The sequence below is a fragment of the Aegilops tauschii genome, chromosome 7, assembly GCF_002575655.3.
Source record: "Aegilops tauschii subsp. strangulata cultivar AL8/78 chromosome 7, Aet v6.0, whole genome shotgun sequence".
Classification (NCBI taxonomy): Eukaryota; Viridiplantae; Streptophyta; class Magnoliopsida; order Poales; family Poaceae; genus Aegilops; species Aegilops tauschii.
This window is the reverse complement of record NC_053041.3, coordinates 602,858,277-602,930,365: the sequence shown is the minus strand read 5'-3', so window position 1 is coordinate 602,930,365 and position 72,089 is coordinate 602,858,277. Positions and strand designations below refer to the sequence as shown.

General features: G+C 45.7%; 1 protein-coding gene across 1 annotated transcript; it reads right to left on the bottom strand.

Annotated features, from left to right (window-relative positions):
* Window positions 1-12,335: 12,335 nt before the first annotated feature.
* LOC109731994 (uncharacterized) lies at window positions 12,336-39,983 on the bottom strand. Its single transcript, XM_040396238.2, has 6 exons — window positions 39,729-39,983; window positions 15,530-15,765; window positions 15,312-15,426; window positions 14,966-15,077; window positions 14,010-14,103; window positions 12,336-12,662 (listed from the first exon to the last, which is right to left on the bottom strand). Exons 1-6 carry the CDS (start codon window positions 39,981-39,983, stop codon window positions 12,449-12,451), a joined length of 1,026 nt encoding a protein of 341 aa, XP_040252172.1. The 3' UTR covers window positions 12,336-12,448.
* Window positions 39,984-72,089: the final 32,106 nt, after the last annotated feature.

Genomic DNA, 72,089 nt, shown 5'->3' with positions numbered 1-72,089 from the left:
GTTTTCTATGTGTTGTTCGCTTATTTTGATGAATCTATGGGTTGTATCGGGGGGTATGAACCATGGTGAAGTTGGAATACAGTAGATATAATGCTAATATTAAATTGGAATGAGTTTACAATAGTACCTAAAGGTAGTGATTTGCTTTATTATACTAACAGATCTCACAAAGTTTTTTGTTGAGTTTTGTGTGGAGTGGATGAAGTGTTCGAAGAATGAGGAGTTACCGATATGAGAAGAACAAGGAGAGGCAAGAGTTCAAGCTTGGGGATGCCCAAGGCACCCCAAGTAAATATTTAAAGGATACTCAAGCATCTAAGCTTGGGGATGCCCCGGGAGGCACATCCCATCTTTCTTCTTGAACAATTATCGGTATACCTCGGTTTTTGTTTTGTTCACATGATATGCGTCTTTTGTGTTTATTTCTCTTTTCTTTTCCTTTATGCACCATGCTAGTATGAGATAGTCCTCCGTTGATTTATAGAATGCTTCATGTGCTTCACTTAAATCTTTTGAGTATGACTTTATAGAATGCTCTTTGTGTTTCCCTTAGATCCTTTGAGCATGGCTTTATAGAATGCTTCATGTGCTTCACTTAAATCTTTTGAGTATGACTTTATAGAATGCTCTTTGTGTTTCACCTAGATCCTTTGAGCATGGCTTTATAGAATGCTTCGTGTGCTTCACTTATATATTTTGAGCCTGGATATTGGTTGATCTATATTGATCGTAGAATGCTCTATGAACTTCACTTATATCTTTTGGATTATGAATAAGACTATCATTGAAAGTGGGTTTGGAAGAGTGTCAACTTTTTTGGAGGATGTTTAATCTTATTATAATGATAAAAGTGGATTTGGAGAGGTCATGACTTTATTTAATGATAATTCCACTATTTCGGAAGAGGTTCCAATTGATTATGAGAACAAAGTTGCTATCTATGATGATTATTGTGATGACATGTATGCTATAAAGAATAATGATAACCATGAAACTTGTCATCTTGATTTTAATTTTCAATTGGGTTATGCCTCACATGATAATTATTTTGTTGAGTTTGCTCCCACTACTATTCATGAGAATAAATTTGCTTATGTGGAGAGTAGTAAAATTTCTATGCTTGTGGATCATGAAAGAATACTTTGTGTGATAGCTATATTGTTGAATTTATTCATGATGCTACTGAAAATTATTATGAGGGAGGAATATATGCTTGAAGGAGTTGCAATAATATCAAGTTTCCTCTCTATGTGTTGAAAATCTTGAAGTTATGCTTGTGTTGCCTTCCTATATATGCTAGGTGATTCTTGTTCCCATAAGTTGTTTGCTCTCAAAATCCCTATGCATAGGAAGTGTGTTAGACTTAAATGTGCTAGTCATTGATATGTCTCCAACGTATCTATAATTTTTGATTGTTCCATGCTATTATATTATCTGTTTTGGAATTTCAATGGGCTTTATTATACACTTTTATATTATTTTTGGGACTAACCTATTAACCGGAGGCCCAACCCAAATTGCTGTTTTTTTGCCTATTTCAGTGTTTCGAAGGAAAGGAATATCAAACGGAGTCCAAACGGAATGAAACCTTTGGGAACGTGACTTTCGGAACAAACGTGATCCAGAGGACTTGGAGCGGACGTCAAGCAATCAACAAGGAGGCCACGAGGCAGGGAGGCGCGCCCCCCACCCTCGTGGGCCCCTTGTAGCTCTCTTGACCCACCTCTTTCGCCTATATATACTCATATACCCTGGAAACACCAGAACAGGAGCCGAAACCCTATTTCCACCGCCGCAACTCTCTGTACCCGTGAGATCCCATCTTGGGGCCTTTTCCGGCGCTCCGCCAGAGGGGGCATTGATCACGGAGGGCTTCTACATCAACACCATAGCCTCTCCGATGATGTGTGAGTAGTTTACCTCAGACCTTCGGGTCCATAGTTATTAGCTAGATGGCTTCTTCTCTCTCTTTGGATCTCAATACAAAGTTCTCCTCGATTCTCTTGGAGATCTATTCGATGTAATCTTCTTTTGCGGTGTATTTGTCGAGATCCGATCACTACAAAAAAAAAACACTTCCGTGATGATACGTGTTTGTCACAGTAGGTCGCGTTTTTTGTCATGCATGTACATCCATGACAAATTTATGACAGAATCAAGATAGTCATACCTGTGCTGTCGTAGAAGTGTTCCATGACATTACCAAAATTATCATCACGTAAGTGTCCACTTCCATGACGATAAATCGCGCGTCACAGAAGTGCTTTCGTCAAGGGTGACCGACACGTGGCATCCACCGTAACGGAACGCCGTTAAGCTATCGGGTCGGGTTTTGGATCCGATAACCCGTTAACAACCCCGACCAATGGGGATTTTCCACGTGTAAAATCATCATTGGCTAGAGGAAACACATGTCGGCTCATCGTTGGGACAGATGTCATCCACTCACTAGACAGAAGGCGCCTATGATACGTTGACATGTGGCACGGCCCAACAGTGGCCCATTCCTGTGAGAAGGTCGGCCCGTTTGACTTGGTCAAAAGCTGGCGGGCCGGCCCATGGAAAGCCTGTTAACGGCCTGTTCGCATATAGCCCATTTACAGCCCGCTAACCCAAGGCCCGTTACGCCCTATCCGAATTAGGCCCAGTAGCGTCATCTGGGCCATCCAATATGATTCCAACCCATTTTCACTTCTGGCCCATGTATAGCCCATGACGTCTTTCGGCCCATATGAGGCCCTTTGTAACTCTTGGCCCATTAGCGGCCCGTGCTGAAACTGGCCCGTAATGAACAGTGTATTACTTTACACCCATTAACGGCCCGTGGTGAAACTGGCCCGTAATGAACAGTGTATCACTTTATACCCATTAACGGCCCGTTATTCTGTTGGGCCATTTCCAGCCCAAGTTAACTTTCGGCCTTCTAAGGGCCCATTTATTCTTGGGCTCATTTGCAGCATTCGGTTACTTACGGCCCGTTACTGTCATTTTCTGCTTGTGGGCCAAATTCATCCCGTCGTTACAGTCGGCCCGTTTGTGGACCGTTAGTCTGTTGGGCCATTTTCATAGCATCACCAAATACGGCCTATTAACGATGGCCCATTATGGTCGGCCCATGAACGGACGATTCCAACTCTAGCCCGCTTACGGCCATAATGTGGTCTGTTTGGCCCATGTTTGGCCAATCGATCATACGACCCGTATAAGGCCCATTGATGATACGACCTGCAGAAGGCCCATTGTTTCTATGGCCCGTAGAAGGCCCATTGTTTCTACGGCCCGTAGAAGGCCCACTGTTTCTACGGCCAGTAGGAGGCCCAGTGTCACTACAGTAAATATTAGCCCATGGTTATTGTGGCCTAGTTTTACAAAATAGGTTATTGTAGCCACTAGCTAACCGCGGAAAAAGAACTGCAATGACTACAAGCAAACAAATAAACAAGACAACAAGGAAATAAATAAGCAAGCAACTAACGCTAGGCTATCACGGCTATTACACATATTACATCCACTGGGCATCAAAGTTCGCCACCAGTGCAAATATAGGGAACAAAGCAGCATATCATATACACTGGTTGTCAAAGTTGGCGAACAGCGCAAATAAACGCCGCAGCAAAACAAATCCAGAAATGAAACCACTTCAGAAGATCTCAAGAAACAATATCCTGGGTACCCATAATGTTGGCAAGATGCTTAGCAAGCTTATTAACTTTCTCTTGTTTGGCGCTTAAATCCTCCAGCGCTTGCTGTTGCACCAGAAAATATGCATCTGAATTCTGCAGGGACTTCCTCAGTCCTTCAGCTTCCTATCGCAGCACATCTGATCGATGTCTTTCAACTTGAAGTTGAGACTCAAGAAGACGAACTGATTCAGGCAGCGAGTTCGAAGAGCTTGTGCCAGCAGTAGTGGCCAGTAACTCGAACACTACATCAAGACAGGACTTTTGGGTTCCCTCACTGTCGTCAAGATAGCTTTTATCAGCTTTCTTGGAGACCAACAGGGATGTCTCACTATCTTGAACCTTATCTGCATTACTTCCTTTACCATTGGATAACGCGGTACTGTTCTCCAATATTTTGTCCGCATTCTAAAAGAGAAACAAGCAGACACATCACATGTTTACCATGTTGTATATGAAACTCATTTTGGTAAATGAGTTCAGTAGTAAAGTGGACAGGATAACAGCATGAAACAAACATATATCTACGTACCATGGTCACTTTATGGTCTATATCATTCTAGTTTTTGTTGCCAAATCAAGATAGAGACATAGTTCAAATAATATTTGTTCAAGACAAAGCAGAATAGACAGAATATAAGTGTGGGTAACTATAGAGCAATAACAACACTTGTATGTGCATGACATGAGAACATAACTTTTTATTCAATTGAAACTGAAATCAACATAGAGCAGGTTACAACAGCAAACCAGTTAAAGAAACAGGTTTAAAACATACCTGTTGCGCCATTGGAGTTTCAATTACATCCTTCAAATTTGAAAATAGTTGGTATGAGTAAATATAGTAATTAATGCAAGAGCAAAGGAGTATGAACCATAGCTACATAGCCTGACCTGAGAACAAATCTTCTTCTCCTTTAAGCGTTGAGTTGGGATTCGGAGTGGTGGTCCTCGTGCTTTGGGCACTGCAGTTCCCTTACTAACTGCTCGTGTTTGGGTGCTCTGTGGTGGAGACGGTGCTGTGTCAACTGGAACTGGGTTACTATCTGCCGGGGTTGGGGTTAGAAGGGGTGTAGTTGGTTCTCTGTCCAACTGGGTAGGGGTACAATCTGCGAGAGTCTGGGTTATGTGTGGTGGATCTGGTCCTTGGGCAAGTACAACCGTGGTTCTATCTGCATCAACTGGTAGCACTATCTTTTCTGAAGACCGTGTTGTTACTCCCTTAGATACTGCCATCACGCTCTCCAATTCAAATGGCTGATAAACAAGAAAAGTAATTGAAAGTATAGACATTGTATGATAGACAGGTGCAATGGATAGTGGGGAATAAAAGAGGGCATGAAATAATTCATATTTATGTTTTCTAACCAAACAGGATAGCATGACACAATTTCACATATATGATGGCTAACTAAACAGGATAGCATGACACAATTTCACATTATGATGGCTAACTAAAAAAGATGGAAAGACATAGTTCAAAATATGAGACTATGTAAACAGGATGACATGACATAACTATATAATGTGTTTATTAAATAGGTTGGCATGCCATAATTCACATACATTCACGGATAGAATGCCATAATTCAAGATATGATGACTGTAAACACTAAACAGGATGAGATGATATAACTATATGATGTCTTTATTAAATGGGTTGCCATGCCATAATTCAGATAGATGATGTGTATGTACTATGTAAACATGATGGCATGATATAATTCAAATATATGATTTATATAGTAAGCAAGTAAGCAGATGGCAATCCATATATGATGTAAAAACTAAGCAATGCAAGACAACATGCATGACATGGGTAATATAACCCTGCCAAGTTTGAGCATAGACCTCAGGGGGAAATAGGACTGGTCATCGTCTCTGAATCCTCCTCTAAGGAGCTCTCTGTAACCAGCAAGATGTCTGCTTCAGCAGGTAGCATTGTCTGCTCTGAATACCTTATTTTGACTCCAGATACTTCCATCACCGCTTCAAATGGTTGATGCACAGGAAGAGTAGTTGAATATACAAACGTTGTCGACAAATGGAACACGTAATACAAAAAATGATAGCATGATATAATTCACATACATGATGATTGGCTAAACAGCATGGCATTGCATAATTCACATATATAATGCCTTTGCAACAAGATAGCATTGTATAATTCACATATATAATGTCTTGCAACAAGATGGCAATGCATAATTCACATATATGGTAATTAGACACTGAACAGGTGGCATTCACACAAAGCATGTCTAAACTAATCAAATGACATAGCAATGCGAGACACCATACGCACGATATGAGCAACATAACCCTGCCAAGTTAGAGCATACACCTCGGGGGGGAATAGGACTGGTCATTTGTCTCTGAATCCTCCTCTGAGGAGCTATCCGTAACCAGTGAGATATGCGCTTCGTCAGATAGCATAGTCTGCTCTGAAGACCTTGTTTTCACTCCAGAATTTGCCATCACCGTGTCAAATGGCTGATGCACATGAAGAGTAGTTGAATGTACTAACATTGTTGAGAAATGTAATATGTAACGGAAAAAAAGGATGGCCTGATATAATTTACGTATAAGATGACTGGCTAAGCAGGATGGCATTGCAAAATTCACATATATGATGCCTGGCTAAACAAGATGGCGTTGCATAATTCACATAAACGATGAATAAACTAAACAGATGGCATTCGCACAAAGGATGTCTAAACTAAGCAGATGACATATTTGATGTATAAAGTAAGCAATGCAAGACACCATATGCATGATATAACCAACATCAGCATGCCAAGTTAGAGCGAAGACCTCAGGGGGTAAATAGGAGTTGTCTTCTCCTTCTGAATCCCCCTTAGAACAGATATCTTCCTCTCGATTACAATCCGAAATGCGTGGAGGGGGGGCTGCCTTTGCGCCTACCATGGAGCGACGTCTGCATGAAATTTTATTGCCACGCAAGGCTCGTCTCTTTTGCTCTACATGTTCAGTTCCATTGTTTACAATAACTGTCATGCATAGGAATAAAACATAGTGAGATTATGTAAGGAGTGCATGCAGAAATCCAGAGTGATGGTAGCAACCTGTGGATAGACCCAAAACCAATAATAGCAGGCAGATAATGGCTTCAGTTAAAAAATACAGATAATGGCTTCTTTACTGTTTGTTTCCCACCCAACATGAAACTCATAGTAGACACCGGAGATTAACCAGATAGTAGATAGATACTATTGATAGCGGCCCTGATATGTACCCCACAACCATTTAAAAACTCAAGTTTGACCATTAGTTTGGAGCTGACTCAGAGTCTAATCGGTGAACAGGACGATAAAGTAGCATGTAATATTAAGCGATGCATAACGTAAGCAGACACGAAAGAGTGCGACCTCTCTTGCGGACCCGTGTAGTCCTCGAGGTCATCTGCTCGGTTGATGATGGTAATGCAGTTTACATGGCTGCTAGCGGCGGGGAAGAAGATCTAAGGCGGCGAAAGACAGTCTGGAGGCCGGATCCCTGCTGTGCTGGACCCTTCTATCATTGGAGCAGCTGAGCTTGGGTGGACGACGGCACAGCAGGAGCGGGACAAACCACGCAAGGTTTTCTTTGACAACTATCTGTAAGAGAAGTAATTCTGTAAGGGCTCGTTTGAATTGGAGGATTCCAACAATGCAGGGATAGGAAATAGACAGGAATATGATAGGAATGCACGTGCAAAACAGAGAATTTAAAACACAGGATTTCTGCCAATCTGGGTGTTTGATTCACAACAATTGGAAGATCACAGGATGCAAAGAAGCATGGTGAGATTAAGTCAAACCACAAGAAAATGTACGGTTATAATGCTATTATGCTACTATCTCTTAGTCTTGTGCTTCATGAATAGGAATTTGAAAAGGAGGACAAGTGAAAATTAAAATTCCTACGTTTTTTCTTTCAAGGAGACACTAAAGGAACAAATCCGTGTGCTCAGTGGACAATATATATAACATGTAGAGTGAAAAAGAGTTGCAACAAATGTACAACCTCTTTGGCGAAGCCATGTCGATCTCAGCGTGATTGGGTTGGCCGGTGAGGATGCTCCGGCTGAATTTGCTGTCGGAGGAGGGGAAGAAGATCTTAGGCGTCTGGAGATGGAGCCCGAGGTACTGCTCCGCTGTGATGGAGGATTTCGTCGTTGGAGCAGCTCCGGTGAGTTGTACGACACCGAGGCTGAAGCAGGACAAGAGAGACAACGAACAACGTTAACATGAGTGGAATTCTAATAGCATCTCCAATACATGACGTAAAATACATAACCACAAAGTGCTAGATGTAAAATACATCAGCCGCTCATCTATGAACTTAACTGTCGAAACTGAACTTAACTGTCGAAACTGAACTTAACTATCGAAACTGAATTTTGCTGTCGAAACTGAACGCACTAGCAAGGTGAGGCTACACGTCGGTTGACTGACTTTTTCATCTCTGGTCAGTCGATTTTGCAGCCGTTGGATACGAAATCAAGGGCCTGTGGTTCATCTTCAACGTCCACCCCCTGAGCCGCCAGCCACCACCGGCCAAACAGCAGCCCCACGCCGCCCGCGGCCGGCGGTGCGCCGCCCCGCCCGCCCCGAAAACACTCCCCACCGCCGGTCCGCCGCCGCCCCGGCCATCCCTCTAGGCCCCCCCGTGCCGAGCTTTTTCTCCGGCGATCCCCACGCCACCGCCCCGCCAACGCCCCGCCACCGCCGGCGACCACCGCCCCCATCCTGAACCCTAAGATAGATAGTGGGGTACCTCTCCGGCGAGCCCCCCTCCCCGCTGCGGCTGGTTCTTCCTTCACCCCGGCGAGCCCCCCCCCACCCCCTGAAAATCGACTGACCCAAAAGTCGATTCAGTCGACTGAAGTGTAGCTAAATCGGAGCAGCATCGCAAGCAAGAGCAAGAGCGAGAGCGAGAGCAGCAGCGCGAGCAAGAGCAATAGCAAGAGCAGACCAGGCAGGGGACCGAGAGCAAGAGCAGAGCAGCAGCGCGAGCGAGAGCTAAAGCAGCAGCAGCTCCTACTGATGTGGACGTCGCCGCCGAGGGAGCGACGCCGTGGAGGAAGTGGCCTGTGACGCCGCCGTGGATGGAGCCGCGCCGTGTCGGCTCGGGACCGAGCGCCGGCAGCACCGTGAGATCGAATCAAGAAGAAAATGCGGCGATTAGTGTACAACCTCTTTGGCGGCGCTGATTAGGCCGCAGCTTCATCCGAGGAAACGGTGATGATGATGCTCTTCCGGTGGTGCAGGTGAAGATGGCTGTGTGGGAATGGAGGTGGCGCGAAAGACGAGGGGAACATCGGGGCAGCTCCTTGGAGGTGGAGGACGGGGTGGCTGAACCGGCGGGACGATGAGATCGACGACGGATCCTCATCCGATACGGTGGATGAGGGACGTCGAGGTGTTGCTGTGGACGACGTCGTCGGGGAAGAGGCTCCGGCTGGGTGGCGGACGGAGCAGGGTGTGGGGTTTCGTCGCGGGTTTTCGCGGCCTCGGTGTACGAATGGGTGGGCGGATGGGATGGCAGTGGGGAACCATGGCTTAGAGACACGCTTGTCCGAAATGTGGGGTAAGTTACGAAAGTACCCCCACCGATTTGAGGCGGTTCTTTCGGTTCAGGGGTACCACGGGCATTTCTCGTGTCGGGATTTCACAGGAGGTGGGAGTTTTCGCGCGCGTTGTAATTTCGGAATAGCAAGGCGCGGGTTGAGATGGAGGGAGTTGTCGGAGCACAACGAGACAAAAGATATATCTTAAATATTTCGTGCTAACAAGGCGCGGGTTGAAATTTCCGGACAAGCCTAACGTGTACTGTACCAAATCAATGCGCACTACAAATGTCATTCAGAACTTTGAATTCATGTTACGTTCAATTAAAGTATTTCGCTACGTGTATAATGCATGCAACCTACTACTCAAATGAACGTTTTAGTGCATTCCAAACGTATATACTACCGCTTCAATATGAACTAAATTTGAATTCGTTTCTCTATTTGAATAAGATCTACAGTAATAATTGTTGTGAAGTCAAAGCATTTGAATTCGTTTCTCTGTTTTAATAAGATCTACAATCATCATTATTGTCAAGTTAAACCATCGTTTGTGTATTATCTTCACAGCACACCACATGATTAGTCTCGAGTTACATATGAACTATGTGTACTATATGAACTCGAACTAGATTTTTTGAATCCACTTTATTTTGATTTCAAATCACATTACATTTCTAGCTCTAGCTAGATCTTCATAATCTAAACCATGTCTCATATGTATAATGTGTTTATCACATTATGTATGGTGCCCCGCCCCCTACGCCTACAAGTATTTAGATGTGAGTTGCAAACACCACACATTACCACAAATTCAAATAAAATGTGAGAATGTTCGATATATAGTATTGTTTAGATTGTTCGATATTTAGTTGTAAGTTGTAAACGCCACACATTATCACAAATTCAAATAAAATGTGAGATTGTTTGATGTATAGTATGGTTTAGATTGTTCGGCATTTAGCTGTGAGTTGCAAACGCCATGCATTATCACATTATGGTATAACATGTACACAACACGTGTATCACCGCTATATTCACACATGCAATGTTTAAAACACTATGATCTCTTATTCAAATATATGAATCCGCTTTCATATCAAATTATGATCTTTGTTAGTCTCTTACACCCACACAATCCTCTAACCTTTGTAACTACCACTAACTTTCTCTCATGCATGCACACGCCCTCCTCGCCCTCCCCCTCCCTCGGCTTTGTATCCACCGGGCACATTCATTTTTTTCTTTAGGTCGGTCTCCCAGAGTCTCCACAACTCCTTTCCGACACACACCGATCGATAAACCTCTCCAGCGATGCCTGCCTACAACATACACACACACCTTCAATCTCCTCATTTATGTGTCCTTGCCTCGTGTCTCTCATACGGTCAGACACACGTGTAAACTCTCGCCCCTCTTTTCATCGATCTCACAACCGCACACTCCTCCCCCTATCTAGCTAGTAGTTGGGCCTCTCGCACCACCTCCTAGCTCCATTCTCTCTGTCTATCCGTCTCGCTGGGCCTTATTTGCCTCTAACAAATGGACGTACACCGACCGATCTCTCGTTATACATATAGCTAGCTAGGTCCTTATAACTCGTTTTTACCCACACGTCAATCGATCTACCTCATTAGTTGTGTCTCTCCCTTCCTCCGACAAACAACAATTGATCTACCGATCTAGTTAGGTTTGCTTACCAAACACATGGTTCCCCTTCATCATCCATGGATGCGTCCCGAAAGATCTATCACGCACAGGCACACACAGAAACACATCCCCACTCTTATTGATAACATTGCAGTTCCACCCTCAGTTTGTCTAGTAGGCCTCTCCCACCATCTTCGAGAAGCAACTCCATCACCCATCCAGCACTCTACCCCTCTCCCTCCCTCTCCCTCCCTCTCTCTTTCCGTGTCCCATCATATTTCCCGTCCTTCAGTTATGTATGGATGTCGACCGATCTCCCTCAAGACATAGCTGGGTCTCTCCTTCTCAACACATATACGAGTCGTTCTACCTCTATAGTTAGGCCTCTGCCTACCCCTCCCCCCACCCCCTCCCCCCACACACACCGATACATCGAGCGCTCTAGTCATGTCTCCCTGCCACACACAAACTTGACATGTGCCCTCTAACATTCCGGTAGGCCAGTCGCCCTATATCTTTGACTTGCACACACACAATTTCGATGGCTCTCTTCATCGATCTCGCACCCACCCACTTGATCCTCTCTTCGACTCTATCGATAGCTATGACCGCTCCCTCTCTTCTCGTGGATTGCCCGACCCTCTATGTATGATATGGATAGGCCTCCATTTCACACACATTGCATGCAAAATTTTGTTTGAGATGTCATCGACACATATTCCCACAAATAATTCACGAAATCAACCCCCCACCCCACCCCCATCCCAAAACAAAAAACACTCATGAACGCGGTTTGTATCTCTCACACACACCCACGTAAGTGGGGACGTGCACGAAGAGAAGAGGTGCATGCACGGCGCACATACTCCCGTCTCTTTCCCAACCACACCCGCGCGGGTACACGATGGAGCTCATTTCTGTACGAAAAAGACAGCCTACGTGGTAATTTGGCACGTGTACTGGTTCACTACAAGAAATATGTCAACTTGTGACCCTCACTATTGGTCTCTGAAAGGTCATTGTTTTTCATTTGCGACCTTTTTTTGACCAAAAACAGATGGTCAAAAGCTGGCAGTCGTAAACTGAAGTTAACAACCCCCACTCTCATTCCTCAAAATACTCAACAGAGAGTATTCCCTGCCACAAGCAGCAAGATGAGCGAGGTTTGGGCGAGATCCAGCGAGGTGCAGGGCTGCTCGTTGGGTAACTAGTACCTGGATGTATGGAGTGAGGAGGGAGAGCTGCAGCATACTAATCTTGGGCGTGAAGAGTGGAAACTACCATATATATTGCCCAAGAATTGAACCCAGCTTTGACATGCATGCTGCAATTCAACTCCATTGGTTGTCACAGAGATAAGATGAAATCAACATTGTTTTGTTTGCCACTTATTGATGAAGCTACTAATTAGGATTAAATGCAGACAGTAGTAGTAGTAGTAGCATAGCAGTATATATATTAATTTGACTAAACTGAACCAACACCACAAGTCTGCATATAATGAAGTTACTAGGTAGGGATCATATAACATGAGGCAGATGGATGATTAGCAAACATGCTGGGTGGCCAAGAAATGAACAGCATATAAAATACTCCTGCTACTGTAGTAGTTAAGATGATGAGACAAAGGACAGCAGCATGCAGAGTTCCTGATGCACTGGAGTGGCCCAACTCGGCTGCACCACACTGAGGCACTGTTGTTCCATCGAGCTCGACCATGTGCAGGCTTCATCATCGCCGTGGAGGTCCCGGTGGTCGTCCTGGTCCATGGAGTGTGAATCTTATTATTTCATTTCAGAGAACGTTAAACACAAATGGCATGTATATGGATCACTGTGGACAAGCAAACTTCGCTAATAAATATGAACAAGGCCTACTATAGCATAGCAGGTAAGGAGTTAGATTAACTCAAGTATTGGTGACTAATAGACCTATTATTTCATTTCAGAGAAAGCCTGAAACACAAATGGCATGCATATAGATACCAAGGACAAGCAAACTTAGCTAATAAATATGAACAAGGTCTACTATAGCATAGCAGGCAAGTATTGGTGACAAATAGACCTATATTAAGAGTAAACAGAACTAGCTCGGAAAACAACTCTATATTAAGAGTATCATGTGTGAATGTGATACAGTAAAAAATTGCATGCTATGTACATCAATTTAAAAGGCACAAGTTATACAGTAGCCTAAAGCAGAGCAAGTGTACAGCAAGTTGATAAAAGAATGCCCAGTCATGGCATTTGATTTCACAAGAGAAGAATGTGTAAGGTGCAATGTTGTGTACACTTTGTAATTCTATAATAATTTGTAGTCCACTGTGGCTAGAAGCCAGAGTACACTTGAAGCTACGAACTATGCAACAAGCCTGAAACTCCAACAACAAAAAGCAGAGTTGAGTTCCTAGCCATCAGACAAGACTGGAACTCCCAGCATTTGCCTCTCAAATTTTTATATAAAGTGAAAATTCCCAGCAGGGTAGATAGACATATGCTATTGTTTAGAATTGCATGATAAATTGCGAGAAGTCTTCGAATACAGAGTCTTATGCAAATGTATTACAATCAGTATGATGTTGTCAAGGTCATCCAAGTACTTGCCCTTTTAGATGCATATATATCTATATGTAGGAGAATAATAGAGTACTAGCCGCACCTGCTAGATGTATTTCAGAATGAGAGGTCAAAAATAGGTAAAAATACTGATGCAAGCTATGCTCTACAACAAGTGCAGAGCAGCTACACAAGAAAAATACAAGCCCACTGATACTATTTGTGCACTTGTTTCTTTCGTTCACCACTGATCTGATCTGTAGTGAAAGCGAAAGCACGGCCAAAAGAAGTTAAAAAATGTTATTAGTTGTAAGAGGATAGAGATGCCACTGGATCTCAGAACAATATCAGATCAGGTTGTTGAAGACGTTGATGACGATGTTGTCGTTGGTGACGGCGTCGATCTGCGGCCCCGGGAACTGCATGTTGATCAGGATCCCCTGCACCGCTGCCAGCATCAGCCCAAGAACAGAGCAAGAGGAAGAGTGCAATGCGCGCGCGTGCTGCTGACCGTCGTACGTAGAGGTCTTGAAGTGGAGGAAGGATTCATACCATAGCACCGACCGCCGTCGAGGTCTTGAAGGCTGCGGTGGGTTTCCATGGCCGGGCTTCATCCCGTCACTTGTCGCTGTTCCTCCTGTCCTACCTGCAGAGACAGAGACGGGGGTGAGAGGGAGGGGGAGATTGATCCACCTGTAGTACTAGGATTACACAGCAACTAGTAGAAGAACTAGCAAGAAATAACCAAATTGAGTGTACACCAATATCATATGAATCCGCAACACAATCGAGCAACAGATTGGTAGAAGAACAGCTGCTGCATAAACCGTGAACTACAGGTGGAGAAATAACCCTTTCATGAGTATACTAAGCACTAATATGGGTTACAGCTAGTTGACAACTGACACCGTGTAGACCATGATGTGAGTATACTAAGCACTCATATGAGTATTACCAAGGACTTCCATGACATTATTACCTCAAAGACATACTGGAAAATTAAAACTGCACTGTTTATGCCTCTGATCACATAAAAGCAGCTACCTCCCTTAACAAATTCACATCACTATCAGTTTTGTGATATTGCTGCATAATAAATAGCTCTAAGATCAAGTTAATAAATCTATTTAGAATGTAGTGTGTGCAGCAAGAAACTTGATTGAGAAACCATGCTCTGTCTAGGCATAATACTCCTGACTGAGGTAGAAAAAACGTTGGTCTTCTAAGTTGACTTCAACGCCAACCAGACACAGTAGTACGTACGCGTACAGACTAGTCAATGTAAGCATGCTGCACTCCTATCTATATCTAGTAGCTGAATTAGTACACGCATAGACTAATCCTGCCTGTCTAGTAGCTCAAGTGACATCTCAATCGTCCTATTTGGATATAAACTTCAGCTCAAACAGGGACGTCTCTTTGCTATAAGCTGGAAAAGTCTATGCCGTAAGAGATGACGAGAACTGAACTGTTGTAACTCTTACAGTTAACAGAATTTCATAGCTAACCTCTGCAATCGGGAATATCTTGAACAGTATGTGTCCCTTCCTGATACAGGCCAATCAGTGGTTTCTCTGGTGTTCCACGTACCGCTAGCTTTGCCCGGCAACGCCATTCTGACTAAAAACAAGGTTCCCACATTCAGACTTAGCGACAAAGCAAATCCACCAACTAATCACATCAATTGCTTATGCACCTAAAACATTTACTAGGAAGTGGGAACATTTTGAACCTAAAATTCTTCTCCGTTACTGGATCAGGTGACCAGAAGCTATGCAAACTAATTTAGTGGAAACCAAATAGACACATCATCCCACACATTTCCTGCTAGAGATTCATGGGAGCTGCACTCACCAGCCTACCCCTGCTGAAGGTGAAGTCCTCGATTCCGTGGCCACTGAAGAAATCCGCCACCTCCTGCAGCACCGGCGGCTTGTCCAGGTCGAACTCGTGCGTGCATCCGGAACACCTACGAACCACGTAGAAGAAGAGTCAGCTCACACGCACGCACGTACCGAAGTGGTACACAGTATCTTGTTGAATCGAAGGAATCGAAGCGGCGAGAACCGAACTGTTGGAGAGACGAGATCGACGGATCACTCACGTGGCGGAGGTCGGCCTTGAGGGGCGCCGCGGCCTCCGGGGACGACGAGGCCGCCGTCGTCACCGCGGAGGCAGTCACCCGCGAGGGCGGCCAGCAGGCTTGGCCTGGACGTGCTTGACCTTGGAGAGGATCTCTCGCGGCCGCTATCGCTGATGCTGCTGCTGGATCCGAGCTTCGGGGATTGGGGATCGGGGAGACAAAACCCTAGCTGCAGCGGAGGAGGAAGAAGAGCTGGGAGCGAGAGCGAGGTTCGGGTGCAGCGCGAGGGAAGGAGGGCGCCGCCGGTGACAGAAAGGAAGGAGGGCGCCGCCGGTGCCAGCGCGAGGGAAGGAGGGCGCGGCGCGAGGGGTGAGGGAGAGGCCGATCTGGATCGGGGACAGAGAGAGGGAGGCGGCGGGCGGAAGGAAGGGAGGAGAGGTGAGAGAGAGGTAGGGTTTGGTGCGGTGGGTTTTTTTCCTTTTCTTTGCATGAACGGATGGATGGACGTTGGATTACTAGCAATGGATGGTAGGATGTCTGCCATCTCATCGATCCGTGCCACAAACGGTTCCACCAATCACAATGTACTACACACTTTGACGATTTTATAACCATCTAAATTGGTCGTAATCAATTAAATAATATGCTAAATCATGTCATCTATTTTATAACATCATAGAATTAGAAGAAAAAAAAAATAAGAACCATAGCATCGTGTCACAAGTGAGACTTGTTTTTCAGAAAAATAACAAACCTGGAATAATACAAATATCTTTAAAAATTGATCTCAAAAATGAGTTTTATTTGCAAAAAAAATATTTTCTACCTTTGGAGTGTCGAAAATGGTATATATTTTTTGAAGCACCTACCAATATTTGTTGCAAAATGGCACCACTCTATTTTTCAATAATATTATATCATATTTTAGGTACAATTGACCAAATGCTTGTGTCTCAATAGCTGTCTATCCACCTCTCGTCAATAATTGAGGAGGTTTTTCAAGTGCCCATTTTCCATTTTTCGAGTGCCCAAAAGGAGGTTTTTTTGTGAAGGACCTCCCAAATAATTGTTGCAAAATTGGACCAAATCATTTTTCTAAAATAGTAGGCCATATTTAATGCACAATTGACCAAATGGTTGGGTGTAAAAAGTTTTGATCCACCTCTCGTGAAAAATACAAATTTTCACCGATTCAGCTGGAAGTGGGTCAAATTTGAACTGTAGCTGCCTTGTAGTTTGCTCTTTATTTTTTCCAAAAATCATTTCGAGGTACATAAGTAATTATTTAATCAGAGAAACACCAAAAAAATTCCAAGATTCAACCACTAGCTAGGAACGGTCATTCCCGCCATTTTGACCGCATTTTGAAACGAGCATAAAAAATAAAAAAAATAAAAAATTGGGAAACCTTCGTATTGTGTCATTATATGTGGCCAAGTTCCCAGGAAAAATAACAAACTTGTAATACGACAATTATTTTTAAAAAGTGTTCTCAGAAACGAGCTATCACGTGTGGAGATCAATGGCTTTCAAGCCAAATGATCAATCTTATGGCCACATTCATGGCATAGTTTATTCAAATGATCTCATATTGTGCACAAGGGTGCATATTGGAATGGCAAACAATGTTGCCTAAGGAAGGTTTCATTTTCTTTGGACGGAAAAACCATTTTCCATTTTTCGAGTGCCCAAAAGGAGGGTTTTTTGTGAAGGACCTCCCAAATAATTGTTGCAAAATTGGACCAAATCATTTTTCTAAAATACTAGGCCATATTTAATGCACAATTGACCAAATGGTTGGGTGTAAAAAGTTTTTATCCACCTCTCATGAAAAAGACAAATTTGCGCCGATTCAGTTGGAAGCGGGTCAAATTTGAATTGTAGCTGCCTTATAGTTTGTCTTTATTTTTTTTTTAAATCATTTCTAGGTACATAAGTATCTATTTAATCAGAGAAACACCAAAAAAAATTCCGAGATTCAACCACTAGCTAGGAACAGTCATTCCCGCCGTTTTGACCGCATTTTGAAACGGGCATAAAAAATTCAAAAAAATCAAATAATTGGGAAACCTTTGCATTGTGTCATTATATGTGGCCAAGTTCCCAGGAAAAATAAAAAACTTGTAATACGGCAATTATTTTAAAAAAGTGTTCTCAGAAACGAGCTATCACGTGTGGAGATCAATGGCTTTCAAGCCAAATGATCAATCTTATGGCCACATTCATGGCATAGTTTGTTCAAATGATCTCATATTGTGCACATGGGTGCATATTGGAATGGAAAACAATATAGCCTAAGGAAGTTTTCATTTTCTTTGGACGGAAAAACCATTTTCCATTTTTCGAGTGCCCAAAAGGAGGTTTTTTTGTGAAGAACCTACCAAATAATTGTTGCAAAATTGGACCAAATCATTTTTCTAAAATACTAGGCCATATTTAATGCAGAATTGACCAAATGGTTGGGTGTAAAAAGTTTTGATGCACCTCTCGTGAAAAAGATAAATTTCCGCCGATTCAGTTGGAAGCGGGTCAAATTTGAACTGTAGCTGCCTTGTAATTTGCTCTTTATTTTTTCCAAAAATCATTTCTAGGTACATAAGTATCTATTTAATCAGAGAAACACCAAAAAAATTCTAAGATTCAACCACTAGCTAGGAACGGTCATTCCCGCCGTTTTGACCGCATTTTGAAACGAGCATAAAAAATTCAAAAAAATCAAAAAATGGGAAACCTTCGCATTGTGTCATTATATGTGGCCAAGTTCCCAGGAAAAATAACAAACTTGTAATACGTCAATTATTTTAAAAAGTGTTCTGAGAAACGAGCTATCACGTGTGGAGATCAATGGCTTTCAAGCCAAATGATCAATCTTATGGCCACATTCATGGCACAGTTTATTCAAATAATCTCATATTGTGCACAAGGGTGCATATTGGAATGGCAAACAATGTTGCCTAAGGAAGGTTTCATTTTCTTTGGACGAAAAACCATTTTCCATTTTTCGAGTGCCCAAAAGGAGGTTTTTTTGTGAAGGACCTCCCAAATAATTGTTGCAAAATTGGACCAAATCATTTTTCTAAAATACTAGGTCATATTTAATGCACAATTGACCAAATGATTGGGTGTAAAAAGTTTTTATCCACCTCTCATGAAAAAGACAAATTTGCGCCGATTCAGTTGGAAGCGGGTCAAATTTGAATTGTAGCTGCCTTATAGTTTGTCTTTATTTTTTTAAAATCATTTCTAGGTACATAAGTATCTATTTAATCAGAGAAACACCAAAAAAATTCCGAGATTCAACCACTAGCTAGGAACAGTCATTCCCGCCGTTTTGACCGCATTTTGAAACGGGCATAAAAAATTCAAAAAAAAATCAAATAATTGGGAAACCTTTGCATTGTGTCATTATATGTGGCCAAGTTCCCAGGAAAAATAAAAAACTTGTAATACGGCAATTATTTTAAAAAAGTGTTCTCAGAAACGAGCTATCACGTGTGGAGATCAATGGCTTTCAAGCCAAATGATCAATCTTATGGCCACATTCATGGCATAGTTTGTTCAAATGATCTCATATTGTGCACATGGGTGCATATTGGAATGGAAAACAATATAGCCTAAGGAAGTTTTCATTTTCTTTGGACGGAAAAACCATTTTCCATTTTTCGAGTGCCCAAAAGGAGGTTTTTTTGTGAAGGACCTCCCAAATAATTGTTGCAAAATTGGACCAAATCAATTTTCTAAAATACTAGGACATATTTAATGCACAATTGACAAAATGGTTGGGTGTAAAAAGTGTTGATCCACCTCTCGTGAAAAAGACAAATTTGCGCCGATTCAGGTGGAAGCGGGTCAAATTTGAACTGCAGCTGCCTCATAGTTTGCTATTTATTTTTTCCAAAAATCATTTCTAGTTACATAAGTACCTATTTAATCATAAATACATGGTTTGGTGGCGATACGTCGAGGTTTGGGCGGTGGCCGAGGGCCCCAACTCTAGAGCGCGTAAACTCGCATGCCCGCCACGTGGTCACCGCGTGACCGTGGCGTTGCCATGTGTTCTGGTCGGCCTAGGCATGTCTAGTGGGTTGGGCACTCCCCAGGTAGGTGCTAGGAATAAAATTACAACATAAGATTCTCACGAGGAGACCGATTGATGCTCAAACATGAATTAGCAGCCAAGTGTTTGATTAGCGGTAGGGGAAATGTACATGGCTAATGGGCGTGAGTTTTGGCTGAGGATGATCAGTTACTAAGAAGACCGTCTTCACAAATTTTCAGTTCAAAAGGAGGAGCCTAGGTGGTACTTGCTTTGCAAAGTACCACACTGGACATAAATACGAATGTTGAAGCTGGGCTCAAAATAATGAATGGATTGAGCTGGCATTTGGTGGAGGATGGTTATTTGGGCATAGGAAAGCACCGTAGAAAATGGATACTATTTGGACATGCCAAAGTGGTACTTCCTTCACAAAGTGTTGTTCTGAACAGAATAGGAAAATGAATATTGTTGAATTATTTTTGAACTAGGCAAGGAAGGTTTTTTACATATTTGACGAAGATATAACCCAAAGAATTTATGAGATTTTTTTGGGAATTTTGGGAATGACAGAATATAGGTTGCTTCACAACCTGGGGCAAAAATTGCCACATGGACATGACACATAGGCAAAACTGATGAGGTGGCACCTAGTCATAGCAACCCACCACAATTTACAAGGTTATGACCATCTATATTGGTCGTGATCAGCTAGAAATAAGGCAGCGGACCAGTGCTATCTGCTTTATGACCATTTTGTGTAAGGAAATTACGACCTTTCTGACCAAAATGGTCGTTATAGTTTAGGGTTTGGAGCCCCCCGAACAGCTTTTGACCAATTGGTCTGAAATGGTCATAGATCTATGACCAATTCTTCCAGGGTCACTGACAGAAGGTCACTAGTTGACATATTTATTGTAGTGGTTGTCCACATGGTGGAGGGAGGATCGTCTACCACAGGTGAACAAACAAATTGCGACTTGACGTGTTATGTTAAAAAAAGGCAAACCATGTGGGGCCTACCTTAGAGGCAAGGCTCTATACACTGGAGTACTTTTGATGTGTCCCGTCAACTCGCAGAACGAGGAGAAGCTTGCTTAGTATGCCGTCTCCCCCGCCCACGGGCGCGGTGGCTCGCAGGATGAGGTGAAGCTTGCTCCGCCTTACGCCCACTCCCTCGCCCATGCGCGCAGTGGCTCGTAGGACGAGGAGAAAAATTTACTACTCCCTCCGTTTACTCCTCGTCCCTACTACCTTGGTTATAGAGATTATATCATATTGTTTGGAATATATATGTCCTTTAGTAGATTTCAATATGAACTACTAGTACATACTCCAAACACTGATGTATATAGACGTATTTTAGAGTGTAGATTCACTCATTTTGCTCCGTATGTAGCACTCTCCCTCGCCCACGTGGTGGACGTGCAGCAATTCATTCGGTCTCATATAGCCAGAACGATATATACTGCACTACCATTATTGCTCGACTTCCCGAAGAGGCGAAGAGCCAATTGCAAGGTTAATATTTTGGAGATGCCAAGCGCAAGGTTATAGGAGAACGAGTAGTAGGTGCCGCGTCATTTATAAATAAAGTTTTTTTTCTTCAGTGGCACGTATGCAATATGATAGGTTCATATGGAGAGAAAAGGAAACCGCTCCACTATATACATAGTCAGGACGGGCCAGCCTACACGGTTGCTTGCTGGGGTTGCTCTCTTCACACTCTCTCGCACAAAACGACTGTGGCCACATCTCTAACATCCCGACGGATCAGTGTAGATGCGGTGGCCGTCGCCGACGACGAAAACCCACTGTCGGCACGTCCCGATCAGGGGTCCCCGCCGTTCTCTCTCACAAAGCCGGTGAGGTTGCCTTCGTCCCTTGCTCACTGCCGCGACATGGGCAGTTGCCGCCTCCCACCGCCCTCCTCAAGGTTGAGCTACGTCCCTCAGGTACAACTCCCTTTACAGCCGGCTTGCACCACTGCTCCAGCTGCCCACATCACTCCCTGTGGATATTTCTCTACTTCTTTGCCCCACACATACCTCTACTGGCTTCTACGTACTGTATTTGTGATGAGTTTATGTCTCATCAACTAGTGCCAGCAATCTTATTCTAATCATGCTTCTTCAATTTCTTTGCCACAGGGATGCTCATCTCGATTTTGGTGAAACTGCACAAAATGATTCGATGGTCAAAAGGTTGCAAACTTCATTTATTAGGAAGTTCAAACGTTGCCAGCAAATTGAAGCCTGGTCAGGGTTCACGGTTCAAGGGCTAGGGACTACATGGATCTTTTTTTTCTTTAGCTGCCTCTGTTCCAAAATAAGTGTCAACTTTAGTAGTACTACAACTTTGTACTAAAGTTTGCACAAAGTTGAGACACTTATTTTGGAACCGAGGGAGAACATATTTGCTATGATCTGTCAATCATTGAGATGCAATAGCATGCATGTTAGTCTCCTTTGTATTTGATGAAATGTTGCAACGGGCAACCTTGGACGCAAGATACATGTAACAGAAGCTGGAAGCTTCATAGCATTGTACAAATTTATCTCGCTGATAAATTACAGTACGTACTATACTAGTACTTCCTCCGTTCCTAAATATAAGTCTTTGTAGAGATTTCACCATGAACCACATGCAGATGTATATAGATGCATTTTAAGTGTAGATTCATTCATTTTGTTCCATATGTAGTGGAATCTCTACAAAGACTTATCTACTAGTAATAGCTAGCCCCCACTACTAGGAATTCTCTATCCTCTCCTTGAGCCACATCATCAAAATTGATGTAACCGTTAGATGAAGTAAATCAGTCCATAATAGCCGTCTGATCTAGACGTTGAGAGGCTCCGCACTAAGCCACATGCAAGCATGCAGAAATACCGTGGCACATGCATGTGAGTGGGTTTTAAATCACATCAACATGTCTGCATGCAAGAATGCACCGGTAGCATGCATGTAAGTGAGCTTTTAAGTCCCATTAACATGTCAAAAAGAAAAATATAATCCCATTATGCAGTAGGAGTTGGCTGATCTTTTTTCCTTACGTGGGATGATCTAAATGATGATGGGAGTTTATTTAGTTTGGCTACCACATTTGTCATGCGGTTATAGAGTTTTTTTAGTTCTATGAAATCGATAATTTTGCGCAGAGAGATATACCGCTGTTCCGCGGCAACACGCAGGGACTCATCTAGTAATATTTAGGAACGGAGGGAGTACTATGTAAAGAGTTAGGTGTCGCACGGTGATAGTGTGAGGTGGGCCATGTAATCACCGAGCCTGTGTGTTTTCACTGCTCTTGCACGCCTCCGCTATAAGAATGGAGAAAATTGTAATCTAGTAGTAGTACCTCCTTTCGTCGAAAGCATGGGACATCCAGCAGTCCTACCACCTCAGTAATAAAGACCAATGAGCCGTCAAATCACATAGACCCAGCAGTAAGTTGGACGGACGAAGCAACCATCACTCTTGCGCCAGTGAGAGGTCGCGTCCGCTCTGCCCGGGCATGAATGCGGCACTGATTCTTTGGAGCGGCGTTGACCGTTTCGGGCGGGAAGCGCGCGCGAGCGATGGAGGGGCTTTGGGTGGGCCAGGCTGGTCAGGAGCAGGCGTGGCAGCTGTCCGCATGTCCCTACCGGACACGCCCGGAAACAAGAGGATGCACCGACTCTCACGGCTAAAATCGTACACTACACAACATCTCTCTGTAGGAGTAGGTCGATCTGTCGCTCTCTCTAACACACACATGCTGTTAAACACACACACACACACACACGCGCACCTTGGTCCCGTTGCACCTTCTAACGTGACTTATTACACCTAGACGAAGGGAGTAGTAAGTATACGAGATACGGTGGCACACCGACTTAAGTCGAATACAAGTGCCCAAAATTTGTGTGCATGTTATAATAAGGATTCACTTAAAATAGTACGTGAGCGAACAGAGGGATCAATTGGACAGTGTTCCCGAGCAGTAGCGAGATGTGTGAGGTAAGATACACCGCTGGCGCTTTTAATTTTTCTTATTAATTTGTTTGTTTCACCCTCTGACTGGTGGGACCCAACGTACTACGTGGAGAGAGGTAAGGTGACTAAGGCTGCATTATTTCTGCACCACTGTGGATAGTCTTACCACCAAAGCCACATGACACGATTATGATTGAAATCCCAATGACTCCCACACACACAAAAAAAACACGGCATGCTTGTCACACGAATGCAGGAATGTATAAAAGGTTATTTCCCTCTCATTGAACATAACGGGAGGGTTTTGTAGCTGGTTAGCCTGTTCGCTCATCAAACTTGAGGTCTCGGGTTCGATAACTACACTTGAGCATAATTTGTGCCAGGAGGATTCTTTGACTGGTCAAAATGTTTTCTAGGGTTTGCACGCTTCACTCTCTCTCTCTCTCCAGTATATATATACATGCTGGAGCCTCAGCGCTTGTAGTTGCTCTCTTCACACTCTCTCGCCCTCTCCCGCTGGAGCCTCAGCGCTTGTAGTTGCTCTCTTCACACTCTCTCGCCCTCTCTAGATCTAAACAAGACTTCGTTGGCCTCTCTCTCCCCTCACTGCTGCTCAAAGAGCCGGCAGGATCCGTCCGCCGGGAAGGGAAGGAGGCTTAACGCTGTCGCCGTCGGCGAGGGACTACCGGCGCAGCTGTTCACTTTCCACCCAGCGGCGGCGCGGGAGGGCCTCCGACCCCTTCTTCTTCGCCGCCGTCCCGTCGCCCACCGAACCACGCCCCAAGAACCTTAAGGTATAATTTACTTACTCCACATGCATTGCTCTAGCTGCATGTATACCATGAATCTAGGACGTGGTTCAAAGAGGAAAGGAGTGGGGGAAAGTAGTGGGAAAAGTTGTATATAGCATGAATCTAGGACGTGGTTCAAAGAGGAAATGAAGGGGGAAAGTTGTATAGCATGAATCTAGGACGTGGTTCAAAGAGGAAAGGAATGGGGGAAAGTAGTGGGGAAAGTTGTATTGCATAAATCTAGGACGTGGTTCAAAGAGGAAAGGAAGGGGCAAAAGTACTAGTTCAAAAAGGAAAGGAAGGGACAAGGCTGTAGAGTTTGAGCAGGACTAGATTTGCTGCGCTCACATAGGGAAAGGTGTCTAAAGATAACAAAACTGGGACCAACACAAATATGCTCCTTGGTTGTTTGTTCTTTGTTGCAACAGACTGTGCATGACCACAGTACATCGGTAGATGCACATGGTGCTGGTGCGTCCACTGTCCCGTGCAACTCATTAGCTGTTGTTAATCTAAGGCCCTGTTTGGTTAAAAACTCCCTAGTCCCTACCTGCTTGGTTCCAGGGACTAAACATGGACTAGAGGTTATTAAATGACATGCTAAAAGACCATGTTACCCCTAGTAATGAACTAATAGAGACAAGGTGCGATGCGTGGCAGGGGCAACTGTTGGAAAAAGTCCCAAAAAGACTCCCTCGGGGTCTTCTTTCTTTAGTCCCAAATGCCAACTTTTAGTCCCTAAAAGTCCCTCCTATTTGGTTTAGATGGGACTGACACGGATTTTTTTAGTCCCTACACCAAAATGTCCCTGTAAACAAACACCCTCTAATAATGCCGCTGGAAAATTGATGCAATGCCACAGTTAAAAGCAAATTACATGTTTAACGAATTTTATTGTTAATATAATCTCTATGTTAATATTAATCAATGCCACCGTTTGAGAAATGCTGATGTCTTGCTTTCTTTCCCATTTAGATAAGGTAGATGCTTCTTTTTGTTGGCTTCTGTGTCATCAACCGTTATTGACCACTAATTGTTTCCTTTGCACCTCTGTGTAAACAGGGTTATCTACTTCACCTCGTTGCCATTGTGACCTTTTGTTGCACTGCACAAAACACTTTTGTTTTAAGAGTGTTTTGTGCAGTTCAACCAAAATGTTACACCGACAACGTTGCTTGATTGCTTGATCTTAGTGGAACTGCACAAGAGGAGATCTTACTTCCTATCCGTTAAGGCGAATTTGGTTCAGATCTTCTTCTTGTGAGTTGTTTGAATTCCGCATCATGAGAGGTCAGTACTAGCCTTCTTTCACATGATTCTGCAGTGTGCTTTCATATGTTGTGCTACTTGTACGATAATGTTGCTTGATTTTAGTGAACTGCACAAATGGAGACAAGACTTCCAATTTGTATGTGCACCGTAATATCCCATTGAGGTAAGATAAGGATATTTCACAACTGCTGGCCTGTATTTTGCCACTTTCATCAGAAAATTAAGTTTAGTACTATACTTGTGCTCCCTAATTGACATGCCAAATCTTACATTGAAGGCGAAGCTTGTCTGTTATTGAACCAAGTGATGAAGGGGAAGAACAAGCGGAAGAAAAACAAAAATCAACTCCCGGTGCTATAATGAAGCACTGGAACTGTGATGACACAAGTAATGATATAGTTTTGCATCTTAATTTATTGCTATGGCTGGAACGAGCAATTGTTTTGCCACTGATTTGATGCCACTCTTAATGTAATATGTAATTATCTCTACTTGTGCAAACAGGGATCTTCTTTGAAGATACCATATATTTTAGTGGAACTGCACAAGAAGATGTTGGAAACATTAAACTAATCGAGAAGTATATAGTAAGCATGGCCACCACCGTAGATAGCAACAAATGGTTCCGGGGAAGTGCTTCATCTGTATGCTCTACACAATAAGCCTCCTGACAAAGGTTGGTACTCGCCCACTGATTTCATCCATATGATTGAGCTTTGTCATCTCTATTGGTGTTGCGCTACTGTTTAGATACTGTCATGAAAAAGTGGTATTGTCCTTGAGAAGTGCTTCATCTGTGCTGTTTTAAATAATTCCTTTCCTTTTTTTCGAGCAAACAAGGATGCTAGCATTTAGTAGTCCTCTTGTCTTTGCACAACATGATCATCTTCCTCTGAAGAAGAATATGGAGTACGTGAAGTGACTAGTTCCGATTATGCCAGGATGAAGAAGCCCTGTCTATCTTCTCATCAGAAGGAGCAGTTGAAGGATGGTTACATTACTCCCCACAAGACCAAACTAACTTCAGCTCAGAAGGACTGACAAATCTCCATTTTTTTGCTGTGATGCGCGAGTACAATGTTGTTCTAGGATTCTTTCTGGTGAGTTCCATTTTTCTAAAAGTGTGCTCTACATGGACCATGTATGAGCCTGTTGAAACTGTCAATTCATAGTACAGTTTGCTTTATACTAATCACTTTTTTGTATTTGTGCAAACAGGGGTGCTCAGCTTGATTTCAATGGGAACTGCACAAAATGTTCATGAATACATTGAATCATTCATTTCCACCACAAGAAAGGAGGCGCCGATAAGTTCAAGGCGTTGCAACATATAAGGGCAAAATCATACAAGCTACGCGCGAATTTGGTTGATTTTGGTGGAACTGCACAAAAAGAACAGCCGGTTTATTTAGCACGAGGTGCCATGTCAATGTCGGAACTGATGGCAAACCCTGCCCTTTCCACAATCGTAGGCATTTGATATTTTGGAATGGGACAACCTTGTCAAATTTTGCTCATTGATTTTAGGAAGACATGCGTTTGATATTTTCGAATGGGACGCCCTTTGCTGTCAGCAGCGTCGATCAATTTTTTCTTTATTCTTTAGTTGTGAAGTAAATATTGCCTCTGACATGTGAGTCACTGAGATGCATAATCATCAATTGTTTTGAATGTTCTCTATGAATTGCCAGGCCTGTGTTTTTGATTGCAATGTACAGAAATGCTAAAAAGCTGCTCAAACTCTTTGTACTCCTTCTGTTCCTTTTTACTTCACACATTGTGAAAGTGCATACTTTTTTGTATAAGATTGGTCAAAGTAGAGATACTTTGGCTGCAGACAAAACTTGTATGCACGACTAGAAAGGACCGGAGGGAGTACATGTGAAACTGCTGCAAACGAGGTGATCACCCTGGGAATAATGCTAGTACGTATTGTTTTGCATGTTCATCCAGTGCCAGTGATATAGGAATTCGAACTAATCGAAATAAATTCATTCATACACGGTCGGATTTCATATAAACATGCCGGATTTCATTACATTTCATACATTCTTCAACTAAAAAGGGGTGCACTGGTGGTATAATTAATTAACCGAAGCTACCCACCTGTGTCCCGCTGAGCCGAACAGAAGCTTCAGTGACTTAACTGCAGGTGCAGTTGCATAACTGACATGTGGCCTGTTGGGCCCACGTGTCAGTCAGCCAACTTCACCAGCAGTTAAGTAGAAGCAGCGTTCTTCTCCAGCGCAGCTCTCTGACTCCACGTCGCCGCCAAGAAGCTAACCGGTCGTCAATGGTCAACCCGCCTAGCTTGGCTTCAACCGGAGGGTAGCAGCGGTGACCTTACTTGGACCCGAGCGGCGGCGACCTACCGTGTTCTACTCTTCCTTGTTTTCTGTGTGGCGCGGCCTCGTTGGCAGCGGGGCGGGGGCTCGGCGGATCCGGCAATGTCCTCTGTCTCGTTGCCGGCGGGCGGCGCCTCAGCGGAGCGGTGGAAATCCTCCCCCATGTTGCCGGCAGGGTGGGGCCTCGGCTGAGCCGGCGATGTCCTCTGCCTCGTTGTTGGCGGGGCGGAGCCGGCGGTGTCCTCTGCCTCGTTGTTGGCGCCGCGGGACCTCGGCGGAGCAGGGCATCGTCGACGCCAGCGGAGCGGGGACTCGTCGGAGCCGGCATTGTCCTCTGCCTCGTCCTCGGTCTCGGCAAACAGCGCCTCGCCCGCTTCATCGCCCTCTTTGCTAGCCTCTTTGTAGGCGGCCGCAGCCTCCGCCACCCGCATGCGGTACCGCCAGCGCTCGAGGCGGTCCTTGCGGGCAGAGCGGTATGAGTCGAGCAGCGCCTCCCGCTCCGCGGCGATCTGCTCCTCCGCCTGCAGGTGCTCCTGGAGGAGATGGTGGTTGTAGGCAGCGTCGGCCTGCGCCTCCCGGAACTGCTCCTCACGCATCTGCCTCACCCTGTCCATATATTGGGCACGGGCCTCGCCAATGGTCATGGTGCAATGCACCGGCGAGGATGGCGCGGAGGAGGGGGTTGGCGCCGGATCGTCAACTACCATGTTCTCCATTGGGACGCCGTCGTCCTCCGGCTGCCTGCCGGCCAGCCGGTCGGCAGCAATGGCTGCCATCTCCTTGTGGTCCGTCGTCCGCCCGTCCCGAAGAGCGCTGGAGCGCGAGGAAGCCATGGTGGGCAGTAGTTGTGTGGACAGGAGAAAGGGAACGGATGCGGATGACTGCGGCTATGGCCGGCGCAGCAGTTTATATAGCAATGGTGGGCGGGCGAGGGGACGGACGTGTGGCACCGGAGTAGCCGCCTCGGCAACCGCGTATCATTAATGTGGGCGGCAGATGGACGGACGGACGACACTTGTGTCGTTTGAAGGCGGAGCAATCGCCTGCACCGGGAAGCGGGGCGGGCGGCGCTGACTGTTTCGGGCGGAAAGCGCGCGCGGGCGAGGATGACTTTACTTGGAGAGGATGAGAATGGGGACCCACCAGGTCCATAGCCTCACGTACGCAAGTGCCTCCTTATTATATATATATATAACTATAATTTATTTTGCTTCCTCCTGGTTTCCTGACATCACGGTCCCACACCATTGTCAACCTATGTAGTAGTCAATAAACGAGAGAATTGCACGAGAAGCGGCCGGCAGCTGGGACCAAGCAGCTCCAGTAGTATTTGTGTTTTTGAGGTGTGAGCACTGCAGAGTTTTTCGATGTTTAGCCCAGATATTAATTTTTCTCCTCTGAACAACAACGAAAACATCGCTGCAGGTATTAACTGGGCCGGCTGTGGCCCGTCTAGCCCAGGCCAGATATCCAGCCCAGATATTAATTTTTTTCAAGCTGAAAATGACTAGCCCAGCTATACTTTTTTTAGGAATACCCAGGCAAGGTCAAGTTGTTATTCTCCGCCCCGCTGGGCTGCAAATCTTTCCTAGGAGGGATGCATTAGGCTTAACAAGAAAATGGGCTTTAAGAAATAATTAATGGGATGTAATTATAAAAACTGGGCAGTAACTATAAAAAATGCACCAAACACGTGATTACTTTATAAAATATTATTTTTGGATATTGAAAATTTTAATTTCATTAATTGTTGCGAGTGCAATGTTTCGTTGGATTTTTACGTAATATAAATGTATATTGAAATTGTATTTAATCTGACTAGAAATTTCGGAATAAAAATATTTCGGATCCCATCAAAATGTGGGAAATTTTATTGAATTCTGTTTTGAACGGTTGGTTGAAATGGGCTGTACTTTTAACAAACTGTAAATGGGCTGTAGTAAATTCCATTAGAATTCAAAAATGGGCTACACATTCTTACAAATCTCAAATTGGCTATAAGTTCTCTGCCACACACTTCTGGCCTTACTAAGTTGATGCGTCCCCTAAAAAAACAGAGTTGACGCGTATGCAAGGCTTTGTCAACTTATAGTCAACACACGGTTCTAGCAGCAGTGGCCGTTGGATGTCCATCCAACGGATGCCGTGCTTCTTCTTCAATCTCAGATATTCTAGCTTCACCCGCCCAAAAAATGATTCCTCCCCCTGACATCTGGGGCGCACCGTTTCGGAAGCTCACCTGTGGGCCTACTAAGTTGACGTACCAAGGGCTTTGTCAACTTAGTCAATATAAACGATTCTAGTTGCAGTGACCGTACGATGTCCATCCAACGGCCGTCGTGCTTCTTCAATCTCTGGTCTTCTTGCTCCAGCCGCCCAAAGCAGCGCCGGTCGTGCCGCCTGCTCCTGCCTCCCGTGGCCGGCTATGCTGCCGTGGAGGCCTCACCGCCCCCTACTACTCCCACCGCTGGCCAGGCCATCCCTCCACTCACCCACACCCCCTGTTATTCTGCGGCGACGGCAGCGCAGCCGAACCAGTGAACCCTCGTACTCCTCTCCGTGTGTGGATCCACTGCTGCGTCTTCCCCGGCTCCGCGTCGTCCCCTTCCTAGGCCTCGCCGTCGTCCACCGCTCTGGTGCTCTCGGCACGGCGTGGTCAACATGGTCAAGGAACGACTTCCGTCGGACGTGGACTGTACGTGGAGAGGCTGACAGCTGGGTCCACAGCAGCCGCAAGGAAGTGCCTTCTTATTACGCGCAAAATAATTATTCCTCCACCTGACAGCGGGGACCCACCGGACGGGCCACCGTATTTCGCGAAAAAATGATTCGCCCCCTGACTGCTGGGACCCACGAGCTACATCTTCGCATGCAAGGAAGTGCGTCCGAAAAGAAAAACGATTCGCCCCCCTGACTGCTGGGACCCACCAGCTACATCTTCGCACGCAAGGAAGTGCGTCCAGAAAAAAAAACGATTCGCCCCCCGACTGCTGGGACCCACCAGCTACACCTTCACACGCAAGGAAGTGCGTCCGGGCAAAAAAAATGATTCGCCCCCTGACTGCTGGGACCCAGCAACTACACCTTCGCACGCAAGGAAGTGCGTCCGGGAAAGAAAAACAAAACGATTCACCCCCCTGACTGCTGGGACCCACCAGCTACATCTTCGCAGGCAAGGAAGTGCCTGACAGTCGGGACCCACCTGGTCGAAGCGTACGTAGCGTTGTCATTCTGGTCGATGTAGAGACGCGCACGTGTCATAGTAGAGGCGCGCACGGGTCGTAGTAGAGGCGCGCACGTAGCATGTACACGTACGTACAGCGGCCAGGGTGCAAGAAAGAAAATACGGCCACGTATGTGTACATACGGGCAGGGTCTCGAACGCCTACTCGCGCATACGTACGGCCAGGGCTCGTGTACATGGCTGGGTCGGAACGGAGAAACATCGTCGTCGTCGTGTTCATGGGGAGGCAACGGAATGCGTCGTGTTCATGGGGAGGCAACGGAATGCGTCGTGTTCATGGGGAGGCAACGGAATGCGTCGTGTTCATGGGGAGGCAACAGAATGCGTCGTGTTCATCGGGAGGCAACGGAATGCGTCGTGTTCATCGGGAGGCAACGGAACGCGTGGGAGCCAACCGGCTGGGTCGGAACGGAATGCGTGGTCGTGTTCATCGGGAGGGCTTGGACGGAACAGGCGATGGAAACGAGGCCTGGCGTACCGCAGAACGGAGGAAACAGACCTCCTACGTTTGGAACGGGGTCCTGTTGATCGGGAGGGGTGTGGCGTACCGCAAAACGGAGGAAACGGACCTCCTACGGTCGAAACGGGGGCCCTGTTGATCGGGAGGGGTGTGGCGTACCGCAAAACGGACGAAACGGACCTTCTATGGTCGAAACGGGGGTCCTGTTGATCGGGAGGGGTGTGGCGTACCGCAAAACGGACGAAACGACCTCCTACGGTCGAAACAGGGGTCCTGTTGATCGGGAGGGGTGTGGCGTACCGCAAAACGGACGAAACGGACCTCCTACGGTCGAAACGGGGGTCCTGTTCATCGGGAGGGGTGTGGCGTACCGCAAAACGGGACTCCACGGGATACTGTTCATCTCCACCGTCGACCTCCTCCAGCCTCCATGGGCTACCGTTGACCTCCTCCAGCCTCCACGGGCTCCTGTTCATCCAGCCTCCACCGCGTGCTACTCCACCGGCTACTGTTCAACCAACCCTCCACAGGCACCCCTCCATCGTCTACTGTTCATCCAGCCCTCCACACCACGGGGTCCTGTTCAACCACCCCTCCATGGGCACCCCTCCACCGTCTACTGTTCATCCAGCCCTCCACCACACCACGGGGTCCTGTTCATCCAGAGGCAACGCCACCGCTCACTGTTCATCCAACCCCCCCGCAACGCTCACTGTTCATCCAATCGATCGGCTTCAGTTAGCAGCAGTAGCGAAGGAATCGCTCGATCAGGTTCAGTTAACAGCCATCGATCGATCGCTCGGGTTTAGTAACGTGTAGCCTGCAGTGCAATCGCTCAGGTTCAGTTAGAGCCCAACGCCTCGCTCGGGTTCAGTTAGAGCCAACGCCTCGCACACACGCGCATACGTGTACGAGAGAAACGCGCATCGCTCGGCCCCGGACCTCCCACCGTAACTGGGAACTCCCCGAAATTTTCCTCCCCCTCGCTTCTACCATGGTTTTTTCCGTCATGGACGGCCCAAAGAATGTCATGCAGCTGCGTCTTCGGCCCGCCCAGGACGAAAATCCCATTTTCTGTCATGATTTTTTGTCATAGAAGTAGGAGCCCACCACATCTATGATGATACCGGGTTTTGTATGTATGACAGAAAAAATTTCGTTTGGCTCAAAATGTCACGGATGTGTCTTTTTTTTGTAGTGGATGAATTGTGGGTTTATGATCAAGATTATCTATGAACAATATTTGAATCTCCTCTGAATTCTTTTATGTATGATTTGTTATCTTTGCAAGTCTCTTCGAATTATCAGTTTGGTTTGGCCTACTAGATTGATCTTTCGTGCAATGGGAGAAGTGCTTAGCTTTGGGTTCAATCTTGCGGTGCTCGATCCCAGTGATAGAAGGGGAAATGACACGTATTGTATTGTTGCCATCGAGGATAAAAAGATGGGGTTTATATCATATTGCTTGAGTTTATCCCTCTACATCATGTCATCTTGCTTAAAGCGTTACTCTGTTCTTATGAACTTAATACTCTAGATGCATGCTGGATAGCGGTCGATGTGTGGAGTAATAGTAGTAGATGCAGGCAGGAGTCGGTCTACTTATCACGGACGTGATGCCTATATACATGATCATACTTAGATATTCTCATAACTATGCTCAATTCTATCAATTGCTCGACAGTAATTTGTTCACCCACCGTAATACTTATGCTCTTGAGAGAAGCCACTAGTGAAACCTATGGCCCCCGGGTCTATTCTCTACCATATTAATCTATCGTTATTTCTATTACCGTTTATTTTGATTTCTTTACTTTTAGTCTTTATCATAAAAATACCAAAAATATTATCTTATCATCTCTATCAAATCTCACTTTTGCAAGTGGCCATGAAGGGATTGACAACCCCTTTATCGCGTTGGTTGCAAGGTTCTTATTTGTTTGTGTAGGTACGTGTGACTTGAACGTGGTCTCCTACTGGATTGATACCTTGGTTCTCAAAAACTGAGGGAAATACTGCTACTTTACTGCATCACCCTTTCCTCTTCAAGGGAAAACCAACGCAGTGCTCAAGAGGTAGCAGTCATATCCTTCATGATGCTCCCATTATGTTTCAATTCTTAACTTTTATGTGAGCATCATTGAAATCATCGTGCCTAGCTAGAAAGACATTAAAGAAAAGCGCTTGTTGGGAGACAATCCAATACTTATACCTACTGTTTTTATGTTTCCACATGATTAAGCTACAGTAGCAATCATGTTTTATAGCTTTTGTTTCAATAAAGTGCCAAGTAAAACCTTTGGGGTAGTGTGGATGATAGTTGACTTGATTTCGTGCAAAAACAGAAACTTTTACCGCCAGTCATAGAATTGTTTAAAATCACTGGAGCGTTACAAAATTCTGAATTTTTTACAGTTGATTGATATACAAATTTTCTACGTTGTCCTAATTTTTCGGAATTTTTGAGTAACAGAAGTATGGTTTTTATTCAGATCATTACAGACTGTTCTGTTTTTGACAGATTCTATTTTCAATGCATGGTTTGCTTGTTTTCTAGTTTGTATGGCTTATATTGCTCAATATAAATTGTAGAAATGATATGGTACTGTAGGCATTGTGTGAGAACAATTATGAATCTTGTCTTTGACAGTACCAAAGTGAATGATTTACTCTCTATCATACTAACCCATCTCACGAAGTTCCGTTAAGTTTTGTGTATTTGAAGTTTTCAAGTTTAGGGTGAGATATCGATACGAGGAGAATAAGGAGTGGAAAGACCCTAAGCTTGGGGATGCCCAAGGCACCCCAAGGTAATATTCAAGGAAGACTCAAGCGCCTAAGCTTGGGGATGCCCCGGAAGGCATCCCCTTTTTCGTCTTCAAAACCATCGGTATACCATACTCGGAGCTATATTTTTATTCGTCACATGATATGTGTTTTCCTTGGAGCATATTTTCATTTTACCTGCTGTTTTAATAAAATCATTGGCTCTGAAATCTTGAATGAGAGAGAGTCCTCCCATGGCTAGTTAATTATTTAACTACTCATTGTTCTTCACTTATATCTTTTGAAGTAGTTTGTCATTCACTCACGTGCTTCAGTTATATCTTATGAGTAAATAGTTGAACGAATTGAATATCTTAGATCTGAAATTACATGTGCTTCATATGCTTATCCCATGGGGAGTAACGACTTCACTTATAAGAAGTATAGGTGGTAAAATTTATTGAAAGTTAGCAAACTCAACATTTGTCATTTGAACAATTCATGAAAGAATATTGAAGGAAGAGAGATTCACATATAAATATACTATCTTGGACATCTTTTGTAATTGTGAGCACTCATTAAAATATGACATGCTAAAAGGCTGATGTTGGACAAGGAAGACAACATAATGGGTTATGTTTTCCTATATCCGAATAGAAGTTATATTGTCATGGATCCTCCAACATGTTGAGCTTGCCTTTCCCTCTCATGCTATCCAAATTCTTTGCACCAAGTAGAGATACTACTTGTGTTTCCAAACATCCCTTAAACCAGTTTTTCCATGAGAGTCCACCATACCTACCTATGGATTGAGTAAGATCCTTCAAGTAAGTTGTCATCGGTGCAAGCAATAAAAATTGCTCTCTAAATATGTATGATCTATTAGTGTGAAGAAAATAAGCTTTATACGAACTTGTGATATGGAAGAAATAAAAGCGACGGACTACATAATAAAGGTCTTTATCACAAGCGGCAATAAAAGGTGACGTTCTTTTGCATTAAGATTTTGTGCATCCAACCATAAAAGCGCAAGGCAACCTCTGCTTCCCTCTGCGAAGGGCCTATCTTTTACTTTTATCTTCTACCCTTATACAAGAGTCATGGTGATCATCACCTTTCCTTTTTACACTTTTTCCTTTGGCAAGCACTATGTGTTGGAGAAATCCGGATATATATATATCCACTCGGATGTAGGTTTTCATAAAGTATTATTATCGACATTACCCTTGAGGTAAAAGATTGGGAGGCCAAACTATAAGCCCCTATCTTTCTCTGTGTCGGATTAAAACATTGAATCCATAAATATCACGCGAGTGTTAGCAATTGTGAAAGATTAAATGATAGTTGAGTATGTGGAATTTGCTAAATCAAAATTCTTACATAGACCCTTCCTGAAAATAAGATGAATTGCAATTGTTTGATGACTGAGAACATAGTTTGTTAGTTTTCAAGAAAGTTTATGGTCTATACCTTAATTTGTGAATAGCTTGTTACTTGATCATGAGGAGTTTTATGAGACGAGCTACTGTTTATGATATATAATGATGCTAGAAGAAGTGTTCGGAACTTCCATCGATCAAACTTGTCCACTTGATAGCATTCACACTTCATAAATTATTTCTTTTATCATTTACCTACTCGAGGACGAGCAGGAATTAAGCTTGGGGATGCTGGTACGTCTCCGACGTATCTATAATTTATAAAGTATTCATGCCATGTTTATAACAATTCCATATGATTTTGGTATGATTTGATTAGAACTAACCGGAACTGACACTGTTTTCAGCAGAACTACCATGGTGTTGTTTTTGTGCAGAAATAAAAGTTCTCGGAACGAGCTGAAAATGAACGGAGAATTTTTCTGGAAAATATAAAAAATACTGGAAGAGAAAAATACAGAAGAAGAGCCCCGGGCTAACCACAAGGGGGGGGGCGCCCCACCCCCTAGGGCGCGCCACCCGGGCTTGTTATCTCCTCGTGGGCCCCCCTGACGTGAAACCAACGCCAACCCTTCCTATAAATCCTAAAAACCCCAGAACAGAAGAGAGATCAGAAGTTCCGCCGCCGCAAGCCTCTGTAGCCACGAACAACCAATCTAGGCCCTCTCTGGCACCCTGCTGGAGGGGGCCAACATCACCATAGGCCATGGAGGAGGAAGCCGGAGGGGTCACCATCGCCATGGAGGCCAATGACCAGATGGAGAACCTTTCCCCATCTAAGGGGAGGCCATGGAGGAGGAAGCACAGAGGGGAGAACCGCTCCCCCTCTCTCTCGGTGGCGCCGGGGTGCCATTGGGGGAACCATCGCCGCAGTGATCGTCTTCATCAACATCAACATCATCGTCACCATCCTCATCTCTTTTATGCGGTCCACTCTCCCGCACCCCGCTGTAATCCCCTACTTGAACATGGTGCTTTATGACACATATTATGATCCAATGATGTGTTGCCATCTTATGATGTTTTGAGTAGTTTTCCTTTGTCTTTTTGGGTTGATTGATGATATAGATTGGTTTGAGTTGTATGGTTTATTTTGGTGCTGTCTGAAGGATTCCTGCTGTAGGGTGTTGCAATACGTTCATGATTCTCTTATAGTGGGTTCCTAGAGTGACAGAAGCTTAAACCCGAGTAAGGGGGTTGTTGCGTATGCGAAAAAGGGGACTCGATGCTTTAATGCTATGGTTGGGTTTTACCTTAATGATCTTTAGTAGTTGCGGATGCTTGCTAGAGTTCCAATCATAAGTTCATATGATCCAAGAAGAGAAAGTATGTTAGCTTATGCCTCTCCCTCATATGAAATTGCAATAATGATTACCGGTCTTGTTAACAATTGCCTCGGACAATTCCGCACACCAATCTATCATTATTCCACACTCGCTATTTATAATATATAGTAGTATATTCTAATTTTATATTAACAGCACCACTTTTATATTGTAGTTCTCCAATATCATGCAAAATTATCCTCTTCATACCCACAATGTAGTTTTATTTCTCGTTTTTAGATGGAAGCAAACGTTCGGTGTACATAGAGTTGTATCAGTGGCAGATAGGACTTGAGAGAATATTGATCTTACCTTTAGCTCCTTGTGGGTTCAACACTCCATACTTATCACTTCCACCTTTGGAAATCGCTGTGACGATTCCTTGCACTTGGGGATTATCAGTCAGCAACGTTAGCCCCTGCCAAGCGCTGGATTTTTTTGGAAGGAGGGTTATGGGTTTTGGAGGGTTTATGGGTTTCATATTGTGTTTCCCCCTTTTCTTTTTGTGTTTACCCTTCAAATTCTTTTACATTTAGGGTTTCATTTTTATTTTATGTTTTCCATTCAACTAACCTCTAGCTACTACATATAGCAATGAAGGAACCATTACACAACATTGTCATGAACATATGTAGAGAGAAGTAACCTCTCTTTCTCCATGCTTAGTCGAACAACAAGTTTTTGTATATCTATCCGACGCTACTACATATAGTACACGATCATGCATATATAGAATAAAACATCTCTTACGATCCCTAACATCATCTACCAAAATCGCATTGCAATTCCCGATGGTATTCTCCGTCTTTAGATATGACGTGCTCAACAAAGAATCCCACCAATTCTTCTTGAATTCGTCGTATGCGATCATTTGGTAGGAGTTGATCCCGCTTCTGCCAGATCTAATTTAAAGAAGGGGTCAATATATATATATATATGAGTCAAACTCAACACAATTGATAATAATAAAATAAAATTGTGAATATTGTTTACGTACTTCTAATTGCTGTGAAGATATGCCCCGCTCAGAGGTCACGTGGTGAATGAACTCGCAAACATAGTATCCACAAAAATTATTCCCGGCTGCTTGTCACAAGCACTTTACGAGAATAGAGTTCAATCAAAAAGGTAATCAAGCATGATAATGGTATTGAAACTAGAATCAATGAGAGATGCGCGAATCTAGCTAGTACTATTTACTTTGGGGTGTGAAAATCGTAGCTGCTTTTTCCATTCACCCCTAACCTTGCTAGTGAAACTTTTCCAAACCCCGCCCGACAAAGAAAATGATTACTTTGATATCAGGAAATGAACGGAAGTTGCCGATATAGTGCGATAATGATTAATTGAACTTACTTTTGGAGCATTGCACTCATGTCCGCCCACTCCTTAGGCTCTTTACATCTCGAATCCAAGACAATTACTAGTCCCGCGTCAAGCTAAATGCTAGCAGAATAAAGTGGAACCTGCACATGCATAACTCATCAATTACACTTAACCTCGAGTAAGCGAAACAAAATATGCACAAGACAGTAAAACTCACTTGAAGTTGTACGGAAAGAGTATTTCCCTTCTATTTTGTTGTCGAATGAACGCGTTTAGCAAGTTTTCCTCAGTATCGCCGGGGTTCTTTTGTAACGTATATTAATTTATGGTATTTGGGTTAATGAACCCAATGTCATAGATTTGTCCTCTATTGCATTCGAGGATCTTCAATCTGCATAATATAGTGAGGATAATTATACATGCAATGAGCGAGCTGAGCTAGAGACTTAATTATAGAAATAATACTTACAGACAATAGCAACTGACGATAGTTTTGTCGATGGCGTCTTGATTGTATAACTGAAATAATTCTTCAAATTCAATGTACAACGCCTCGACTCCATTGAAGTAGTGCTCATTTTTAATTCCCACCAAGATACTATTGGTCCCATCCTTGCAGGTTTTCAAGTACCCTCATGGAATCTTCGCATCATCGTTGATAGATGCGGGAGCTGCTCAGGTTTGACAAGAGGCTTCTCGTGCTCGTATCTGAAGGTTACTACCTCAGCCATTTCAAACTGTACATCATCGCCTAAGTAATCACCAAGAGTGAGACCAAGACCACCGGCCACTACCTCTGGATCATTAGCGATATTGGTAAACACATTGAGCGGGGGGCACAATTGGTTTTCCTGTTTGCCAAGCTGGGAATTGTTTTCCGGCTTTTTGCACCACTGCTATTTCCCGATCGCTTCACTTGATCAAATGTCTTTTCAATACAGCGGCCATAGTGTGATACCGGCGGCGGTGGTGGTTGTCGCGTAAGGGCATCCAGACAGCGTTTCGCTTTACCGGATCTATTTTCTCCTTTGTAGGTGGACGTTTCGGTGCAACCTGGCATTTCACATCGGCAGCACGATGTCATTGTTTTCCTCGATGATCATGTCGTATGGTAACTTGGCAGGAGCCTTCTTAACGCTTGTACCTACTCTGGATTTCTTCATTGTTGTACTACTAGCCACCGGAGCGGTGGCGACTCTCTTCCACCGTTGCTGAGGCGGCGGAGTCAGCTGACGCGGCGGAGGAAACCGAGGCGGAGGAGGATTCTACTGAGGGGCCTCCTCCGCCGAAGTCTGCTGACGCGGCAGAGACAGCCGAGGCAGCGGAGATAGCTGATGCGGCGGAGACGGCTGAGGCGGCGGAGATAGAGTTGGACTGTGAGGAGTCTGCTGAGGGGCCTCCTCCGGCCGAGTCTGCCGAGGCAGCGTCCAGTTTGGAAGCACGATGTTTTCCTTTCTCCATAGAATGGTACTCCTTAAGGCATTTTCCAGATGATTCTCCCCTTCACCTGTAGTGTAGTCAAGCTCCAACCCCTCAAATCCGTTCATAACTTCATCCACCCTGACAACAGCAAAGCCATCTAGAATTGGAGTGCAATGGAAAGTTCCATCAGGTCGACAAGGTAAGACATAGCCGACCGCCACCTCTTCAAGGTTAGGTTATGGCATTTCGTAATTAGCTCACAATGTTCCTTCTCCGTGATATCATCCACGGGGTAGCGAGGAGCCGTGATATCAGGCCGAACGAGTTCCATGGAAGCCACACTGCTTTTCCGCTGAGATGGTGGGGTGGCTTCGTGGGCAGTATCGAATGAAGGATTTTTGTGCTGCTGAGATGGTGGGATGGTAGCTCACTGACTGGTAAGTGCCTCTAGTTTCTTCTCTTGAAGGGCTAATCTTTCTTCGACCTTCTGCATCCGGTCTGCTGCCTCTTTCTTATTCCTACCTTGGCTTCTATAACCAGTGCTATCAGGAAACCCATGCTACCACTGAACGGAGCCTGATGTGCCTCATGTTCGTCCAGGGTGTTCAGGATTCCCGAGGGCGTGTGACAACTCGTACTTCTCTCTATCAGGATGGAACCTCCCTTCCTGCACTTCCTGGATTGCTTCCTAAATCTTTTTGACGGGTGTCTCAAGTTGAGCTTTCGTGAAGACACACTTCCCTGTTTCTGGGTCCAAAGTTCCCCCATGCCCGAAGAAACAAGTCCTTGCCCGTTCGGGCCAGTTCAATGTCGCTGGTTGGACCCCTTTATCAAGCAAGTCGTTCTCAGCTTTGTCCCACATAGGCCGGGCAACATTGTAGCCCCCTGACCCCATAACATGGTGATACTTCTTCTTTGCAGCATTTTGCTTATTTATCTGTGACCTTTTCTTAGCTTTCTCCGATATCTTGTATGCCACAAATGCGGGCCAGTGATCTTTTATCTTCTCATATTGACCGGTGAATTCTGGAGTCTCGTCTTTCTCGACAAACTGTTCGTTCAATCGTTTCTTCCAGTTCTTGAATTGTTCTGCCATCTTCTTAAGAGCCCACGCCTTGACTTGTCGCTGTATAACTGGGTTATTTGGATCCTCCTCTAGCGGTAGGCTGAAATTTGTCATGAGCAAGTTCCAAAGCTCATCTTTCTGTCTATCATCGACATAAGATACTTCAACGTCCTTCTTCTTATTCCATTCTTGGATGCTGACCGGGATGTTGTCCCTAACATCAACTCCACACTGATGTATAATTTGTCTTTGGTCCGCTTGGGAGCAATCGGTTGGGCATCTGGAGCGACTTCTTCGATCGTGAACCTTTAATTCTCGCCCAACCTTTTCTTCAGGCCTCATCTCCTTATAGAAGTTTGGCTCGATCCGGAGGGCTAAAAGAAGAAAGAAGCGTTAATATATGTACACACAAAACAATTAATGCATCTAGTCAACAGAGGCTTAATTAATATTATATACCTCACCGGACTTTGCAACAGTTAAGGCTCCAACACTGGCGGAGCCGTCATCTCCTCTCTCCTCCATTCGATCACCGGAGTCATCATCCTCTCTTCCCTCACCATCGGTGTCATTGAGAAATGACAAGGTGATATCATCACCTCCGTCACGGATTATACCCCCCAATATCTCTTCTTGTTCTAAGTCTTTGTCGTGTTCTATAGTGTCTCCAAATATTACAACATGGCAATATACAACCATGAGAGATGGATTAGTGGCAAACATAGACCTAATCACAACAAGGAATCATATGCATATGAGCAATGGATTAGTGGCAACCATCATGCGAAGTTCACAAGTTTTATAACAGTCAGTTTCAGACGATCATCAAGGACTCCTCCCCCCTTATGTCGAAGTTATACCCAAATCATGGGGGTTATGTTTTAACGCCCCCCTCTCATGTCGAAGTCAATGAACAACATGAAAATTTCTAAGTGATTGCTAAACGTTTATGCTTCATTTATATGAAGATCAATTAGCAAATATAGGGTTTAGGGTGGCAGAAAACAGAGGATACATTCGGGAGAGGATACTTTACGACGATATTTGTACAAGATGAATACAAGATTTATACACAAGATGAATACAAGATTTATACGCAAGATGAATACAAGGTGAATACATAACTCAACAAATGAACCAACCATCATCGTAAGAACAAAACTCAACATGAACAGCGGAGGGACGATCAGGGACCAACTCCATGGAGATGCAACACCACAACCTGTAATTCCACCAAGTGGAAAAAATTAGGCAAAACCCAAGTATGCCACTGGATAGAATGGAAGATTTTAGTTGAAATGGACCTAAATATCATGGCAAACTTGTAGCTAGATACCAATTTGAAAGCAAGTTTCAGACTTAGAGAAAAATAGCATGGCATTGTAGCTAGATACCAATTTGAAAGCAAGATTTGAACATGCTACAGAATTTCTACATGGCAACAAATGGCATGCATGAATGTGCATGTAACACATGGCAAAACATGTTTATTGAACTAATTCAAATGACTCCTAGATCAGTGGCAATCATCATGATCAAGTTTACAAGTATTAACATATTTTCAGACTTAGTGATATTTGCATAGTGGTAGAAAACAGATTCATGATGCAACCTTTGAGGCAAGTACAATATATGCTACAGTAGTCTTTCATGGCAACAAAGAGCATGGCAGGCATGTACTAATTACCCTCAACAAATCACCCTTACTGATCATGATCCAAAGATGCACAGATTTGTTGCAAACTTCAAGACAAAAGGCAAAGTACTAATACTGCCAGTTCCGGTCTTAGAGAAAAATAGCATGGCATGGCAGAAATGAATAGATAGCAAGTTTACAAGCTTGTAGCACTCACTACAGGTCCTAACATGGCGTGAACTAAAATCTACCAGCAATGTGACGTCAAAATGCTCTTACTTCATGTTCAAAGTTGCCCAAAAGATGCTTGCATTTAAACATACAAAGAAGACAAAATGAACTCTAATGCAAAAAAATTGTTCTTTGATTTGCAAAGGAGCTATATTCTCCCAAATTATTTTGCACCCACAAAAATTACTCCATCTATTTGACAGTACCCACAACCCATTCCACCAAAAATATTTGGTTCCATAGTTCAAATTTTTCAAATTTCATTCAGTTCAAATTTGGACCAGATTCAAAATCTATGGTCAAAGCCCAATTTAAATTGCTCCAAAAATTCCGAAACTTTGCTAGACTCTCTTTTGTGCATCAACACCTCACCACAAAAATTCTCATAAATTCCTAAAATTGCTAGAGCCCTCTGGCATTTCATCATACACTTGATGTGCACTGTCAAAAAATTCAGAACTAAAATGCTACAAAATACTGTGAGACTCTCTGATGTCTATAGATCACTTTTATGCAAAATTCCATCTTGTTCATTTGAAAAGTTTGGCCATAACATTCTACCCTGGCATCACTAAAGTTTGCGACAACATTAGTAAAGTTTGCCACAACTTTGCCATATAAGGTTAAAAGCTTGCCACAACATTACTAAATTTCATAACTTTGCCACAACTTGACATTACTGAAATTTGCCATATTGCTTCTACAGAAACTTGACAGAAACTTGTTCTCCCTAAGCCAAAAATTTGACAGAAACTTGACAGAAACAGAGGGGGGAAAGAGTGCTCGCCGAGGAGCACACGAAGGCTCGTTAAGGGACTAGTAGCAGCAGACGACAGTGGGATTGGGGAGGAGGGCCGGCGAGGAGGTCTGGCCGGCGATGAGGACGGGCGGCTCTCGGGGGCGCGGCGATGCTCGGGGAGGTCCGACTGTCGACGAGGAGTGAGCGGGCTCGGGGATAGCGTCGGGGTGGGGCTCGAGGACGGCGTCGAGGGCGGCAACGAGGAGCGGGCTCGGGGAGGTGACAACGAGGTCCGGCAGCCTGGCGGCGTCGAGGTGGTCGTCGGCGGCGTCGGGGGAAACTGTAGATGGCTTTTGGAAATTTACCTAAGTCCTGCCTATATAACCCACCCTTTAGTCCCGGTTACCTTTAGTCCCGGTTGGTGGCTCGGGCCGGGACTAAAGGGGGGCCTTTAGTCCTGGTTGGAGCCACCAACCGGGACTAAAGGGTTGGTCTTGGCACAGCGAGGGGCGGTGGGAGTTTAGTCCCACCTCGCCAAGCGAGAGGCGCTCGCAGCGGTTTATAAGCCCGCTTGCGGCTATCGTTGTAAGCTCCTCTCAATGCACAGACAGCTCATCGTCTGACCTATCCCCTCTCTGCCCTGTGGGTCCTACTGACAACAAAAATTCGTGCCCTACGGGCCTGCATCCTGGCCCAGTTGGGTTTCTAGTCGTATGCAGGCCGTGGTGTGTGAATTTTCCTTCCTAGTAGGCGGGCATTTATTTTATTTTATTTTTTGCATATGTTATGTCTATTTTTTGACCTTCTTCAAATCACATCCTAATTTCACCCGCATAGCATGTGCTAAAAACTTGAGAGGGTTATGGCAAAAACGGGATGCACTTTGTGTTCAAACTGGACAATCTATTTCGAAGTATCAGGATTTCGGACGAAAACTCATCTATTAGAAAGGGATATCATTTTTTTAAACATATTTTAACTCCATATTTTTTGTGCGTTCAATATGCACCATTCAAAGCATCATCAATTTTTAACCCTTTTGTGACTTCATTTGCTATTTTTCATGCATTTCATGATTTATTTTGAGCTAAATGACCCTGAAACTAAAAAGCACTACAAATGAACTCCGAAAAGGTTGAAACTTGGCATGGTATAATAATTTCACCCAGATAGCATGTGCTTAAAAGTTGAGAGGGTTACAGCGAAAACTAGATGCACTTTGTGTACAAACTGGACAATCTCTTTCGGAGTATCAGGGTTTTGGACGAAAACTCATCTATTACAAAGGGATTTCATTTTTATTAACTTATTTTAACTCAGACTTTGTGTGCGTTCAATATGCACCATTCAAAGCCACATCATAAATTTTCAACCCTTTTCTGACTTCATTTGCTATTTCCCATGCATTTAATGATTTATTTTGAGCCAAATGACCCTGAAATTGAAAAGCACTACAAATGAAGTCTGAAAAGGTTGAAGCTTGGCATGGTATCATAATTTCACCCAAATAGCATGTGCTAAAAGGTTGATAGGGTTACGAAAAAAACTGGATGCACTCCGTGTACAAATTGGACAATCTCTTTCGAAGTATCAGGGTTTTGGACGAAAACTCATCTATTACAAAGGGATTTCATTTGTGGAGCATAACTATGTCTTTCAACCCAGAAACAAAGGTGCAAAATATCCGGTTATCTTGTATATGTTGAATAGTTACTTGAACAATCGTACCATCTAATATGTTGTCTTCACTAGAGAGAAAGTCTTCACTTTTTCTTCGCGTGTGTCCCTTGCTTATTGTGCCGTAACCATGGATAATCTTCATCATTTAACAAGATCCTTGGGTCAGTCTTCACTTTGTAGGGAGGAATTTCATGAAACTTTTCATAATCTTCAGACATGTGTATCTTGTCCTCCACTCCCACTATGTTTCTTTTCCCTAAAAGAACTATGTGGCGCTTTGGCTCATCGTATGATGTATTCGCACTACTAGGGAAAACGTTATACATAGAACTTTAGCAGTAGCGCTTGTTAAAAAAGCCCGCTACTGCTAGACAGCGGTAGCGAGTGCAAAATAAGCGCGCTGCAGATGCATATATATCAGTAGCGCGTCTTAGCGAAAACTCGCTACTACTAAAATTCCAACCACTAAGCCGATGGGCTACACATAGTAGTAGCGATCTTTAAAAAACAGCACTACCGCTAATATTCTTATAGCAGCGTGTTTATGTGTAAAGCGCTACTACTAACGAAAATAAAATAAAATGAAAAACAAATAGAAAAGTAAATGAAAATGAAAGAAATAGAAAAAGGAGAAAGGAAAAATATAAAATGTAAAAAAAATAAACGAAAAAGGGAAAAAAGGATGAAGGAATAGCAGTAGCGCGTTTGCTAAAACGCGCTATAGCTAACTTAGCTATAGCGCGTTTTCCCGAACGCGCTACCGTTATTTTTGACTTAATGCAAAAACGGTTTCCCCCCGGCCACCACTTCTCCCTTAAATCCCCCGCCCCGCCACTTCGCCGCAGTCTCCCCCACTTCGCCGTCGCCCCCACTTCGCCACCGTCTCCTGCCGGCGTCGACGCCGCGCTCATCCTCACCGCCGCCGCCCGAGGCCGCCCAGCCTCACCGCCGCCGCCACCTCTCGGGCCGCCCTTGACCTCACCGTCGCCGCCCTCGACCTCACCGCCCCCGAGTCCGCCCAGGACCGCCGCCTCCCGATCCCGAGCCCGCCCTCGCCGCCCCTACCTCCGCCGTCGAGCACCTCCCCGCCATCGTCTCTCCCCTCTCTGTAAGCCCCCCACCCCTCCCCACCCCCTCTCTCTCTGCTTTTTCGTCCTCTGCCATGTTAATTAGAAGTAGTAGTAGATGTTAATTAGTACTAGGGTTCATACATAATGATTTTTAGTAGTAGTAGATGTTAATTAGTAGTAGTGATGGTACTAGTTAACTAGGGCAGTATGGTTAATAGTAGATGTTTTTTAGTTAGGGTAATAATAGATGTTAAGTAGTAGATAATGTAGATGTTAATTAGTTCAGTAGGGTTTAGTTTTTGAATTGAGTTTGTTTAACTAGATGTTAATTAGGGCAGTAGGGTTTAGTTTAGAGTAAAGTTTAGTTCAGTAGTTAACTAAATATAATCTATATTTGGTTTTTGAATTGAGTTTGAGAGAGCATGAGATTTGTGTAGATTTTCTTGAAGTGTCAAACGCTAGGACATGCAAATTTGAAGTGGTCAGGATATATGCAAATTCCTCAATTGTGTTTGCCCATGTTTCGATTGTGCCCAAGTGGCCTTTTGTTGTTTCCAGGGAATGAAGCTGAGTGGCCTATGTTTTGCCGGAATGTTGATTCATTTCCGTTCTGGCAAATTTCAGGTTCTCGATTTGTCCACTTTTTAGCAAAGGTCATGCCGAAATTTTCCGTGAATTTCGGCATGACTTGTGCTACAAACTAGGACATATCTAGTGCTCGGGATTTGCGCACCGGGAAGGATTCAATGTTCTTGCAAAACATAGGCCTTTTTTATGTCATTATTCATTTTATTAGGTCTAGAATTAATTGACTAGATTTAATCGTAGGAAACATGGCTAGAAACGATGAAGGACAGGGTTCTGGTTAATGCGACGATGTCTACCTGACGGCAGACGAATTTTTGAGCCTTGCCGATGATCAACCGATGTTGTTGCTGGGCCCACCGGTCGCGTCGGGGACTGAGACCGACACGCAGACCGGTGCTGAGACTGAGACCGGCGCTGAGACTGAGACCGGCGCTGAGACACAGACCGGCATCGAGACCGGCGCTGCCTCGGGGAGCAGAGCCGGTGTAGAACCGAAAGGAAAGAGGCAACGGCTTCCTAACAAACTCAGGACTACTAGACTGGTGGTCACGGAGGTGGACGACGGCAATTTTGAGCCAACCGTGCCCGAGGAAGCGCGCGCGTGCTACGGCAATCAAATAGGCTGCATCGTACGGACAACCGCCACCATCAACGATGAGAAACTACAGAAAATAGATAATATGAGGCCCTCCCTCCTAAAGAAGCTGCACCAGATATTCTTGTTCCCGGGCCAGAATGAAAAGGATTATAAAGATCAAGATAAGGACCCGGCAATGAAGAAGATAAACAAACACGCCATGTCCAAGTTTAGCGACGCGTTGGCCGCCTGGAAAACAAGGGTGAAAGCAAGGATCATCGACAAAAAGGAACCCTACTCTGAGATTGTAAAGGATAATCCGACAATCATGACAGAGCACTTTGAAATATTCAAGGCGGCTTGCGAGGCCGAAGATGCCACAAAAAGTCAAAGTACATGAAGGGGCTTCAACAGAGGAACATTGGGTGCCACCACCTCGGAAGCCGTGGTTACGGCGGGAAGAGGTCCATATGGGCCAAGGAGGACGCGGAAGCCGTGAGTCTGGGCATCCCAGACCCCTTGGCGGAGTTCACCGTCCCGCAGGAGCGTGACGTCCTCAGGGCCCGACACCATTGGGACCCAGTGAAGAAGGTTTTCGAGACGAACGCGGTCACGACGGAGTTCATGAGACTGCTGGTAATTTTAGTTTCTTATCAATTCGATTACACGTTAGTCATATTTGTAAACGATCCTTGTGCCTTTTGCAGAGAGATCAGCACAGGATTGCGGCCGAAAGCGACTCGCCGTTTGAGGCATTGGCGAGGCCCAAGTGGGACACTCCATTCAACCGGGCGTTGAACATATTGAAACGAATCCCGGTGGAGACTCGACCGTCGTATGGACGCGTGCACGGTGTCGGAGACGGCACCACGTGGAAGAAGTACTACCGTGAGACCACGGAGGAGAGAAAGGAAAGACAGAGGTTAACTGAAGAAAACATCGACAAGAAGGTTGAGATTGCGGTTGAGAAGAAATCATCTCAGACAGTCGCAACAGTGGTAGCTGCCGCAAAACAGGTGGTTGTAGATATGTCTACTTCCTTGGTTCCGGCCGTTTTCAATTGGAGCAGGCAATATCCAGAAAAAATGCAGCAGACTTTCCCCTTGCCGACTTCTTGGGGAGCAACTCGACTAGCGTTGCACCAGCACCTGCTCCCGCACCTGCTCCCGCACCGGCTCCTGCACCTGCTCCCGCACCGGCTCCAGCACCGGACGTGCTCGGCGGTGCTTCGTCTTTGGCTGAGCTCGACGCCCTCACGGTATCTGTCACACTGGCCCCCTTCAATAAATGTATAATCTCCCGTTTTCGTTGCCTTTCGGATGTCTCACGTCGCAGACTTTTCTTTGCAGGCCGACGAAACCCCGTGCACCATATTGTACACCATCGGCGACCAGAAGGTGGACGTGGGGAAGGCGACGATAATGAAGCCGAAGGAACCATTGTTCCACAGCCAGCCGATCCCCCCGAACGTCTTCAAGGTTTCCGTGGCCAGTGTCAAACCGGGCCACAAGAATTTGCCTCCTCTGGTACTAGTGGGGGATGACGACGAGACCCCGTGGCGGCTTGGTGATTGTTGCAATGGGTGGGTCCTATTGTGGCCAAAGAGTCTGCTTCATCTGGAGGCGGCCGGGAGCACACCCACGAGCACGCAGCCTCAGCAAGGTATGAACATCAACACCCCACCTACCCAATTAGCGTCAGGTGTTGGGTTGTGTGATAGCGGACGGGGTAAGGAAGAGGCTCCATTAGTCGCTGATGACGTCGCCATGGATGAGGATGAGGATGACGATGGCACTCAACAGTATGTCTATACTGGCGCCTACTTGGGGTTTGAGCGTCATGGTCGGTGCCTGAATTGCCGTCTCCGGAGGCTGAACGTATTATGGACGACCTTCCAGTAGTAAATAAGTCTAGGAAGAGATCGAGGAAAGGCAAAAAAGCTGATTCTATGATCCAGCCGCCTCAGCAGCCTCGGGTTCAAGACCGTATTGATATTCCCGGTGCGGATAGATGGCATATCCCCGGTCAACCAATCCTACCTGCAGCAGCGCTAGGGGCCAGATTCGGCGATCTAAGGAGACTTCATGACGATGTGCTGCGGATAGAGAAAGGCCTCATCGCCTCGAAAGATCCAGGATACCCACTCTACGTGGTTAAGGTTCCGCGGCAATTGTCGTACGTCGACTTCTTCCCCGCGGATAAGTTCTTCCTTCGATTCGATTACATATTCGACATGTTTCACGTGAAGAAGCTGGATTTTACGTTTGTCCGCCTTTATGCCTTGCACATGAACTACATCATCGGGGTTGAGCAGATACCTCATATCTGTGTCGCTGACCCGTACTTCATGCACGGGGGCTTCTTGGGAGTCTGCGCAAAGCACCGTGAATACGCGAGGGAATACATCGCCAATTTCATGCTCGCCAATAAGGACAAGGAGGCGATTCTCGTGCCTTATCATCCCCTGTAAGTCATCCGCGCGGATATCCTTCCTTCAATTTCAATCATTCATTTGCACAGTGGAGGCTAATTAATTTGAGGTGTACTTATTTTGCGCAGCGGCGGGCGCGCCGTCCTCATCATCCTCTACCCCTGATACTCCCACGCTCTTTACTTGGACTCGTTGAAGAACATTAACAAAAGGGATTACACCCACATCAAGGATGTTCTCGACAGTGCCATGTTTTACTACGACGCACGGGATGGAGAGGTCAAGGACAAGAAGAGAAGGGGCGGCAGGCCCGCCTTCGGCCATAAGACCGACTTCTGCTGCATCCAGCAACTGAGTGATTCTCTTAATGATGGATTCTATGTCCTACACCACATGCTGGAGTACAGACGGGATCACCAGAACCTTCGCATGTCACCTACATCCGGCGATGCCCATATTCTACAATGGGCAAAGAACGTAGGAGATATCGAGGATCATCGACTTCGAGTTGAGTTCTATCACATCCAGCGCGAACTTGCCCAGATCATCATGAAGGAGGTCGTCGGAGAAACAGGGATGTCCTACGAAGAAGGACAAATGTCGCGAGAAGACGTCCGAACACGGGTAGCCGCTCAGCGTCTCGACCTGAAGCCTTTCACTAGGCTCGGGGACTATCTCCCTGACTTGGATGGATGGAACGACATGTTGGAGTGATTGTCGATATATGACAATGTGTCCGTTTAGTCCATACTTTCTGTATGACGAAACTTTGAGTTATGCACGACGAAACTTTATTTGTGATGTAATTAAACCGTCCTCCTCGACTAGCGACGATCACTCTAGTTAGGGCATTTTGGGTACGATCAACTTTGTTATTTATGCTTATGATATGTTGCTTCTATTTTTGCCAAGTCTGTCTCTTTCTGTTGCTCAACTATATATGTTGCATATCATCGACTCATGTGACGATGCAGGTGCATAGATCATCGATGGCGAAGAAGTGCTATGCCAGGAGTATATATACGACGAGTGGCCGGAGTGTCAGGCCAGGTGTACTGGTTTCCTGTTTCCGAGCGATAGGCAGTAGTTAGTTTAGGTTCACGCTAATGCGAGAGAGGGATCCGAACTCATGTACTGCATAGTTCCGCTCTCACTCAAAGTGATAGCTCTTCTCGCGTATATCATTGTTTAGATGGATGACGATGTAGTTGCAAGTAATCGAGACTTGTATCGCTATTTTCGAGATGATGACGAGAGACCACTTTGTGTTGGATGATGATTATGATCATGACATGATTTGATGAGACTATTTGTATGTATATGCTATGATTACATTTGTATGTGTATGATATGCTAAAGATTATAGCAGCAGCGAGGGGAACAAAGTTAGCAGTAGCGCTGCCTTACCAGTAGCAAGGGGAACAAAGCCTATTCAAATACAAAACAAATATGCAGAAAAAACAGAAACTAATAAAACTAGCAGTAGCGAGGGGAACAAAGTTAGCAGTAGCGCTGCCTTACCAGTAGCGCTTCCTTCTAAAAAGCACTGCAGTTATTAGCAGCAGCGCTCTTCACCAAAGCGCGCTACTGCTATCCATGTATAGCAGTAGCATGGGACGACATGCGCTACTGCTACACGTTAGCTGTAGCGCCTTATCAGTAGCGCCTCCTCCCGCGCTACTGATAGGCAAAATACCCGCGCTACTGCTAGGATTTTCCCTAGTAGTGTCGCTTTTTTATCTTTTCTTTTTCTTGGTTTGGTATATATGTCCTTCACACAGAAAACCCGTGCCACATTATTGGCTAGGAAGAATAGTTCGTGTATGTACCCAAGATTGTTGAGATCCACTGTTGTCATTCCGTAATGCAGGTCTACCTTTACCCCGCCTCTTGTTAGATTGACCCATTTGCACCAAACCAAAGGGACCTTAAATTCACGTCCATAGTCAAGTTCCGATATCTCCTCCATGTAACCATAATATGTGTCCTTTGCCCTATTGGTGTTTGCTGCATCAAAGAGGACACCACTATTTTGATTGGTGCTCTTTTTATCTTTGGCAATCGTGTAAAATGTATTCCCATTTATCTCATACCCTTGGTAAGTCAATACAGTCAAAGATGGTTTCCCGACCAACAAGTATAACTCATCTCCAACAATGTTGTTAGCCATGAGACGTGTTTGCAACCAACCACCGACAGTCCTGATGTGTTCACGTGTAATCCAGTCGTCAGACTGCTCCGGGTGTTTGGAGCGTAGAATATTCTTGTGTTCATTGATATACGGGGCCACCAAGGTAGAATTCTGTAGAACTGTTTAGTGTGCTTGCACCCAAGAATGCTCATCCCTACATATTATTGAATCCGCTCCTAGCGTGCCATTTCCACTCAGTCTCCCCTCATGCCGCGATTGAGGAACACCAAGCGGCTTAAGGTCAGGAATAAACTGTAATTTTTGAATTGTTCTGTTTTCACACACACACACACACACACACACACACCCACGCGTGCACGCACGCACGCACACGCACGCGTGCGCGCGAGCGCAGATTTATGTTTGGGATATTTAAATTAGTGCCCCTGGTTCCTTACTTGTGCTCACTTTTCCCCACGCTCCAAACTTTTGCTCACTTTTCCCCTCTTCCTTAGCTGAAACTCTCACAAATGCTCATAGCGGGCGTTTGCCGTCTTGACCGTCCATTGACCGTTAATTGCTGACGAGTGGGGCCGAGTCTTTGTTTGACCGTTGCTTGCTGACGTGTGGGACCGCAAGGAGACACGTATTGGGCAGCTTGTCTGAATCTGAAACAGATCTAGACAGGCTGCACCGCACCGCGCTGCCCCGCCCCCTCCGCCGGCGTCGTGCCGCGTCCACCACAGTTGTTTCCTCCACCCTATGCCCCTGTTCCGTTCGTCGGCGACGCCGCGTCTCCGCCAGATATAGCCCACCTCCCCATCTGGGATTACATAGCGATGTTGAGTGAGGACGCCCGGAAGGCAGTCGACCGTGGAGAGGATTGGGTCGAATCCGCGGCAGATCATTCATGGATTAAACCTGGGTAAAGCATCGTTTCCTCTCGAATTGATGTTCTAAGTCATATTGTAGGCCGTATTTGACTTCTGTTTGCTTGAATCGTTTGAATTTGTGCTCGATTTTACCCGGCTAACTAAAGCCTTTGTTTCAACAAAATAGGATTGATCCCGCGTTGGCTTTCCGGCTGGCGATTAGAATGGAAACTAGTGTGCCGCGTGGTACTAAATCGCATTTGATTTCATCATTTTTCTATCCCAAAGTGGTAGAAACTAGCATATCTTTCAAAGATTTGTGAGCTGAGCTGCGAAACACCTATCCCTGGAGTGATGCCGATGCTGTTGAACTGAATTACTTCGGCAGTGACGAGCAAATATTTCTCCCACTAATTTGCGATGATCATATGCCGTTGCTTTTTGCTGGGGTTGCTGGCTGCCGATTCGGTAAACTCCAAATTGATGTGCTTCAGCCACGCGCAGAACGGGCAAAGGGAAAGGGAGTTCAGTCATCATCTGTCTGTGCTAATAGCCAGCACCCCGGCACTCCTTGTAGGTCGACACCAAGTAAAGCAAGTGGATCATGGAGCCACAACATGCCTGCTGCCAATTCTGGTTCTGATTCAGCTGCTGCTTCTCGTGTACCTTCTGCAGTTGGTGTAGAAGAAGATGCAGAACCTGACGAGGCAGTGCCTACAAATGATGAAGAAGACGAGATGATGTTTCCTGAACTGGTCGATGTAGCCAGTCAGCAAGCAGTGGATGATGAATATACGGAGGAGCCCATCAGCCAAGCTAGGTTTGATGACACTAACGATGAAGAGAAGGTGAAGAACATGGACAGCTTAATCGAGGATGAATACGATGGCGATGACATGCCAACAATTGAGTGGAATAGGGAAAAACCTGAGCTTAGTGTAGGTACCATTTTCCAATCAATGGTGGACTGTCGGAATGCAGTGACAACATGGTGCATTATATCTGAAAACACCTATAAGATTAAAAGGAGTGAGCCAGCAAGGTTCACAGTTTTTTGTCCATATCCTAGGTGTAGGTGGAAGTTGCATGCATCTCGTATGAGAAAGAGCAAATATATTCAGGTAATCCAAGTTCAGTTAGTAATTTAGTTTCAGATCATTGAGTAAGGTTTCTTAACTATTTTTTTACCCTTTTATTTTGTTTCAGATAAAGAAAAACCCACACAAGCACACCTGTCGACCTGGAGGGGGAGGGGGGAAGGCCAAAACCAAGCTAGCAAAAACTAGGTGGGTGGCAGATGCTATATTGGATTGGCTGAGAGAAGAACCTTGACTTGGTCCAACAGCACTCCATGGGAAGCTTTTTGAGAAGTACAAGATAGAAATTCATTACATGAGAATTTTCAATGCTAGGGAAAAGGCTCTTGACAGAATTAATGGTCAATGGAATGACAGTTTTCAGCTGCTTTACACTTTCAAAGCTGAAGTGGAGATGGCAAGTCCAGGGAGTGTTGTAGAGCTTGACAAGCATACAGTTCCATTCAAAATAAAAGGGAAGTCATTTGAGAAGGAGTGCTTCATAAGGGCTTTTGTTTGTTTCAAGGCTTTCTGGCAGGGGTTTCTAGATGGTTGCAGGCCCTATTTGGCTGTAGATGCTACACATTTGACTGGAAGATGGAGAGGACAGCTAGTAGCAGCTTCTGCAGTTGATGGACACAACTGGCTATTCCCAGTTGCATTTGGTGTGGTGGAGGCAGAGTGTGAGGAAAGTTCGGTCTGGTTTCTGCAGCAGTTGCGCAACATTATAGGCACACCCCCAGGTTTAGCTATACACACAGATGCTTGCAAGGGTTTAGAGAGTGCAATAGAAATTGTATTCCCTGGAGTGGAGCATAGGGAATGTATGCGACACCTAGCGCATAATTTCAAAAAGAAGTTCAAAGGTAAAGTTTATGATGAGAACTTATGGCCAGCATCATACACATGCAACAAAAGGAAGCATGAACACCATTTGAGAGTGTTGTATGCTCAAAATCCTCTTGTGAAGGAGTACATGGATGCACATCATGGCAAGGTGTGGTCAAGAAGCAAATTCAACGAAATCTGCAAAGTAGATTATGTGACCAGTAACCTTGCAGAATGCTTCAATTCAAAGTTCAAGTCAGTGAAAGGGCTCTTGTTGTGGCAAGCATTTGACAAGATGAGGCAGATGATCATGATAAAGATGGCTCTTCGCAAAAGAATTGCAGAAACACAATATGTTGGTCATCAAATGCTCCCATCACTGATTAAGGCATTGCACTTGAAGGCAAGAGGACTGAAGATGAAATGTATTCGATCTGGTACATATGAGGGAGAGGTTACCTATACTGACACTGAAAATAGGGTATGGAGGTATCCTGTGAACCTAAGTACTAGAGAATGTACTTGTAGGCAATGGCAGATCCGTGGGAAGCCATGCATACATGCCCTACATCTGATGACCGTTATCGGGGGTGCAGATGGTGAAGTTGATCAATATTGCTCTGAGTATTTCTCCGTTGCCAAAGTTATGGCTGCTTATGCTGACAATGTGCCTACACTCTTGGGGAAAGATCAATGGAACATAGTAGATCCAGGGTTCAAACTCCACGCTCCTGTCATTACTAGACCTCCAGGAAGACCAAGGAACCAGAGGATTAGTGCAGGTCAGGAGGGTCGTTTACCAAAGAAGCGTGCTTGCAAAAAATGTGGAGTTCTGGGGCATATTGCTAGGCTTTGTACCAATGCAGTGGATGCATCATTTGGAGAGGAGGAAAGATGGACAACAACCAATGCAGAGGAGAATGCAGCAGCAATGGAGACTGAAGATGCAGAGGAGTATGCAGCAGCAATGGAGACTGAAGATGCAGTGGAGAATGCAGCAACAAATGAAGAAGTGGGGAATGCAACAACAAATGAAGCATCTTGGTATGTGTTTGCATTTGTAGAATGCAGCTACCCTTTTGTTTGCATTTGTTCTCTTTTTTTCCTATGGCTTATAATTTTATTTACCAGCTCTAGGGAGAAAATGCTAAGAGATGAAGAAGCCAAAGATTTTGAAACCATGGCCTTTGATGGTTTTGAAGCTATAAGAGAGGAAGAGGAGGGGTAATTTTTCCAATTGTGCCTTTAAAGATTACTGAACCCATAGATGACCGTCAAATGGTCGTCAAGTGCTCGGCGAGTGGAACTACTCCATCAGCACCTCCACGGCGAAAACCCCAAGTAAAGATCAAAAGGAACAAGAGTCTGAAAGAAAAGAGCATCTCAACTAGGGAAACCAGGAGCAAGACGGTGAAGCCAACTGCAAACACAAGGAGCAAGTCGAAAATTTGAATTAAGTTGTTGGGAAATGTTTGTGTTGTCAATTTGAGGGCGAGTCGATCGCTTAAAACTTGGTAGATTTGTATTATGATGTTGGCATCTTAAAACTTGGTAGATTTGAGCTACTGTGAAAACTTATCAGTTGTAATAATGTTGCTTCTACTTTGGTTTCTTATTTGAGTCAGAATTCAAATTTCCATAAAAATTTGAATTTAAATCAATATTTGAATTTGGGCCAAAATTTGGATTCGAGCCAAAGTTGAAGTTGAACATTGGAGGTTCATAGCTCTGTGCGGTGTATTTGATCGAGCATTTGAAGTCCAATATTCATAGGTGAACAGTCCGAATGAGAAATGTGCTAGAAACGAGCTCGAAAGCTAGGGTAAACAACCCTATTTGAAATCAAGTTTTTTTTACCTTGTCTAAATGAGGCATATATATATTTATTAACACTTGTTCCATATATATAGGGTAAAAACGAAGTCTCACTATTTATTGATTAATATTCATATTACTATATTTTTTTGAAAAAATATGCTTTTAATTCAAAACCGTCAAATAACACGTTTTAGATATGAAAATGAAAAAGTAAGTTCAGATCCTTCTTATTCACTCCAAAATGAAGCTATGGAGATTTTTCTGATTTTTTTTGAATTATTTTGATTTTTTTCAAACCCTAAACCATCTCTCCCTATTCTACGAACTCTGAACATGTTCATAGGTGACAGCTCATTTGTGTGAAGCCTTTTTTCATGAAAATGACCTACACCAAGTTTATATTTTTTTCTCATAACCTTGTCACATATGACGGCTATGTGTGCAAGAATTACAACATTTTGATTTTTTTGAATTTTTTAAAAACATTTGAACTTGATTTCGAAAGATCACTTCAAAAAATGATTTTTCAAAAAACGCCCCTATACCGAGTTTATATTTTTTATGGTAACTAGGTCTCATAAACCGACGAACTACTTTTTTTTATTTATATTTTTGCGATTTTTTCTAATTTAGTTATGGCCATTTGAAATCTGGTCAAACCCTAATAACCCCGTTGACTAGCTCATAACCCCGCAGAAATGCTCCAAACCCTAGCGTCGACCGTCCGCCGTCGGATCCTACCAAGCGCCAAACACCACCCGTCAGATGTGGGTGAGGGAGTCCTGGACTAAGGGGTCCTCGGGCGTCCGACCTGTTATCCATGGGCCGGACTGATGGGCTGTGAAGACGTGAAGGCCGAAGACTGTACCCGTGTCCGGATTGGACTCTCCTTGGCGTGGAAGGCAAACTTGGCGACCAACTATGAAGATTCCTTCTTATGTAACAGACTCTATGTAAACCCTAGATCCTCCCGGTGTCTATATAAACCAGAGGAGTTAGTCCGGAAAGGATACACTCATTACCATAGTCATACAGGCTAGACTTCTAGGGTTTAGCCATTACGATCTCGTGGTAGATCAACTGTTGTAATACTCATATTCATCAAGATCAATCAAGCAGGAAGTAGGGTATTACCTCCATAGAGAGGGCCCGAACCTGGGTAAACATAGTGTCCCCCGTCTCCTGTTACCATCGACCTTAGGCGCACAGTTCGGGACCCCCTGCCCGAGATCCGCCGGTTTTGACACCGACATTAGTGCTTTCATTGAGAGTTCCACTGTGCCGTCGATGAAAGGTTCGATGGCCCCTTCAATCATCGATAGTGACGCTGTCCAAGGGGAAACCTTCCTCCCCGGACAGATTGTCGTATTCGGCGGCTTCGTACTGCAGGCCAACTCGCTTGGCCATCTGGAGCAGATCGATAGCTACGCCCCTGGCCACCAGGTCAGATTTGGAAGCTTGAACTACGTCGTTGATATCCGTGGAGACTTGATCTTCAATGGATTCGAGACCGCGGCGATCGCTCCCCCTCGCTCCGGTGAACATGACTTAAATCTGTCATCGGACCAGGTCCAGGAGATGGTTCCTGTTGCTGCAACGGCCTTAGAGTCGGAACAGATCGTGCCATTCAAGGCCACAGAGTCCGCGGCGTTGGAGCCGCACACAGACTCGACACCTTACGATATTTGCGTTAGTGGAACTCCGGACTCGTCTCCAGCCATAAGTTCCGAACCACGAACGCCTGCGGACACCGCTGGATCGGTTATCGATTTTTGAATTCAGCGCCGCAGACATCTTCCAGCACTCACCTTTGGGCAATGCGCTAAACTCTTTAAAGAACCTGTCATTGGCGGGAGACTCACAGCCGAGCTATGTCCGGTTCGAACTAGGGGCTGACAACGGAGAATGTTGCTTCCCACCCGCCACCCACTTCATAGCTACCGTCGAGGACTTAACCGACGTGCTGGATTATGACTCCGAAGACATCGACGGTATGGACGACGATGCCGATAAGGAGCAAGGCCAAGACCCGCCATTCACTCACCGTTGGACGACCACCTCTTCATACGATGTGTACATGGTTGACACACCCAAAGAATCTAGCAGTGATGACAAAGAAGATCCAGATGCGAATAAACCTTCTGAGACACAGTCCAAGCGCCGGCGCCCTAAACACCACTCTAAGCCACGCCGCTCAAAAGATGGCAACACTGGCACCGGAGAAAATAGTAATCCAGACGACGCCGAAAACAATGAAGACCCTCTTGGAGTAACATCCGAACAGGAGGAACAAGATAATGAGCAAGCTAACCCTGATAAACAGGACATGCCGAGTGGCCCAGATGACGATAGTTATCGTCCACCCTCCGAGGATGAGGACAACCTCGGCAACGAGGACTTCATCGTGCCTGAGGCACCCCTCGAGCAGGAGCACTTCAAGCGCCAGCTAATAGCCACTGCAAGAAGCCTAAAGAAGAAGCAGCAGCAGCTCCAAGCTGATCAAGACCTGCTCATTGACGGGTGGACCGACGTCTTGGCAGCCGAAGAATACGGCCTCAAGCGCCCAACCAAGAGCTACCCGAAACGGAGACTGCTACCTCAGTTCGATGAGGAGGCGCCGGAGCCCATACCGCCCTCGCGCAATGTGGAGCGACCACCATGTGGTCGTGACAGTGCGGCGGACCGACCGCCCCGCGGTCGGAACAAAGCGACAACCTAGGATGAACAACAACCCGCCCCACCACACAAAAGCAGAGACAAAACAGCTCGGGATTATACATATGACCTTCGGCAAGACCTGGACAAGAGAGCAGGAGACACCAGATCAATCTACGGATCGTGAGGACGTTCTTCGACTCGCGACGACGGCTACCTATTCGGACGTGACAAACCCAGTCACGCCCGGGCCGATAACCGCAGGCGGACTCCATCGGAGGTGCGCCGCAACGCGGCCCGATATAGAGGCGCCACACACCCTCTTTGCTTCACAGACGAAGTAATGAATCATGAATTCCCCGAGGGTTTCAAGCCCGTCAATATTGAATCATACGACGGAACCACCGATCCCGCAGTATGGATCGAGGACTTTATTCTCCACATTCATATGGCCCGTGGGGACGACCTCCACGCTATCAAATACCTCCCATTAAAGCTCAAAGGACCAGCTCGACACTAGTTAAACAGCCTGCCTGAAAATTCCATCGGCAACTGGGAGGACCTGGAAGAAGCTTTTCTTGACAACTTCCAAGGCACTTATGTCCGGCCACTTGACGCCGATGACTTAAGTCACATAGTTCAACAACTTAGAGAGTCCGCCAGAAAATTTTGGACTAGGTTCCTAACCAAAAAGAACCAGATCGTCGACTGTCCGAATGCCGAAGCCATAGCGGCCTTTAAACATAGCATCCGTGACGAATGGCTCGCCCGCCACCTCGGCCAAGAAAAGCCGAGGTCCATGGCAGCTCTCACGACACTTATGACCGCTTCTGCGCAGGAGAGGATTGTTGTCTGGCTCGCAGTACAAACACAGCCAACGAAGCAGGCCCCTCTGAGGCCAAAAATAGCACCGACAAGCTCCGGCGCAACAGACACAAACGCCGAAGCAATGGCGATAACACCGATGACACTACAGTTCACGCCGGATTCAGTGGCTCCAAGTCCGACCAGCAAAAGAAGCCCTATAAAAGGAACGGCGGAGGACCATCCAGCTTGGATCGCATACTCAATCGTCCGTGCCAGATATATGGCACCCCAGACAAACCGGCCAACCATACTAACAGAGATTGCCGGGTCTTTAAGCAAGCCAGCAAGGTAAATAGCGGAAACAAGGAAGGGGAATCACAGAGCAAGGACGATGACGAGGAGCCCCGGCAGCCGAACACTGGGGGGGGGGGCAGAAGAAATTCCCGCCTCAAGTCAAAACAGCGAACATGATATATGCTACACACATCCCCAAAAGGGAGCGCAAGCGCGCACTCAGGGACGTCTATGCGGTAGAGCCAGTCGCCCCAAAATTCAACCCATGGTCGTCATTCCCGATCACCTTTGATCGTCGAGATCATCCAACTTGTACCCGTCATGGCGGTTCGGCCGCATTGGTACTCGACCCAATCATCGATGGATTTCACATGACACGAGTCCTAATGGACGGTGGTAGCAGCCTTAACCTGCTCTATCAGGATACAGTACGCAAAATGGGCATTAATCCCTCGCGAATCAAGCCCACGATAACTACCTTTAAAGGAGTCATACCAGGCGTAGAGGCCCGTTGTACGGGCTCAATCACGCTGGAGGTGGTCTTCGGTTCCCCGGATAACTTCCGAAGCGAAGAGCTAATCTTCGATATCGTCCCCTTCCGCAGCGGCTACCACGCACTGCTCGGACGAACCGCGTTTGCTAGATTCAACGCGGTGCCACATTATGCTTATCTCAGGCTCAAGATGCCCGGTCCACGCGGCGTCATTACAGTAAATGGAAACACGGAACGTTCCCTCCGTACAGAGGAGCACACCGCAGCCCTAGCAACAGAAGTACAGAGCAGCCTTCTCAAGCGGCACCATAATCCGGCCGCCGAGCCCCTGGACATCGTTAAGAAGGTCCGGACTACACTGCAACAGGGCAGCTCGGTTCGCCAAGAGCTGAATTAGTAATTCGGCCTCCGTCCCAGCCCCGATGAGGAAATGGCATTCGTACCGTGCGTACATAACTACGCACTCAAAACCCCATGGGTACTGACGGAGGCATAACTCGCTCGCGATCCACAGTGCGGCTTGACCGACCCTGGGACTCGCACGCCTTTACTTTTCCTTTTCATTTCGGGTTTTTCTCTTTTCGAGATCTATGCGGACGACCCGCGTGCAGAACACACCAAGGAGGCAAGGAGCTCTGGTATACAAGGGAATCCCCAGGTGATCTCGACTAAACGATTGCCATACCTGCTTTACATACCCGCACGCAGCTCGCCCTTGGTTGCGGCATGTTAAATAGCCTTACTTGCTTATCGCACTACTTGCATGAAGTACGCCTCGACGTACTAATTACATCACAATGGTGAGTAAATGGTGGCGTCAGCTTATTACATAATTTTCCTGTTTCCTCACCTTTGTATTTATTACTCATTGCACACGTACACCATGGTACGTATTACTACGCCAGGGGCTTCATTACACCCCGCATTACAGCAGTAAAAGTCCGAACACTTCTACAGTATAGTTCGGCACCCTGAACTTATAGCATTATATGCATCGGCTCCGAATCATGTCTTTGGTCAATAGTTGGGTTGCCCGGCTCCTGTGCTTACTACCTTACGTTCCGCTATATCGGCTAGGGTAGTAAAGGGAGAACTACTGCGATTGTGTCCTGGTTCTTCCGGACGAGCACCTCAGTAGAGAAAGCCGAAAACTGACTGTCATGATGCGGCGAGAGCTGGTCAGCTGTTGGAGAGGTCCCAAATCATTAGAGATTTTTTCCGCTTCTTGCGAAGAATCGGTTCCTCCGATTAGGCGTGTACAACGCCCCTAGTTCGGCCTTCCGAATACCAGGGGCTTCGCCAAACTTTCTTAATTGTCAAACTCCTATGGCTAAGTGAGGGCGGTAAAGGCTGCATAGTCTGATTGCCTTGTTCATTGCGCTAAACACCTCCTTTAAGGACCATAATGTGGAGTAAAGAGTGTTTAGATTTATCCTGAACACCCCCGTACTACCTACGTGGGGAAGAAGCCGACGACTGGTCAACCCTCAGATTTCATAAACGGTAGCACAGGAGGTAAAATGTAAATCGCAAGCATTATAATACATAACATCATTGTTCCATATTACAGGACAGGATAATACAAATGTTCTCATGGGAATATGACATCCTTCGAACATTGCTCCGCCACAAGGCGGGATCCCTCCAGGACACCATCAAAATAGAGCTCGGGTCGACGATGCTCCTTGCCCTCCGGCGGCCCCTCGGTCATCAGCTTCTTGGCATCCAGCTTCGCCCAATGCGTCTTGACGCGGGAAAATGCCATACGCGCACCTTCAATACAGACCGACCGCTTCACGGCTTTGAGCCGCGGACAGGCACTTACAAGCCACTTAACAAGTCCAAAGTAGCTGCTAGGTATAGGCTCGGCAGGCCACAGCCAGACTATCAGGTTCTTCATGGCTAGCTCTGCCGACCTGTGCAGCTCGACCAACTGCTTTAGCTGGTCGTTAAAGGGCACCGGATGTTCGGGTCCAAGATATTGGGACCAGAATAGCTTCTCCGTAGACATCCCTTCTTCGGCTCTATAATGCTCGGCAGCATCTGATATACTGCGCGGCAGATCCGCAAACGGCCTTGGAAAACCCAAATTCGGATAAGTACAAGGAATGCTTCTTCTACATACTTGCTTTGCATGGTGAAAGACTTACCCGCCGCAATCTTCTTGGCCACCTGAATTTCCCGGAGGGCGTTTTGGGCTTCGGCTCGTGCATCCTGTGCGCTCTGGTGGGCCTTCGCCAGTTCGGACTCTTGCGCCTTACAATCGCGCTCCAAGGACTCAAATCTCCTGACCGCGTCCTGGAGCTCTTGCTGCGCCTCGCTAACACGGGCCTCGTGCTTCTCGCGCGCGGCGCATTCCTTGGCCGCTTTGTCCTCGGCGTCGGCTAATGCCTTCTTGAGGGCTGCCACCTCGGTCGTGGCCCCTAATAAAGTTTATGACACTTTAGTCCGGACGGACTATTCATTTTTTATAAAATGTACCCGCAGGTTACTGCATACCTTGGCTATCCTCCAGCTGCTTCTTCACGAGGCCGAGCTCCTCCTCAGCCCGCTCCAGTTTCCGCTTCAGTCCGGAGACCTCCGCAGCATGAGCGGTGGCAGCCTGCAGTGATACCTGCTTATTCACATAGACAACTTATGTTAGACTCCTGCGATATTTATTCTTGATCCTCTGTTCGGCTTTTTCTTCCCGAACACCAAACAGAGCATCAGGGGCTACTGTCTATACTGTGATATTCTTCTTACAACCACATTACTTACCTCAAAGCCCGTTAGAAGGCTAGTGCAGGCTTCGGTCAGCCCGCTTTTGGCGAACTGAACCTTCTCTATTGCCGTGCCCATAAGGGCACGGTGTTCATCCACAATAGAGGCGCCTCGTAGCGCCTCCAGTAGATTATCCGGTGCCTCTGGTTGGACAGAGGTCAACGGCGGAACAGGCACATTCCCTCCCTTTGAGGAATGCCGTTCGCTGGACTCTGGAGCCGCGTGGATCTCCGGAATGGTATCCGGCTGAGGTCCAAAGGGAGCTCGGCCCCGGTCACCAGTCCCCATAGGGGCTTTTTCCCCCATGTGTCCGGCGGCAGAGGAATCATTCTGGGGCGCCACCCCGACGATCTGCGGAAGCTCCCCCCAATCGGGGAAGGTCTTTTGCGACACCGCCTCATCATCACCCTTGGGAGAGACGGAATGAGCAGGTGGCGGAGACATGCTAGCCATCTCCTTTGAGTCTAGCGATCCCTCTGTCGAGGATCGCGGGGAGCCATCGCGTGCCGGACTGCAATGCCAAGGTTTAAGATATATCAATATTACAAACCGGGAAGGCCAGACGTTCTCAGATTCTGGTATTTACGAGGCAGCCCGAGGCTTGGTCCGGCGAGATCGCTCCGGACTGCTATCAAGATCCCACGCGGAGTTATCCGCGAGGGAGCCTTTAACCCACTTAGGCGCTTTCGCCTCCGGATTCATGGGGGCCGCTCTCTTCTTCCTCCCCACTTCAGGTGGGGAGTCGTTTTCTTCTTCCTCTTCGTCGTCGTCGTCAGCGGACGAAGAGGAAGTCTCGTCTTTGGACGTCACGTCTGGAGCGCCTTTTCGGCGAGGGCCCTTCTTGGCCCCTTTGGCCGCCTTCTTGGCCGTCTTCTCTGGCACCTCATAAGGTGCCGGAAAAAGCATTCTCGTCAGTGTTGGGAATTCTTGGTCTTCGGGCAACGGAGCCGGACAGTTAATCTCCTCTGCTACCTTGATCCAGGCCTGAAAACATGGGTAGGAAAGCTTGGGCTTTTTCCCAAAAATATGCTAGTAAAGGGTACACCTTGAAAACATTAAAAGAACTCACCGAGTTAGCCTGGCCTTTTAAGCTAAGCCCGCGATCTTCGGTCATGGGCGGTGGCGTCTCGCCGGCCTTGAAGAGCACTTTCCAGATTTCTTCGTGCGTCGTGCTGAAGAGCTCTAGTAGCGTCCGGTGCTTGGCCGGATCCTACTCCCACAGATAGGAAGTCCGGCGTTGGCATGGAAGGACCCAACGAATGAGCATGACCTGGACCACGTTGACAAGCTTGATCTTCCTGTCTATCATGTTCTGGACGCACGTCTGGAGCCCAGTCAGCTCGTCTGAGGGACCCCAGGTTAGGCCCCTCTCTTGCCAGGCGGTGAGCCGCATCGGGATTCCGGATCGGAATTCGGGGGCCGCCGCCCAGTTGGCGTCGCGCGGCTCGGTGATGTAGAACCACCCCGATTGCCACCCCTTCACCGTCTCCGTGAATGAGCCTTCGGGCCAGGTAACGTTGGGCATCTTGCCCACCATGGCGCCTCCGCACTCTGCTTGTTGGCCGCTCACCACCTTCGGCTTCACATTGAAAGTCTTCAGCCACAGGCCGAAATGAGGTGGAATGCGGAGAAAGGCCTCGCACACGACAATGAATGCCGTGATGTTGAGAATAAAATTGGGGGCTAGGTCATGGAAGTCTAGCCCGTAGTAAAACATCAGTCCACTGACAAAGGGGTGAAGAGGGAAGCCCAGCCCGTGGACGAAATGTGTAAGAAACACAACCCTCTCGTGGGGCTCTGGAGTAGGGACGATCTGTCCCTTGGCCGGGAGTCTGTGAGCGATCTCCTTGGCCAGATATCCGGCCTCCCGGAGCTCCTTGATATCCCTCTTCTTGACGGAGGAGGCCATCCACTTGCCTCCAGCTCCGGATCCGGACATCTTTGGAGTGCTTTCTCGGACGAGGGAAAAGCTAAAGCTTGGGCGCTGGAGCTCAGGGATGGAAGGGCTGAGGAGGAGCCGAGGTGTGGGTGAAGAAAGGGAATCCTTATCCCCTTATAAAAGCCATGAATATCAAGCGCCTCCCCACCCGCCTTAAACTCGCCTATTCCCAAGGGCCGTGCAAATGGCACGGTTGGGTCACCCACGCCTGCATTGATGAGAATCCCGCAATAAGGGGACACGATCTCTGCTTCGACAAGACATGCCAATGACAACCGCGTCTCGAAACATGGAGCGGCAGACGAAAAACGGTTCGAAACTATGACTGGACATAAGTGATGTCATGTTGTAAAAAGCTGTCAGAAGATTAGACTCGTGCAAGTATTATATTCTCTCTGTGGTTGTGTGTGGTATGCGTTACATGTCTGGATACTATCATTGTGTCCGAAGACTATCTTGGAGTTCGGAAAAAGGGGAACCCGCCTTGCAATGCCGAAGACAATCTGCGTGCCGGACTCCTCGTCATTGAAGCCAGGTTCAGGGGCTACTAAGGGAGTCCTGGACTAAGGGGTCCTCGGGCGTCCGACCTGTTATCCATGGGACGGACTGATGGGCTGTGAAGACGTGAAGGCCGAAGACTGTACCCGTGTCCGGATTGGACTCTCCTTGGCGTGGAAGGCAAGCTTGGCGACCGACTATGAAGATTCCTTCTTATGTAACCGACTCTATGTAAACCCTAGATCCTCCCGGTGTCTATATAAACCGGAGGAGTTAGTCCGAAAAGGATACACTCATTACCATAGTCATACAGGCTAGACTTCTAGGGTTTAGCCATTATGATCTCGTGGTAGATCAGCTCTTGTAATACTCATATTCATCAAGATCAATCAAGCAGGAAGTAGGATATTACCTCCATAGAGAGGGCCCGAACCTGGGTAAACATTGTGTCCCCCGTCTCCTGTTACCATCGACCTTAGGCGCACAGTTCGGGACCCCCTACCCGAGATCCGCCGGTTTTGACACCGACAGTGGGGGCAGGCATGCGCGATCCGCGCGACGCTGGTTTTGCATCCTGATTGGCTACTGCACTGTCCTTCTCGGGTTTTTACGATCTGCCCCACTTTACATATGAAATTGTATTTTTCGCACATGACCACCACATGTCAGTGTTATGAGTTGGTTCAAATATTCAAACTGCAAAATACAATGTGGCAAATCGTCAATATAGCTTCCCCTTCTCCTCTTCTCCATCTGACAGACAAAGGCATCAAGCAAATCTTGAGCAGTTCCTCTGTTTCTTTCCCCATCTTCTTGTTCTTCTTCCTCTCGAGCAATTCGTCTGTTTCTTCCTCTCCGGCGATATGTCGACCTCCTCGTCAGCCCCCCATTCCACGTGGCCGGTGTATGGTCCAGTGCCGATGACTCGATGCACTGACTGCCCACGGACTGCGCCACTGAAGCGGTTGACTTCGAAGGAGGAGAAGAATGGGAACTTTGGGCGCGAGTTTGTCAAATGCGAGAGCAAGCCGGAGGGGCAGGTTAGATCTGAGTTTTCCTCGCATCCTTTATCTCTAATTTCTCAAAAAATCTGTCAGATTTGGGATTTAGGTTACATGATTTCGTTTTCAGATCGTGAAGCAATGCCACCATTTCGAGTGGATGGATGATTACATCCAGAGGCTTCAAGGGTTGGGCTTGCTGGATTCGAGGGGGAATGCAATCCGCGAGTTCAATCTGCCCCATGACAGTGCTGCTCCGGCAGCAGCAGGGCGTCCGGAATACCCGACGGTGGTAGATGTCGAACTGAAGATGGAATTGAAGAAGATGAACAAGAACTTCAAGCAGCTGATTGAGTTGAAGAAGCAATCCAATTCTGATAGCTTTAGGAATACTTGCTCTAGGAACTTTTTACTTGATGGCCATCTCTCGTTAGAGATGTTTGTCTACTGTTGTTGCCACTGTTTAGCAATCCAAGTCTGTTTATCTCAAATGCAACTCTGTTTAGTGCAACTGTCGATCTCTGAATGTATGCAGTTTACTGTTATGTTTCGACACTTTCATTTTTGGCAGAAGACAACTACCAGTTCAGTGATAGGATTATTTTGTTAGCTAATAACCTCGAGTGTTGGATCATACCCTAGTTCGTCAGATGACAACAAGCAGTACTTGAGCAGCACAAGGGATATACATCAAGTTCATCTCTTCTCTCTCGCACTTCCCAAACTTTTGTCCTCGAGTTCGTCAGTTCTGCTAGAAAAAAACCTAGTTCGCGCGCCCAAAGAGAATCAAGCTGCAATAGGCCCACAAAGGATAAATGAGGCCCAGAAACAAGCGATGTTTCTTTTTTTGTTTAGGAACGATTGCTTTGTTCTTTTTTGTTTCTGATTGATTTTTTCATTAATTTGATTGCCCAATCTCTTCTATTTCATTGAGGAATTTTTTGGCTTTCCTTTATGGGCCCCTTCATTTTTTATTTGATTTCTCTTCACCGTATGTGCTTTTGTTTTGCTTGCTCACAACCTGGCTTAGTTTGGCGGTGAAGTAATTTTAGAATCAAAGTATTTGCAAACCGCAGTATTATTATGCCTAGCGAACCAATACTTCAGTATTGGAAAAAGAGGTCCAACCCTCTTTTTTATATACTTCAAAAATAGTGTAGTTTTCTAGATATTAAAGTATATAAAACTACACTTTTGACTAAAGCCAAACATCTCAAAGTATTTGATACTTCAATATTTCTGGAAACCAAAGTATTCTTGGAATACCTAAAAAATACAGAGCTCCCAAACCAAAGCCGTGTACAATATGTTCTTATTTTTAGAAGGCATCTATAAACACATCATTTTTAGTTAGTTTGGTTAATTTTGCCCACGTCAATTAGTCGTGTCTAAACTTGGGACAAACAAAATACAAATATAACAAAGCATTAATATAACACACATAACTTAACTTAGATAGGGTTGCTAGGGCAACACAAGTTCTTACATATAACACGACACCGGTAGATAATTAACCTTACATAGGTAGGGTAGCTAGCTAGGGCAACACACACACCAAACTCACACTACATAGTAGATAGGGTAGCTAGGGCAACACCGCCATGTCTTCACCATCGTCTTCACCTTAACCGCCGGCTTCACCGTCTTCTTCACTGCCGGCTTCAGTACTGCTCCTCCTCAAGGCCGTTCTCGCCGAGGTAGTACGGGAGGCTGTGCATGCGGTTGCGAGCGGGGAAGACGCTCTCGAAGTCGGTGAAGATGTTATAGGTGGTGAATGCGATGAACTCGCACCCACACAAATACACCTTGCCGAGCAGGTAGTAGGCATCGAACCTGTTGGTGAAGTGGGCGACGAGCCCTACCACTGGAGCGTTGGCGTGGGGACGCTGCTCCACGAGGTTGAACATGGGCGGCGAGCCCGCCGGGAGGTGGTTGAAGCCCGCACAGAGGAACCCCCGTGCAAGCTCAGTGCTACCCCTCCAGCGTGAGAACGCCCACACGCGGAGCGATGCCTCGACGACGACGTTGGCGGGGTACCGCCGTTCCGGCACGGTGGGCGGCTCTTGGAACGTCGGCCCGTTGTACTGCATCTTGCTCGCTTCGCTGAGTGTTTGCTTTGGATTTTGGGGGAAGAAGAGAAGGGGGAGGCGCAGATGGATCTATAGAAGAAGAGGTAATGAAGGGCGGTTTAAATAGCCGGGGGAGACGAAGAGGGTACACACGGAAACGGCGTAGATCGTGACTCAGTGCGTGCGTGAACCGATGCGATCATCAATGTGTGGACGTGAATCGATGCGAGCGTGCTCTGCGTGCTCTGCGTTGGCGGCTGCCTGCCTCCCCCTTCTGCGTGCTCTGCGTGAATCGATGCCACAACTGAATCGAGCGGCAGCCGTGCGGCGTGAACCGATGCCTCGACATATGGACGCGAGCGTGCAGCCTTCCCCTTCTGCCACCGGCACGTATGCCTGCAACGCGTGAAACGACGCTGCGGAGCGACTGAATCCACTGGCAACCGTGCGGCACGGATCGATGCGTGCGTATCGGCGTGCATGCATGCGATTAGGTCTAGGTCACTAGATGCGTGCGTGGCGGCATTCGCATGCATAGCAGGCTGCATCGATGCCAAAGTCGGGCATGCATAGCAGGCTGCATCCATCGATAGCAGGCTTTTTTAATTTATTACCAACAAACTAACGGGCCCGTCCTATGAACACAAACACGGCCCAACCAGCGAAGCCATAGCCACAGTCAACAGAGTCCAACATGGCCCCACAAGTCAGTTAACGGCCAAGACGGCAAACGTCTGCTATGAACATTTGTGAGAGTTTCAGCTAAGGGAGTGGGGAAAAGTGAGCAAAAGTTTGGAGCGTGGGGAAAACTGAGCACAACTAAGGAATTGGGGGGACAGATGGAATAAGCCCTTTATATTTCGATGGTTAAATACATTGTATTATACTATTGCCATCAAATGTTTGTACTGAAGCGTAGTCTACTTTATTTTGGTTCTTCAAATTTAGCAGGATAACGTATTAATAACTTAAGTATTTATTGCCTGGAGAAATCAAATTACTCAAATACCGAGGTGTTACAATTTGTAAAGTAAACGAAGACGTATGAAATATTGCAAATTAAATTTCAGAAAAGAAAAAACAGTCCTAAGTTATCTACCATATCGCGCAGACTCGTAAGCAACTAAGTAAATGTTTTTTACGGAAACAGCACGACTCTGCTGCATATTATTATTATTATTATTATTATTATTATTATTATTATTATTTTTATAAAAAAAGAACTAAGTAAATGCCTCTCTTAATGTTGTCTACGCTACTAAGCGGGAAGTTGCATTGTACACAACTTTGGCATAATTGATCCACAAACTCTATAATACTAGTATACACTACTACAAAACGAGCTAGTAGTGGTGGGTGACAAGTATACGCCCGCCACCGAAATATTTGGCCCACGACTAACATGGTAAGAATTTACTAGTGGAGGGCGGCATTCTTTGCCCGCCAGTGCAGATCCAATACCTGTTGTCAGCCCTGTTTTGTACCCACCACTGTTGTCTGGCCGTAATAGCGGTGGCATGTACCTATCGGTGCCCGCCAATAACGTGACCCCACCTATAAACCTTTTCCCAGTAGTGATAGCATTGTAATCTGTTAGGAGCATTCACCACTATAATAGAATAAGAGCCAAGGATCAAGCACCTAAAAATCATCAAACTCCATACTCTCATACTTACAAATAGGTTGTTTTAGTATACATGAACAAGGCTGAACCTTTAGATGTGAACTAAAATGACCACCAAGTAGCAATCAATGATGGCTTCACTAGTTCAATCTGTAAGGCGGTATGAAAGTTGATCTCTATACATATTTCTCGGGGTGGTCGCATCCTTGAATTCTGGTACATTGGTCACTCTTAACATCACCAGAAATATGAAAATGATTGAAAAAACTTATAGTATCTCCTATAAGGTAATATCTACAGTATTGTACGGTCTCGAAGATACTAATTTTATTCAACAAGAACAATGAGAAACATTGTAGAGTAGCAATCGTTTTATGACCATGTTTAAAGTGGCAATTTATCATACCCCAACAAACACACCACTGATTATATCGAATTGATCCGATCATGTGAGGTAGCTCACGGGAACATGGTATTGAAGATTCAAAAGAGGGAGAATCATCTAGCTACTACTATGGACCCTAAGGTCCCAACAGAACTAGTCACACATAGTCATGGAGGCAGCCAGGTTGATGAAGAAGCCTCCTGCAGAACCCCCGAATGGGCCTCCAGATTAGATATTTGCTAAAAAGGAAATTGCTGCGGTGGAAAAATTCTTCTAAAAGTAAGAGGTTTTGATATTTGTAGGATTTTATGGCGGTTGAATCAATATAAGGTGGTGCAGGTAGGTCCCCGCACGCCCTGGTGGCAGCCACCTGGCCGTGTGCTCCCCCCCCCCCCCCCCCACCTCTGGCTCCTCTCGTTCCTTCCCGAAGCTTGATGGTTCCTTTGTTGCCCAAAAAAATCGTGCTAAATTGGCACTGTTTTTTGAGATTCCAAGATATTGATAAAGCATGCAGAAAACAGAAACTCACACTGGGCACTAGATTAATAGGTTAGTCTATAAAAATAACTAGTAGAATGCCCGTGCGTTGCCACGGGCATCTGAAATATCTTGCCATAACGCATGCTAAATTTTACACACTAATGTCAGTTGATATTTTTAAAACATCATCCAAATCCATCACTTCTTATCTCCGACGAACAAAAGTGAATAATTTTATACTACATTATATAGGTATATATTGTATAGTATATAAAAACAAATTTGAGACTAACACAACTGATTTTATTTGCAAAAAAATGGGTATCCGAAATTACATACAAATATATAAACATATATAAATGATATTTTATATTAATAAACATGAGAGAAAATA

Bases quoted from the DNA above. Each gene is read 5' to 3' on its own strand.
- LOC109731994 (XM_040396238.2), bottom strand. From the start codon at position 39,983: ATGGAGAAAGGAAAACATCGTGCTTCCAAACTGGACGCTGCCTCGGCA. The intron at 15,766-39,728 runs GTGGAAGAGAGT...CGCTGCAGCTAG, and splicing joins ACTCCGCCGCCTCAGCAACG to GGTTTTGTCTCCCCGATCCC. The intron at 12,663-14,009 runs GTATGAATCCTT...TCCATGGACCAG, and splicing joins CGACGGCGGTCGGTGCTATG to GACGACCACCGGGACCTCCA.